We start from the raw sequence: 72,089 nt of genomic DNA, 5'->3' as shown, positions 1-72,089 counted from the left end.
AGCTTCTGGTGGCTCTTCATCAGAAACAGGATAGGCATCATGACTGGCTAAAGCGCCAAATGCAAAGCCTCTTGGTGGATGTCAACCGCATTCGCAATCTTGCCACCAAGAATGCCTTTGTTGCCCATGAAACCTCTCGACGCACATGGAAAGGGCTGACGCTGCTGTGCTCTGAAGATGATCTTCAAGAGGATGGCTTCTCTGAACGCTTCAAGTTTGACTCCACACCTCCTCGAACGGCAGTGCTGCGACGAACTCCATCTCTCTTGAAGACTCTGAGTTCTCTTCCTCTGCTGCAACTGTGAATGCCAGAGTGATCAAGGATGAAGACAATGCTACTTCACCGCCACCTCCTTTAGCACGCTTCGACACTGCTCCAAGTTCTTCTGCACCGCCGAACACCACTAACGACCCTGCTGCTTCACCTACTCTTCCTGGGAACGAGTAGATGCTCTATGCTTCAAACCTTTTTGGTCCTTACTGACAAAAGGGGGAGAAGCATATGAGTTTGATAGTCTTCAAATGGGTCCACATGGGCGGTTGCTTTATTTTGCCTCGTGTTTACAACTCTCGTTTTGATACATTTGGTTCTTTGAGTTGTAACACTTAAACTCGATGGTCGTCTGCTACTTATTTTCCACTTTGTGATGCGATGATAAATTCTGCATGTGCGACGATAAATTCCGCACTTAGATCATTTTGGCAGACGTCCATTTTCCATTATGCATGTCATTATCTTCACATACCTTCTCATGCATAATGAATTGTCATCATAAGTTGAAGAAGATCTCCACGAGTACAACCTGCCATGTGCATTTGCATTCCAAAAGCAAATTACTTATATGCACATCTTCAGGGGGAGCCCTTGCAACTTATGAAGACAATTCCTTATCCTTTACAATTTCACATATTATATTCCCCATTGAAAACTTCAACTAGTTTGTCATCAATCACCAAAAAGGGGGAGATTGTAAGTGCATCTAGTGCCACCCCTAGTTGGTTTTGGAGTATTGACGAAAAACCTAGTTGAGGGACTAATGTGTTTGTGAGAATTGCAGGATAACACAGGTAGAAGTCCCTCATTGATTCGGTTTTCCTACCAGAGATGACCCCTAAAAATGTATGAAGACATTGATGTCAAAGGTGGTTTATGAAGATATTCTCATTGAAGACTATGACAAGAGAAGACATCGCATGAATCCTATGGAGCTCGAAGACTTAGATCTTTCGTAGTTCTTTTTCTTCTCTGTTGAGTCATAGGAACCACCGTACTGTTAAGTGGGGTCCAAGAGAACCAGTCAGAATGACTGAAGTGATGCTTAACCAAAATCTATGTCTTCGAGTGAAGACGATGAGAGCGAATCTTGTCCAGAGTCGGACAAGTCAGCTTTGCTTGTAGCCCAAGTAAAGTTGCCGTGTGAGTTTGAAATCTGACCGTTGGAACAAGTGTCAGTTCCTTAGTGACCCAGGGTCATTTCGGACAAATCAGGTCGGGTTGCTAAGTGGCTATAAATAGCCCACCCCCTACAACCATAAATGGTTGGCTGCTCAGAGTTAGAGTACGGCTTTTGTCGTTTGAGAGCAACCCACCTCAAAGCCTTTGAGAGAGAATTCCTTGCGAGGATAAATCCCTAACCACCTAGAGCCAAAGAGTGTTAGGCATCACTTAAGTCTTCTTGTCTGTGTGATCTGAAGACTTATTACACTTGAGGACTGTGAATCCTCCAGCCGGTTAGGCATCGCATTCTGAGCATCCAAGAGACATTGTGGATCGCCGGTGAACGAAGTCTGTGAAGGTTTGGGAGTCTACCTTGAAGACTTACCAGAGTGATTGGGCGAGGTCTGTGTGACCTTAGCTCAAGGGGAATACGGTGAGGACTGGGTGTCCTGAGCTGCGTGTTCAGGACTAGGTGTCCGGGACTGTGTGTCCTCAGGTTTAAATACCTAGCCGCCCTAACCAGACGTACAGTTGTCACAACAACTAGAACTGGTCCAACAAATCATTGTCTTCAATGAGTCACTGGTTTCATCCTTCCCTTCCCTTTACTTACTGTTGGTCCTTGTGAAGTCATTGTATGATAGCACTATCTTTTGTCTTCACTGAGTGACTGCGTGTTCTATTTGGCTTGATAATATCTTCCTACCTGATCCTCACTACATTGCTGCTATTAGTCATTGTGCTTTCACTTCATTGAATATTTGACTATGGTTTGCCTAGTGTAGTCTACCTTCCGCTGCATGGTAATAGGTTTATTTCTATCGTCTGTCTTCGAAATTTCCACGTTTTGAAGACTTTCATAAAAATCGCCTATTCACCCCCCTCTAGTCAATATAACGCACTTTCAAATTTGACGATGGGGTATTCCATCACGCGAGCCTTGACGGTTCAGAAGTGGCCATTATCACCGATTACCCTCGCCTTTACCCATTCTGCATCGTGAGTATCCAGAGGGTTCCTAAGAGGAGATCCTCATTTGTATCCTTTCCTATTGTACTAATCTGTATTTCATCAGGATCGGCGTTCGAAGGACCGTAACTCCTCGAGGGCCTCCCTCGCGCAAGGCCATCATTCAAAATGAAAGGAGCCGGGAGTACTGCGGAGACTTCACAGTCTTCCAAGAGGTATTTGTACTTAATGTATGCCTAGGCATGAGTCTGGATTGTTTAAGGGTCTCCCCTTCTATATCTTTTTATCTTTAGGAGGAGTACACAACAAACGGTGGGAAAGCGCACAGGTAGCCAAATGCCCACTAATCTGGTGCCGAACTCGCCAATTAGGACGCGAAAAAATGTCGCGCCCATTTCGCCTCCTCAAGAGGATTCAGGTGACGTGTCGGTCACAAATTCCGAAGTGGAGAGCGTGATGAATCACCGTCGTTTGAAGGAAGCTATGCGTATGCCGGCCTTGTCCGAACCAGAATTCACCGCACTGAATTCGACAGATGCCTATATCCGGGCCGCTCGATACGGCCTTGCCGGAATTATTCAGCTATTCTCGAAGAAAATACAGGTGAAATTTGACACAATTTGACATGGTCATACGCTAGTAGCCCCCAAGACTTGAAGCAGTTGGCCCAACTGGTTGAAGGATTGTTATATCATCAAGTTCTCACAGAGAAGAATAACACATTGTCCAAGGAGCTTGAAGAGTGTAGGACCGAGCTAACTGTTTTCACCGCCGAACTGGAGAGTTTGAAGAATTCCGAAAAGGCATCTGATGGTAAGCACAACAGTGTCCAGGAAATACGATTCTGCGCCAAAAATGATTTTGAAATATGCATTGTTTTGTTTTCAGCGGTAGGATCGACATAGCAGTTGGAGGAAAGGCTAAATGCTTCTTAGGCGGACAAGGAGCATGCTGAAGGGAAAGAAGCCGCTGGTCAACGTATATTAAACACGGACCATTGATGAGAAAAACAAATTATAGGATGCAAACACCAAGCAAGCCGAAGAGCTAAAGGACGTACAAGCCCAACTGTCGGATGCTGTCAAGGAGAGCTGGAAGCTGAAGGCCGGCATATTTAGTATGTCCCTGAACCTAACTTTCATAAGATCCACTGATGGAATTTTTTTACGAGATTTGTGCCTGCAGGTTTGTTAACATGGCGGCCCGAAGGAGAAGTATCCCGATTCCAAGGCGACATGCTAGAAGAGCTATCCAAGGTGCACGAGCGAGCTCGAAAAGCCATGAGGAATATAGGGAAGGCTTTATGGCCATGCGATTCTCCTCCAAGAATGATGGGGGAGCTCGCAGAATTATTCAAGGGAGCTTGTCTTCGATTTGAGCTATGGAAGCCATGAGGTATACCGGACTTGATCCGAATCATATGGCCCGGGTCGGACCCCGGGGACAAGATGGACAAGAAATTCCAGTTAGGTTGGTGTATGATCAAGTAAAGATAGCTGCCAAATTTTCACACCAGGACTGTAAACTAGACAGCCTGGTAGATGGCATAGATAAGGAGTAGGCATATGATTTTATGTGACAATGCACTTTATCAGCAAACTTATCTCCGGCCAAAATTGAAAAAGATTGCCGTGGAAGACTTTCCGCTTTCAAACTCCGAAACCAAAGGTGGAGTGTTTCCGAATACTATACCTGTGGGAAACACCAAGTATGTTCGGAAACCATGCGATTCGGTTATAATGCTTGAACAGACAAATTGTATTCGGGGAGTTATGTTATATTATGGTTTAACGTAAGAAACATCCTCCAGAAAGAATAGTTCCGTTAAGGGTTCCTCTCCCTGGGTCGGCATTACTAGGTCGTGATGCGAAAGAATCGTAGAAGTCTTTAGGTGTTAGTAGTTTATATTGTTGCAAAGGCAGCTCGTCTTTTGTCCGCCGACCAGTTATTCCCTTGAGAACGCTAGCTTTCGGCTTCACCCGTCTGAGGTACATGTCTGGATGACCTGGTTGTAACAATCGCAAAGGTGCTCCCTTTATGCCCTAGCCGAACAATCGGTAATGTAGGGCATAAGCACAGGACCCAGGCAACCCAGCTTGGCAAAAAATTAAGTCATAGAGGTGTATATAATGGCAAAGACAAGACGTATATGAGTAAGCCATACATATATATGGTGAGCCTTATGCTCGAGATAATAAGGAGCTTCCACTACTGCGGGCACAAATTTACTGCACCTGGAATTAACTCGCACACAAGTACACAGATATGATTTTTCAAATTGTTTTGGTTAGGCGCTGCATGTAGATTTAGTTCAAATTTGAATTATGGTCATTAAATGGTTATAAAATCACATAAATGTCTTTAAAAGGTCAAATGACCCGTAGAATTTTCCAAAATTTCACATTACAGTTGTACTAGTGCACGTTAAACATAGAAAAAATTTGAAGGCTGTAAGAGGAAGCTATCTCCCGTTCGCCATCAAACATGCATTGTTCCCTCTCGGAACCATGAATCTTCTAGTGAGTTGCTCCGGTTTGTGAGGAGTGTGTGTCCAAACTTTCGTCAAACATGCCAATTTCTTTACCACATCATCTTGGTGGATGACATTAAATCAAGCAAGGTTTCATGTTTTTTGATCATTTTTTAACTTTTTGGAATTAAAATGCCATGACATGCACTCCATGCATGTGCCCATGCCTTGACACCAATATGTTTGAAAATTCCATCTAATTTACTGCACATGGAATTAACTCGCGCACAAATACACAAAAATATGATTTTTCAAACCGTTATGGTTAGGCGTTGCATGTAGATGTAGTTCAAATTTGAATTACGGTCATTAAATGGTTAGAAAATCACTTAAGTGTCTTTAAAAGGTCAAATGACCCCTGAAATTTACCAAATTTGAACATGACAGTTGTATTAGTGCACGTTAAACATAGTACAAAAATTGAAGGTCGTAAGAGGAAGCTATCTCCCGTTCGTCATCAAACATGCATTGTTCCCTCTTGGAACCACGAACCATCTAGCGAGTTGCTCTGGTTTCTAAGGGGTGTGTGTCCAAACATTCATCAAACATGCTAGTTTCTTTACCACATCATCTTGGTGGCATGACATTACATCAACCAAGGTTTCATGTGTTTCTGATCATTTTTCTATTTTTTGAATTAAAATGCCATGTCACTCCATGCATATGTATGCATGTGTCCATGTCGTGAGACCAATATGTTTGAAAATTCTTTCTAATTTACTGCACATGGAATTAACTCACACACAATTACACATATATGATTTTTCAAACCATTTTGGTTAGGCGTTGCATGTAGATGTAGTTCAAATTTGAATTACGGTCATTAAATGGTTAGACAATCACTTAAATGTCTTCAAAAGGTCAAATGACCCCTAGAATTTTCCAAAATTTCACATTACAGTTGTAGTAGTGCATGTTACACGTAGAAAAAATTTGAAGGCCGTAAGAGGAAGCTATCTCCCGTTCATCATCAAACATGCATTGTTCCCTCTTGGAACCACGAACCTTCTAGCGAGTTGCTCCGGTTTGTGAGGGGTGTGTGTCCAAACATTCGTCAACATGCCACTTTATTTACCACATCATCTTGGTGGCATGACATTACATCAACCAAGGTTTCATGTGTTTCTGATATTTTTGGAATTAAAATGCCATGCCACTACATGCATACGTATTCATGCATATCTGTCTATGCCGTGATACAAATATGTTTGAAAATTCCTTCTAGTTTACTGCACATAGAATTAACTTGCACAAAAGTACAAAAATATGATTTTTCAAACAGTATTGGTTAGGCATTTCATGTAGATTTAGTTCAAATTTGAATTACAGTCATTAAATGGCTAGAAAATCACTTAAATGTCTTTAAAAGGTCAAACAACCCCTAGAATTTTCAAAAAATTCACATTACAGTTGTAGTAGTGCACGTTAGACGTAGAGAAAAATTTGAAGGTTGTAAGAGGAAGCTATCTCCCGTTCGTCACAAAACATGCACTGTTCCCTCTCGGAACCACAAACCTTCTAGCGAGTTGCTCTGGTTTGTGAGGGGTGTGTGTCCAAACTTTCGTCAAACATGCCAATTTCTTTACCACATCATCTTGGTGGATGACATTAAATCAAGCAAGGTTTAATGTTTTTCTGATCATTTTTTAATTTTTTGGAATTAAAATGCCATGGCATGCATTCCGTGCATGTGCCCATGCCTTGACACCAATATGTTTGAAAATTCCTTCTATTTACTGCACATGGAATTAACTCGCGCACAAGTACACAAAAATATGATTTTTCAAACCGTTATGGTTAGGCGTTGCATGTAGATGTAGTTCAAATTTGAATTACGGTCATTAAATGGTTAGAAAATCACTTAAATTTCTTTAAAAGGTCAAATGACCCCTAAAATTTACCAAATTTTCACATGACAATTGTATTAGTGCATTTAAATATAGTAAAAAAATTGAAGGTCGTAAGAGGAAGCTATCTCCCGTTCGTCATCAAACATTCATTGTTCCCTCTTGGAACCACGAACCATGGAGCGAGTTGCTCCACTTTCTGAGGGGTGTGTGTCCAAACATTCGTCAAACATGCTAATTTCTTGACCACATCATCTTGGTGGCATGAATTACATCAACCAATGTTTCATGTGTTTCTGATCATTTTTCTATTTTTTGAATTAAAATGCCATGTCACTCCATGCATATGTATGCATGTGTCCATGTCGTGAGACCAATATGTTTGAAAATTATTTCTAATTTACTGCACATGGAATTAACTCGCACACAAGTACACATATATGATTTTTCAAACCGTTTTGGATAGGCGTTGCATGTAGATGTAGTTCAAATTTGAATTACGGTCATTAAATGGTTAGATAATCACTTAAATGTCTTTAAAAGGTCAAATGACCCCTAGAATTTTCCATAATTTCACATTACAGTTGTGGTAGTGCTCGTTAGACGTAGAAAAAATTTGAAGGCCGTAAGAGGAAGCTATCTCCCATTCATCATCAAACATGCATTGTTCCCTCTTGGAACCACGAACCTTCTAGCGAGTTGCTCCGGTTTGTGCGGGGTGTGTGTCCAAACTTTCGTCAAACATGCCACTTTCTTTACCACATCATCTTGGTGGCATGACATTACATCAACCAAGGTTTCATGTGTTTCTGATATTTTTGGAATTAAAATGACATGCCACTACATGCATACGTATTCATGCATATGTGTCTATGTCGTGATACAAATATGTTTGAAAATTCCTTCTAGTTTACTGCACATAGAATTAACTTGCACAGAAGTACAAAAATAAGATTTTTCAAACCGTATTGGTTAGGCCTTGCATGTAGATGTAGCTCAAATTTGAATTACAGTCATTAAATGGCTGGAAAATCACTTAAATGTCTTTAAAAGGTCAAATAACCCCTAGAATTTTCAAAAATTTCACATTATAGTTGTAGTAGTGCATGTTAGACGTAGAAAAAAATTTGAAGGTCTTAAGAGGAAGCTATCTCCCGTTCGTCATCTAAGATGCATTGTTCCCTCTCGGAACCACGAACCTTCTAGCGAGTTGCTCCGGTTTGTGAGGGGTGTGTGTCCAAACTTTCGTCAAACATGCCAATTTCTTTACCACATCATCTTGGTGGATGACATTAAATCAAGCAAGGTTTCATGATTTTCTGATCATTTTTTAATTTTTTGGAATTAAAATGCCATGGCATGCACTCCATGCATGTGCCCATGCCTTGACACCAATATGTTTGAAAATTCTTTCTAATTTACTGCACACGGAACTAACTCGCACACAAGTACAAAAAAATATGATTTTTCTAACCGTTATGGTTAGGCGTTGCATGTAGATGTAGTTCAAATTTGAATTACGGTCATTAAATGGATTGAAAATCACTTAAGTGTCTTTAAAAGGTCAAATGACCCCTGAAATTTACCAAATTTGAACATGACAGCTGTATTAGTGCATGTTAAACATAGTAAAAAAAATTGAAGGTCGTAAGAGGAAGCTATCTCCCGTTCGTCATCAAACATGCATTGTTCCCTCTTGGAACCACGAACCATCTAGCGAGTTGCTCTGGTTTCTAAGGGGTGTGTGTCCAAACATACGTCAAACATGCTAGTTTCTTTACCACATCATCTTGGTGGCATGACATTACATCAACCAAGGTTTCATGTGTTTCTGATCATTTTTCTATTTTTTGAATTAAAATGCCATGTCACTCCATGCATATGTATGCATGTGTCCATGTCGTGAGACCAATATGTTTGAAAATTCTTTCTAATTTACTGCACATGGAATTAACTCGCACACAATTACACATATATGATTTTTCAAACCATTTTGGTTAGGCATTGCATGTAGATGTAGTTCAAATTTGAATTACGGTCATTAAACGGTTAGACAAGCACTTAAATGTCTTTAAAAGGTCAAATGACCCATAGAATTTTCCAAAATTTCACATTACAGTTGTAGTAGTGCACGTTACACGTAGAAAAAATTTGAAGGCCGTAAGAGGAAGCTATCTCCCGTTCATCATCAAACATGCATTGTTCCCTCTTGGAACCACGAACCTTCTAGCGAGTTGCTCCGGTTTGTGAGGGGTGTGTGTCCAAACATTCGTCAAACATGCCACTTTATTTACCACATCATCTTGGTGGCATGACATTACATCAACCAAGGTTTCATGTGTTTCTGATATTTTTGGAATTAAAATGCCATGCCACTACATGCATACGTATTCATGCATATGTGTCTATGGCGTGATACAAATATGTTTGAAAATTCCTTCTAGTTTACTGCACCGAGAATTAACTTGCACAGAAGTACAAAAATACGATTTTTAAACCGTATTGGTTAGGCATTGCATGTAGATTTAGTTCAAATTTGAATTACAGTCATTAAATGGCTAGAAAATCACTTAAATGTCTTTAAAAGGTCAAATAACCCCTAGAATTTTCAAAAAGTTCACATTACAGTTGTAGTAGTGCACGTTAGACGTAGAGAAAAATTTGAAGGTCGTAAGAGGAAGCTATCTCCCGTTCGTCATAAAACATGCACTATTCCCTCTCGGAACCACAAACCTTCTAGCGAGTTGCTCTGGTTTGTGAGGGGTGTGTGTCCAAACTTTCGTCAAACATGCCAATTTCTTTACCACATCATCTTGGTGGATGACATTAAATCAAGCAAGGTTTAATGTTTTTCTGATCATTTTTTAATTTTTTGGAATTAAAATGCCATGGCACGCATTCCATGCATGTGCCCATGCCTTGACACCAATATGTTTGAAAATTCCTTCTATTTACTGCACATGGAATTAACTCGCGCACAAGTACACAAAAATATGATTTTTCAAACCGTTATGGTTAGGCGTTGCATGTAGATGTAGTTCAAATTTGAATTACGGTCATTAAATGGTTATAAAATCACTTAAATGTCTTTAAAAGGTCAAATGACCCCTGAAATTTACTAAATTTTCACATGACAATTGTGTTAGTGCATGTTAAATATAGTAAAAAAATTGAAGGTCGTAAGAGGAAGCTATCTCCCGTTCGTCATCAAACATGCATTGTTCCCTCTTGGAACCACGAACCATGGAGTGAGTTGCTCCACTTTCTGAGGGGTTTGTGTCCAAACATTCGTCAAACATGCTAATTTCTTTACCACATCATCTTGGTGGCATGACATTACATCAACAAATGTTGCATGTGTTTCTGATCATTTTTCTATTTTTTGAATTAAAATGCCATGTCATTCCATGCATATGTATGCATGTGTCCATGTCGTGAGACCAATATGTTTGAAAATTCTTTCTAATTTACTGCACATGGAATTAACTCGTACACAAGTACACATATATGATTTTTCAGACCGTTTTGGATAGGCATTGCATGTAGATGTAGTTCAAATTTGAATTACGGTTATTAAATGGTTAGATAATCACTTAAATGTCTTTAAAAGGTCAAATGACCCCTAGAATTTTCCATAATTTCACATTACAGTTGTGGTAGTGCACGTTAGACGTAGAAAAAAATTTGAAGGCCGTAAGAGGAAGCTATCTCCCGTTCATCATCAAACATGCATTGCTCCCTCTTGGAACCACGAACGTTCTAGCGAGTTGCTCCGGTTTGTGAGGGGTGTGTGTCTAAACTTTCGTCAAACATGCCACTTTCTTTACCACATCATCTTGGTGGCATGACATTACATCAACCAAGGTTTCATGTCTTTCTGATTTTTTTGGAATTAAAATGCCATGCCACTACATGCATACGTATTCATGCATATGTGTCTATGTCGTGATACAAATATGTTTGGAAATTCCTTCTAGTTTACTGCACATAGAATTAACTTGCACAGAAGTACAAAAATAAGATTTTTCAAACCGTATTGGTTAGGCCTTGCATGTAGATGTAGCTCAAATTTGAATTACAGTCATTAAATGGCTAGAAAATCACTTAAATGTCTTTAAAAGGTTAAATAACCCCTAGAATTTTCAAAAATTTCACATTACAGTTGTAGTAGTGCATGTTAGACGTAGAAAAAAATTTGAAGGTCTTAAGAGGAAGCTATCTCCCGTTCGTCATCTAACATGCATTGTTCCCTCTCGGAACCACGAACCTTCTAGCGAGTTGCTCCGGTTTGTGAGGGGTGTGTGTCCAAACTTTCGTCAAACATGCCAATTTCTTTACCACAACATCTTGGTGGATGACATTAAAACAAGCAAGGTTTCATGATTTTCTGATCATTTTTTAATTTTTTGGAATTAAAATGCCATGGCATGCACTCCATGCATGTGCCCATGCCTTGACACCAATATGTTTGAAAATTCCTTCTAATTTACTGCACATGGAATTAACTCGCGCACAAGTACACAAAAATATGATTTTTCAAACCGTTATGGTTAGGCGTTGCATGTAGATGTAGTTCAAATTTGAATTACGGTCATTAAATGGTTAGAAAATCACTTAAGTGTCTTTAAAAGGTCAAATGACCCCTGAAATTTACCAAATTTGAACATGACAGTTGTATTAGTGCACGTTAAACATAGTAAAAAAAATGAAGGTCGTAAGAGGAAGCTATCTCCCGTTCGTCATCAAACATGCATTGTTCCCTCTTGGAACCACGAACCATCTAGCGAGTTGCTCTGGTTTCTAAGGGGTGTGTGTCCAAACATTCGTCAAACATGCTAGTTTCTTTACCACATCATCTTGGTGGCATGACATTACATCAACCAAGGTTTCATGTGTTTCTGATCACTTTCTATTTTTTGAATTAAAATGCCATGTCACTCCATGCATATGTATGCATGTGTCCATGTCGTGAGACCAATATGTTTGAAAATTCTTTCTAATTTACTGCACATGGAATTAACTCGCACACAAGTACACATATATGATTAAACCGTTTTGGTTAGGCGTTGCATGTAGATGTAGTTCAAATTTGAATTATAGTCATGTAATGGCTAGAAAATCACTTAAATGTCTTTAAAAGGTCAAATGACCCCTATAATTTTCCAAAATTTCACATTACAGTTGTAGTAGTGCAAGTTAGACGTAGAAAAAATTTGAAGGCCGTAAGAGGAAGTTATCTCCCATTCATCATCAAACATGCATTGTTCCCTCTTGGAACCACGAACCTTCTAGCGAGTTGCTCCGGTTTGTGAGGGGTGTGTGTCCAAACTTTCGTCAAACATGCCACTTTCTTTACCACATCATCTTGGTGGCATGACATTACATCAACCAAGGTTTCATGTGTTTCTGATATTTTTGGAATTAAAATGCCATGCCACTACATGCATACGTATTCATGCATATGTGTCTATGTCGTGATACAAATATGTTTGAAAATTCCTTCTAGTTTACTACACATAGAATTAACTTGCACAGAAGTACAAAAGTATGATTTTTCAAACCGTTTTGGTTAGGCGTTGCATGTAGATGTAGTTCAAATTTGAATTACAGTCATTAAATTGCTATAAAATCACTGAAATGTCTTTAAAAGGTTAAATAACCCCTAGAATTTTCAAAAATGTCACGTTACAGTTGTAGTAGTGCATGTTAGACGTGGAAAAAAATTTGAAGGCCGTAACAGGAAGCTATCTCCCGTTCGTCATCAAACATGCATTGTTCCCTCTCGGAACCACGAGCCTTCTAGTGAGTTGCTCCGGTTTGTGAGGGGTGTGTGTCCAAACTTTGGTCAAAGATGCCAATTTTTTAACCACATCATCTTGGTGGCATGACATTACATCAACCAAGGTTTCATGTGTTTCTGATTTTTTTTTGGAATTAAAACGCCATGTCACTCCATGCTTAATTGTGTCATAGCCGTTAGACCAATATGTTTGAAAATTTGTTCCAATTTACTGCACATGGAATTAAATCCCACACAAGTACACAAAATATGAGTTCTCAAACTGTTATGGTTAGCTATTGCATGTACATGCAGTTCAAATTTCAATTACGGTCATTAAATGGCTAGAAAATCACTTAAATGTCTTAGAAGGTCAAATGACCCCTGAAATTTTCCAAAATTTTATATGGCAGTTGTATTAGTACTACAAAATTTCTCATTCATTTAAAACACCATCCGTTGGCACTTTATTCCAAATTCTTCTTTCACGGCTAATAAAAAATATCTACAACATCACACACAGTTGTTTTCTAGGAACCGTTTGCGATAAAAATATCTTGGTCCATTTAAGTCTCCCTCCTTAAGCTTGACCGGCTCGTCTGCTCTAGTGCCGGCAACCTCCGAATCCATGAATTCTGATCCCCATTCCCGCACCCCTTCTTGCAAAGATGAGCTATGGAAACGCTTCATGAAGGCCCGTACGATGGTCATGTCCCCCCCCAGCGCCGCCGCCTACACCGAGAGTGTCGCCACATCCGCATTGAGCACGGCCGCTTCCGCCGAGAGGGCATCTGTGGCAGCTAACAGGGCAGCTACAGCAGCCAAGACGGCTGTAGCTGTTGCTGCGACGGCGGCTGCAAACGCCGAGAGTGCTCGAGTTGCCATCCCTGTCGCTGATGTCACCCTGGCCCGAGTCGAGGCCATCCACGGCAAGATCGAGGATGCACACGCCAAGATATTCCAGGCCACCTCGGACACCAGCATGCAACCCACGTCTGAAAAGGCGGAGGTGGCCATGGAGCACCTGCTTGCTCATGAGGTGGCCGACCGGGAGCTGGAGATTCAGGAGGCGGCAGAGATCGAGGAGCGCCAGGAGGAGGAGTTGCGCATGGCCAAGGTCGAGGTAGAGAAGGGTCTCTCCGTCGAGGAATCGGCGGTGAAGTACCAACACGAGCTCGGGCGCAGCCACTACTACGAGTACTACAACCTTGAGGGCGGCGCTAAGGACGAGGACAAGGACGCGGTCGACTTCGGTAGGGGGACGCGGAGTCCACCAATGGCGGCATGTCGCCAGGACAAGTCATCGACGTCTCATCTCACACCGGCGATGCATAGGCTGGTGCGGCAGCGGATTTTTAATTATGCGTACTTAGGCTTTGTTTTTAATGCTGGTATTTTGTTAGAGCAATATTTAGGCCGACTGGCTCTGTCTAATTACTAAAATTTCTCTATTCAGTAAGTGTGCGTGGTCTGTCTGATGTACGCTCTTTTGTTTGCCCAAATTAGCGAGCAATGATAAATTATACAATGACGTAGTCGGGGAATGTTCCACCAAAATTTGAATTATCAAACTCATCCCATGCGCGTAAAGCAGAAGAATCATTTGCGATGCACACAATCGTTCAAAGTGAATGGTCTGGTGGCACCGCGCGCGTTGAAAGTGAATGTGCCCATGCCTTGAGACCAAAATTTGAATTATCAAACTCATCCCATGCACGTAAAGCGGAATAATCATTTGTGATGCACACAATCATTCAAAGTGAATGGTCCGGCGGCACCGTGCGCAAAGTTTCCCTCCACATTTCCAAAATTTTGGCCTACTACCAAAATATCTACCCCCGCCCCCTTCCCCCTTCCCCACCCCCTTTTCTCCCCGACCACAAGTCACATTTCCCATGTTTCCTCCTTCCTTCCTTGCTAAGCTATAGCCGATTCCTCACTCTCTCCGTCTCGCATCCTACCGTTGGGGTTGCCATGGTCTTCTTCAAATACATCTCCAATAGTTCCTCCTCCGGTGGCTTGTAGCTCCCTAAGACCATCAGTGGCAACGATGGAGCGGGGTGGCTAAAGATCTATCGACTCATTGTCACCATCAATCTCCATGTGTGATGCTAGTTGCGTTTGATTCTGTGGACAATGGGAGGAAGTTTCTGGCATGTGCAGAGAAGGTTAGACCCTCTTTCGTTGTTACAAATCATTTGTTAGATGTGATTCTGACACTGTCACGGTCCCAACCCATTCATACCACACCTTCAACCAAATGCATCCTAAGACAGTGTCACAGTTTGTACCTAGTATCTTAAATTGTTGCCATCTCATCAACGGTGCAATTAGAAAATTATTGGGCACCGCTTCAGCAGTTTGTGCAGCCAACTTTGGTCCACACATCCAAGCAGCCAAGCAGTAAAATACTAAATCTTTATGGCACGAAGGAACTGGGCATCAGAGCAACTACGTGCTCCAGAGTCCGGGTCCCTGATTTTTTTCGCTACATCGGCTCGCCAGTGTAGGGCACCGGTGCGAGATGTAGGAACAGTTGTCTTTACCCCAGTTTTGGCATACATAGTGGACGGCCTTATTGCTATTAGTTCTATGTTACTAAATTTGTGTATGTACACACTTGTTAGTATCAATTTGCTATCATCCAAACACTGTCGCTATGCTGTTGCAGTTATATTTACCTTCCTCATAAAATGTTCCATTTGTTATTTATTGTACATGAGTGAGAACTTGTAGCATCGTTGTAGTTAATTATAGCTTCTGATGCTCCAGAATTTGGTTGTTGTCTCAGTACCAATTATTTCATTTGCACATTGATCTTTTTGAGAAGATTTGTCATAATTAACATGTTTCTTCAGTTTTTCAAAATAAGCATTGGTGATTTTTTATGTTGCTACAAACCCATTTCCCCTAAAATTGTTACTAATCTAGTTTTAAATATTATAGGATCAACGAAAGTGTTCTTACTTGGAGTGGGTTGATCAAGAGTGGCCACAGTCTTTGAAGATGTGCCTAATGAAGCTCTGGAGCATGTATGAGGAAAAGAACACACGTAGGCTTAGATAAAGTCATGTCAACGCTAAAGCATATTTCAAGATGCGGGATAAAAAGTTGACGGTGGAGAATGAGCTCAGAGTTTTTTAAATCAGACTTTGCCAAGATGGTGTTGGCGAAGGAGGAGGCACTTTCCCAGTTAGCCCGTGAAAAAGGGTTCTTACTGAACTGAAAGTAGAGGTGGATAAGACGAGCTTGGATGATCTCCATTAGGGAAATGAATATATTGTTCGTATGAAGTTGAACTAGCTATATGTTGTACTGTGCTGTTTTCATGTAGCTACCGTACTATGATGTTATGATATATTTATGTGCCTGATATGAAATTGGCAAACAACTGTTCGATATGAAATGTGAATTCGTGTAATACTGGAATTATTAATTGTAAACTAATAAAACTGCTAAATGTGTCATGGATCTTTGAAAACGGTTCTAGCAGTAAAAGCGCTTGCGATGGATAGCCCAATGCCACACAGTTTTCTTCCTCAAATCGTGTGCAATATAGTTGATAAAAGCAAACAGTTAACCAAGGAAGACCGTGTGTGATAGTTACACCTTTCAGACACGAGCCTACACATAAAACTGTGTGGGATGTACGTCCGAACGGAAACATTTTCCCTGGATTGACTGTGTAGGATGTGCATAAGAATGGAAACATATTCCTTGGATTGACTGTGTGTGATATACGTACGAACGAAAATGTTTTTTTGGGATTCACCGTGTGGGATGTACATACCTACGGAAATGATTTTGTCGGATTACCGTGTGGGATGTACATACCTACGGAAATGATTTTCTTGGATTACCGTGTGGGATGTACATACCTACCGAAATGATTGAATTTCGATGCCTTGCCCGATCGCACACGGCCCTAGCCTGGGTCCCAGGAGGGCCTATCCCCGACGATTTGTGGGTCGTGTGGGAAAGACACCCTATCTTACACACTCACTTGGCGACAATTCCAAATGTCGGCGCGGAAAGGGGTTAAAAACCGTTTGTTTAGGACCGGCACACACCAGTGCTTATTCCATTATATTGAAGGGTTCATTGCTCAGTTGGTAGAATACAAAGCTCTTAACCTTGTGGTCGTGGGTTCAAGCCCCATGATGGAGGCTACATCATATGATGTTATTTTCAATGAAGTATATATAAAGTCCCATCTTAGTATTATCTTACTAAGCCGGCCCTTGGAGGCTACAAATTGTTGTTCAAGTGTATATGATCATATCTACAAAGTCCCTGCTCATTATTGCATATTGACCCGACCCTTGGGGGCTACACTGGTTGAAGTTTTTATGAGCATAAGGAAATTACAAGTCCCAGGTTGCTGCAAGCATGACAACCTGACACTTGGGGGCTACATATGTGGAATATTCAGTTCTGGCTAGTAATTGAGATGAACAACCTGGATTTCTTCAAGGTTGCAACATTTATATTGAAGCAACTCTTAAGCCGTTGCTACACTCCCTTCTTAAGACTTGGGGGCTACAAGTGATATGCATATAAAGGAGGTATGTTTTTAAGCTTGATGTTAGCAACAATTATGATGCGGTGCCATCAATATTTACAAACCGGCAGTTTTGGCAATGATAAACCGGCAAGTTCCACATCTTCAAGCCGACTGAAAATTAGATGAGTATTTCAAGAACAATATTTTTAAGCATTGGGAGCTGATTCAAATGAATTATTCTTCACAATATTTCTGTGAGAAACCAATGTTAGCAAAATTGATTATGAAGCTGGTCTATTGACCCAGATTTTCTAAGAAGAAGGAAATGACAAGGACTTAAGGATGATCAGGTGCTGGCTTACAAGAATTTTTAACCCAAAGCACAACTTGTCAAATTTGTTGTGTTTATTTTGCAGGATCAGTTTAACATGGATAAATCCAAATTAAACTCGGGGCTAATGTCGGGGATATACCCCGCGGTATGACCCGGCCGGAAGTATGACCTGGCTAGACTTGGCGACTCACTGATGACCCGCCCGGATCTCTCCACTCACTGATGACCCGGCCAAGCCAAGTGACTCATTGGTGACTCGGCAGGCAGGTCAGAGGAGCAACAAGACCCGGAGGCCCACAAGGCGCTTCATGTAAGGCTGTCTCGTGTTATGGTGGGCTGGTTTAATATGAAAGGCATAAGGAATATTCCCTTGCGAAGGAAGCAAGAATAGTACTCCGCTTGTAATAGAGTAGTCCTAGTCCTACTAGGACTCCACATGTAACCCGTGTTGGGGAACATAATAATTTCAAAATATTCCTACGCACACGCAAGATCATGGTGATGCATAGCAATGAGAGGGGAGAGTGTGATCTACGCACCCTTGTAGACCGACAGCGGAAGCGTTAGCACAACGCGGTTGATGTAGTCGTACGTCTTCACGGCCCGACCGATCAAGCACCGAAACTACGACACCTCCGAGTTTTAGCACACATTCAGCTCGATGACGATCCCTGGACTCCGATCCAGCAAAGTGTTGGGGTAGAGTTCCGTCAGCACGACAGCGTGGTGACGATCTTGATGTACTACCGTCGCAGGGCTTCGCTTAAGCACCGCTACAATATTATCGAGGATTATGGTGGAAGGGGGCACCGCACACGGCTATGAATATGATCACGTGGATCAACTTGTGTGTCTAGGGGTGCCCCCTGCCCCCGTATATAAAGGAGCAAGGGGAGGAGGCCGGCCGGCCCCTACTGGCGCGCCAGGAGGAGTCCTCCTCCTAGTAGGAGTAGGACTCCTACTAGGAGGGGGAAGGAAGTGGGGAGGGAGAAGGAAAGGGGGGCACCGCCCCCCCTCTCCTAGTCCAATTCGGACCAGGGGGGAGGAGGCGCGCGGCCCACCCTGGCTGCCCCTCTCTCTCTCCACTAAGGCCCATATGGCCCATTACTTCTCCCAGTAGGGTTCCGGTAACCCTCCGGCTCTCCGGTTTTCTCCGAAATCACCCGGAACACTTCCGGTGTTCGAATATAGCCGTCTAATATATCAATCTTTATGTCTCGACCATTTTGAGACTCCTCGTTATGTCCGTGATCACATCCGGGACTCCGAACTAACTTCGGTACATCAAAACTCATAAACTCATAATATAACTGTCATTGAAACCTTAAGCGTGCGGACCCTACGGGTTCGAGAACAATGTAGACATGACAGAGACACGTCTCCGGTCAATAACCAATAGCGGAACCTGGATGCTCATATTTGCTCCTACATATTCTACGAGGATCTTTATCGTTCAGACCGCATAACAACATACGTTGTTCTCTTTGTCATCGGTATTTTACTTGCCCGAGATTCGATCGTCGGTATCTCAATACCTAGTTCAATCTCGTTACCGGCAAGTCTCTTTACTCGTTTCGTAATACATCATCTCGCAACTAACTCATTAGTTGAAATGCTTGCAAGGCTTATGTGATGTGCATTACCGAGAGGGCCCAGAGATACCTCTCCGACAATCGGAGTGACAAATCCTAATCTCGAAATACACCAACCCAACATGTACCTTTGGAGACACCTGTAGAGCTCCTTTATAACCACCCAGTTACGTTGTGACGTTTGGTAGCACACAAAGTGTTCCTCCGGCAAACATGAGTTGCATAATCTCATAGTCATAGGAACATGTATAAGTCATGAAGAAAGCAATAGCAACATACTAAACGATCGGGTGCTAAGCTAATGGAATGGGTCATGTCAATCACATCATTCTCCTAATAATGTGATCCCGTTAATCAAATGACAACACATGTCTATGGTTAGGAAACATAACCATCTTTGATTAATGAGCTAGTCAAGTAGAGGCATACTAGTGACGTTTGGTTTGTCTATGTATTCACACAAGTATTATGTTTCCAGATAATACAATTCTAGCATGAATAATAAACATTTATCATGATATAAAGAAATAAAATAATAACATTATTATTGCCTCTAGGGCATATTTCCTTCAGTCTCCCACTTTCACTAGAGTCAATAATCTAGATTACACAGTAATGATTCTAACACCCATGGAGCTTTGGTGCTGATCATGTTTTTCTCGTGGAAGAGTCTTAGTCAACGGGTCTGCTACATTCAGATCCGTATGTATCTTGCAAATCTCTATATCTCCCACCTGGACTAGACCCCGGATGGAATTGAAGCGTCTCTTGATGTGCTTGGTTCTCTTGTGAAATCTAGATTCCTTTGCCAAGGCAATTGCACCAGTATTGTCACAAAAGATTTTCATTGGACCCGATGCACTAGGTATGACTCCTAGATCGGATATGAACTCCTTCATCCAGACTCCTTCGTTTGCTGCTTCCGAAGCAGCTATGTACTCCGCTTCACATGTAGATCCCGCCACAATGCTTTGTTTAGAACTGCACCAACTGACAGCTCCACCGTTTAATGTAAACACGTATCCGGTTTGCGATTTAGAATCGTCCGGATCAGTGTCAAAGCTTGCATCAACGTAACCATTTACGATGAGCTCTTTGTCACCTCCATATATGAGAAACATATCCTTAGTCCTTTTCAGGTATTTCAGGATGTTCTTGACCGCTGTCCAGTGATCCACTCCTGGATTACTTTGGTACCTGCCTGCTAGACTTATAGCAAGACACACATCAGGTCTGGTACACAACATTGCATACATGATAGAGCCTATGGCTGAAGCATAGGGAACATCTTTCATTTTCTCTCTATCTTCTGCATTGGTCGGGCATTGAGTCTTACTCAATTTTACACCTTGTAACACAGGCAAGAATCCTTTCTTTGCTTGATCCATTTTGAACCTTTTCAAAACTTTTTCAAGGTATGTGCTTTGTGAAAGTCCAATTAAGCGTCTTGATATGTCTCTATAGATCTTAATGCCCAATATGTAAGCAGCTTCACCGAGGTCTTTCATTGAAAAACTCTTATTCAAGTATCCCTTTATGCTATCCAGAAATTCTATATCATTTCCGATTAGTAATATGTCATCTACATATAATATCAGAAATGCTATAGAGCTCCCACTCACTTTCTTGTAAATTCAGGCTTCTCCAAAAGTCTGTACAAAACCAAATGCTTTGATCACACTATCAAAGCGTTTATTCCAACTCCGAGAGGCTTGCACCAGTCCATAAATGGATCGCTGGAGCTTGCACACTTTGTTAGCTCCCTTTGGATCGACAAAACCTTCCGGTTGCATCATATACAACTCTTCTTGCAGAAATCCATTCAGGAATGCAGTTTTGACATCCATTTGCCAAATTTCATAATCATAAAATGCGGCAATTGCTAACATGATTCGGACAGACTTAAGCATCACTACGGGTGAGAAGGTCTCATCGTAGTCAATCCCTTGAACTTGTCAAAAACCTTTTGCGACAAGTCGAGCTTTCTAGACAGTAACGTTACCGTCAGCGTCACTCTTCTTCTTAAAGATCCATTTATTCTCAATTGCTTGCCGATCATTGGGAAAGTCAACCAAAGTCCATACTTTGTTCTCATACATGGATCCCATCTCAGATTTCATGGCTTCAAGCCATTTTGCGGAATCTGGGCTCACCATCACTTCTCCATATTCGTAGGTTCATCATGATCTAGTAGCATGACTTCCAGAACAGGATTACTGTACCACTCTGGTGCGGATCTTACTCTGGTTGATCTATGAGGTTCAGTAGTATCTTGTTCTGAAGCTTCATGATCATCATCATTAGCTTCCTCACTAATTGGTGTAGGTGTCACAGAAACTGGTTTCTGTGATGTACTACTTTCCAATAATGGAGCAGGTACAGTTACCTCATCAAGTTCTACTTTCCTTCCACTCACTTCTTTCGAGAGAAACTCCTTCTCTAGAAAGTTTCCGAATTTAGCAACAAAAGTTTTGCCTTAGGATCTGTGATAGAAGGTGTATCCAATAGTTTCCTTTGGATATCCTATGAAGACACATTTCTCCGATTTGGGCTCGAGCTTATCAGGTTGAAGCTTTTTCACATAAGCATCGCAACCCCAAACTTTCAGAAACGACAACTTTGGTTTCTTGCCAAACCATATAAGGTGTCGTCTCAACGGATTTTGATGGTGCCCTATTTAACGTGAATGCGGCCATCTCTAGAGCATAACCCCAAAACGATAGCGGTAAATCAGTAAGAGACATCATAGATTGCACCATATCTAGTAAAGTACGATTACGACGTTCGTACACACCATTTCACTGTGGTGTTCCAGGTGGCGTGAGTTGCGAAACTATCCCGCATTGTTTCAAATGTACACCAAACTCGTAACTCAAATATTCTCCTCCATGATCAGATCGCAGGAATTTTATTTTCTTGTTACGATGATTTTCAACTTCACTCTGAAATTCTTTGAACTTTTCAAATGTTTCAGACTTATGTTTCATTAAGTAGATATACCCATATCTGCTAAAGTCATCTGTGAAGGTGAGAAAATAACAATATCTGCCACGAGCCTCAACATTCATCGGACCACATACATCTGTATGTATGATTTTGTCATCTTACCCATAAGGCACGGTTTGCAAGTACCAAGCGATTCATAGTCAAGTGGTTCCAAAAGCCCATCAGTATGGAGTTTCTTTATGCGTTTTACACCGATATGACCCAAACGGCAGTGCCACAAATAAGTTGCACTATCATTATCAACTCTGCATCTATTGGTTTCAACATTATGAATATGTGTGTCACTACTATCGAGATTTAATAAGAATAGACCACTCTTTAAGGGTGCATGACCATAAAAGATATTACTCATATAAATAGAACAACCATTATTCTCTGATTTAAATGAATAACCATCTCGCATCAAACAAGATCCAGATATAATGTTCATGCTTAACGCTGGCACCAAATAACAATTATTTAGGTCTAATACTAATCCCGAAGGTAGATGTAGAGGTAGCATGCCGATCGTGATCACATTGACTTTGGAACCATTTCCCACGCGCATTGTCACCTCGTCCTTAGCCAATCTTCGCTTAATCTGTAGTCCCTGTTTCGAGTTGCAAATGTTAGCAACAGAACCAGTATCAAATACCCAGGTGCTACTGCGAGCATTAGTAAGGTACACATCAATAACATGTATATCACATATACCTTTCTTCACCTTGCCATCCTTCTTATCCGCCAAATACTTGGGGCAGTTCCGCTTCCAGTGACCAGTCTGCTTGCAGTAGAAGCACTCAGTTTCAGGCTTAGGTCCAGGTTTGGGTTTCTTCTCTTGAGTAGCAACTTGCTTGCTGTTCTTTTTGAAGTTCCCCTTCTTCTTCCCTTTGCCCTTTTTCTTGAAACTAGTGGTCTTATTGACCATCAACACCTGATGCTCCTTCTTGATTTCTACCTCCGCAGCTTTCAGCATTGCGAAGAGCTTGGGAATAGTCTTATTCATCCCTTGCATATTATAGTTCATCACGAAGCTCTTGTAGCTTGGTGGCAGTGATTGGAGAATTCTGTCAATGTCGCAATCATCTGGAAGATTAACTCCCAATTGAATCAAGTGATTATTATACCCAGACATTTTGTGTATATGCTCACTGACAGAACTATTCTCCTCCATCTTGCAGCTATAGAACTTATTGGAGACTTCATATCTCTCAATCCGGGCATTTGCTTGAAATATTAACTTCAACTCCTGGAACATCTCATATGCTCCATGACGTTCAAAACGTCGTTGAAGTCCCGATTCTAAGCCGTAAAGCATGGCACACTGAACTATCGAGTAGTCATCAGTTTGCTCTGCCAGACATTCATAACATCTGGTGTTGCTCCAGTAGCAGGCCTGGCACCCAACGGTGCTTCTAGGACGTAATTCTTCTGTGCAGCAATGAGGATAATCCTCAAGTTACGGACCCAGTCCGTGTAATTGCTACCATCATCTTTCAACTTTGCTTTCTCAAGGAACGCATTAAAATTCAACGGAACAACATCACGTGCCATCTATCTACAATTAAACATAAACAAGCAAGATAGTATCAGGTACTAAGTTCATGATAAATTTAGGTTCAATTAATCATATTACTAAAGAACTCCCACTTAGATAGACATCCCTCTAATCCTCTAAGTGATTACGTGATCCAAATCAACTAAACCATGTCCGATCATCACGTGAGATGGAGTAGTTTCATTGGTGAACATCTCTATGTTGATCATATCTACTATATGATTCACGCTCGACCTTTCGGTCTCCGTGTTCCGAGGCCATATCTGTATATGCTTGGCTCATCAAGTATAACCTGAGTATTCTGCGTGTGCAACTGTTTTGCACCTGTTGTATTTGAACGTAGAGCCTATCACACCCGATCATCACGTGGTGTCTCAGCACAAAGAACTTTCGCAACGGTGCATACTCAGGGAGAACACTTCTTGATAATTTGTGAGAGATCATCTTAAAATGCTACAGTCAATCAAAGCAAGATAAGATGCATAAAAGATAAACATCACATGCAATCAATATAAGTGATATGATATGGCCATCATCATCTTGTGCTTGTGATCTCCATCTTCGAAGCACCGTCGTGATCACCATCGTCACCGGCGCGACACCTTGATCACCATCGTAGCATCGTTGTCGTCTCGCCAATCTTATGCTTCCACGACTATCGCTACCGCTTAGTGATAAAGTAAAGCATTATAGCACAATTGCATTGCATACAATAAAGCGACAACCATATGGCTCCTGCCAGTTGCCGATAACTTGGTTACAACACATGATCATCTCATGCAATAAAATTTAGCATCATGTATTGACCATATCACATCACAACATGCCCTGCAAAAACAAGTTAGACGTTCTCTACTTTGTTGTTGCAAGTTTTACATGGCTGCTACGGGCTTAAGCAATAACCAATCTTACCTACGCATCAAAACCACAACAATAGTTTGTCAAGTTGGTGCTGTTTTAACCTTCGCAAGGACTGGGCGTAGCCACACTCGGTTCAACTAAAGTTGGAGAAACTGACACCCGCCAGCCACCTGTGTGCAAAGCATGTCGGTAGAACCAGTCTCGCGTAAGCGTACGCGTAATGTTGGTCCGGGCCGCTTCATCCAACAATATCGCCGAACCAAAGGATGACATGCTGGTACGCAGTATGACTTATATCGCCCACAACTCACTTGTGTTCTACTCGTGCATATAACATCAACACATAAAACCTAGGCTCTGATACCATTGTTGGGGAACGTAGTAATTTCAAAATATTTCTACGCACACGCAAGATCATGGTGATGCATAGCAACGAGAGGGGAGAGTGTGATCTACATACCCTTGTAGACCGACAGCGGAAGTGTTAGCACAACGCGGTTGATGTAGTCGTACGTCTTCATGGCCCGACTGATCAAGCACCGAAACTACGGCGCCTCTGAGTTTTAGCACACATTTAGCTTGATGACGATCCCCGGACTCCGATCCAGCAAAGTGTTGGGCTAGAGTTCCGTTAGCACGACGGCGTGGTGACGATCTTGATGTACTACCGTCGCAGGGCTTCGCTTAAGCACCGCTACAATATTATCGAGGATTATGGTGGAAGGGGGCACCGCACACGGCTAAGTATATGATCATGTGGATCAACTTGTGTGTCTAGGGGTGCCCCCTGCCCCCGTATATAAAGGAGCAAGGGGAGGAGGCCGGCTGGCCCCTATTGGCGCGCCAGGAGGAGTCCTCCTCCTAGTAGGAGTAGGACTCCTACTAGGAGGGGGAAGGAAGTGGGGAGGGAGAAGGAAAGGGGGGCGCCGCCCCCACTCTCCTAGTCCAATTCGGACCAGGGGGGAGGAGGCGCGCGGCCCACCCTGGCTTCCCCTCTCTCTCCACTAAGGCCCATATGGCCCATTACTTCTCCCGGTAGGGTTCCGGTAACCCTCCGGCTCTTCGGTTTTCTCCGAAATCACCCGGAACACTTCCGGTGTCCGAATATAGCCGTCTAATATATCAATCTTTATGTCTCGACCATTTCAAGACTCCTCGTTATGTCCATGATCACATCCGGGACTTCGAACTAACTTCGGTACATCAAAACTCATAAACTCATAATATAACTGTCATCGAAACCTTAAGCGTGCGGACCCTACGGGTTCGAGAACAATGTAGACATGACCGAGACATGTCTCCGGTGAATAACCAATAGCGGAACCTGGATGCTCATATTGGCTCCTACATATTCTACGAAGATCTTTATCGGTTAGACCGCATAACAACATACGTTGTTCTCTTTGTCATCGGTATTTTAGTTGCCCGAGATTCGATCGTCGGTATCTCAATACCTAGTTCAATATCGTTACCGGCAAGTCTCTTTACTCGTTTCGTAATACATCATCTCGCAACTAACTCATTAGTTGAAATGCTTGCAAGGTTTATGTGATGTGCATTACCGAGAGGGCCCAGAGATACCTCTTCGACAATCGGAGTGACAAATCCTAATCTCAAAATACGCCAACCCAACATGTACCTTTGGAGACACCTGTAGAGCTCCTTTATAATCACCCAGTTACGTTGTGACGTTTGGTAGCACACAAAGTGTTCCTCCGGCAAACGGGAGTTGCATAATCTCATAGTCATAGGAACATGTATAAGTCATGAAGAAAGCTATAGCAACATACTAAACGATCGGGTGCTAAGCTAATGGAATGGGTCATGTCAATCACATCATTCTCCTAATATTGTGATCCAGTTAATCAAATGACAACACATGTCTATGGTTAGGAAACATAACCATCTTTGATTAATGAGCTAGTCAAGTAGAGGCATACTAGTGACGTTTGGTTTGTCTATGTATTCACACAAGTATTATGTTTCCGGATAATACAATTCTAGCATGAATAATAAACATTTATCATGATATAAGGAAATAAAATAATAACATTATTATTGCCTCTAGGGCATATTTCCTTCAACCCGCCCCTCCAACTTATATAAGGAGGGATAGGGCACCCCAAGAGGGACAAGTTTTTCACAAATTAGTTTTAGACAGACAAGTCAATGGCTCTCGAGATAGAGCACCCATGTAATCGTGATCATCACAATCAATATCAATGAAGCAGGATGTAGGATTTTACCTCCACCATGAGGGGCCGAACCTGGGTAAAAATCTCGCATCTCTCGTCCCGCTCAACCCCTCTCAAGCTACTACGTAGATGTGCTGGCCTCACGACTAAGTCCTCACACCAGGGCATCTGCCGTGACAAATCCACGACAGAATAGATATCATCCTCTGGATTACAATCTGGGGAGGGGGAGGGTTTGCCATAGAACCCACCACGGAGCGATGTCTGCATGGCATTGTATTGCCATGCAAAACTATTCTCTTTTTATCTACATGTTCATCATGATTGTGTACCATATCTGACATGCATACGAAAAAATATGGTGAGATTATGTAAGGAGAGCATGCATAAATATAGAGTGATGGTAACAACCAGTGGATGGAACCAAAAATAATGATAGCAGACTGATTATTGCTTTAATTTAATAAAAAGACAGATGATGATTGCTTTACTATTTGTTTCCCACACAAGATGAACAACATAGGCATACCCTAGGTGAACCAGATATTAGACAGAGATACTATTCATTGTTGCCTCGATATGTGCCCCAAAACTAATTTAGAACTCAAATTTGAACATTAATTTGGACCTGACTTGGAGTCTAAGAGGTGAACAGGACGATAAACTAGCAGGTAATTTTAAGCAATGCATAACATAAGCAGAAACAAAAGAGTGCGACCTCTCTTGTGGACCCGTGTACTCCTCAAGTTCGTCTACTGAGTCGATGATGGTGATGCCATTGTGGTGGGTGCCGACGGCAGGAAAGGAGATTTGAGGCAGCGAAAGACGGTCGGGAGTCATGATGTCTGGTTTGGTGGATGCTTTTGTCGATGGAGCAGCTCAGGTGAGGTGGACGACGTCGCGGCAGGAGCTGGACAAACCACACAAAGTTTCCTTCGACACCTACCTGTAACTAAAGTAATTCTATAAGGGCTCATTTGGCTTGCATGATTCTAAAAACGCAGGGATAGGAAAAACACCGGAATAGGATAGGAATACACATGGTAAACAGATCATTTGTAAACACGGGATTTTTGTCAACTTGGGTGTTCACTTCACAGGAATTAGAAGAGCAGAGGAATGCAAAGAAACATGGACAAAATAAAGTGAAACCATATGAAACTGTGTACAGTTAGAATGTTATTCTGCCACTAATGCACTTGGTCTGGTTTTCATGCACAGGATTTTGAAAGTAGGTCCAGGTGGATGTTTTGCTCCATTCCTTTTAACAAAATGCATGAATAATTGAATAGTAGAGTGTCATAGGAGAATTTTCTATTGCTATGTTTCTCCATTGAACCAAAATAGCCCTAATGGATCGACATGAATGTAAAGTAATAAGTGATGCAACAAGTGTACAACCTCTTTGCCGTAGCCGTGTCGACCTCAGCATCATTGGGTTGGTCGCTGAAGAAGTTGAGGTAGAGGTGGCTGTTGGAGGTGTGGAGGAAGATCTGAGGAATCTGTAGACGATGTCTCGGGCACTGCTCTGTTGTGATGGATCGCTCCGTCGTTGGAGAAGCTCCGGTGAGCCGCAAGACGTCAAGGCTGAAGCAGCACAAGACAGACATTGTTAATGTCAAGTGGGATTCTAATAGCATCTCCAATAGATGATGTTAAATACATTACCAAAAAGTGATAGATGTAAAATTTACATCACCAAAAACCACCTGACTACAACAGATGAGGTAAAAATTGTTGACTCTGAACTTAACTGTCGAAATTGTAATCTACTATGGAATCTGAATGTTATTGTTGAAATTGAACGCAATGGTAGTAGAGAGGCACTTCACATGTATTTTAGGGAGGGCCTGCAGTTCATCTTCAACCTGCACCGCCCTGAGCTGCCAGCCACCACCGGCATCACCGCCAGCCCCCGCACCACATCGCCGCCCCGAAAAAACTACGCACCGTCGGTCCGCCACCGCCTCGCTGCCCCAAAACAACTCTCCACCGCCAGTCCGCCGTCACCCCAGCTAGCCCTCTAGCGCCCCCCCACGAGCCAATCTTTTTCTCCGGCGATCCCCACGTCACCGCCCCACCACCGCCCCCTAGCGCCGGGGACCACCGCCCCCACCCTGAACCCTAAGATAGATAGTGGGGTACCTCTCCGGCGAGCCCCCTTCCCCTGCGGGTGGTTCTTCCTTAACTCCGGCGAGCCCCTCCCCCTTGAAAAACGACCGACTAAAAGTCGATTCAGTCGACTGAAGTGTAGCTAAATCAGAGCAGAGTAGCATCACGAGCGAGGGGGGAGCAGCAGCAGCAGCGCGAGCGAGTGAGCGAGAGTCGAAGCAGCAGTAGTAGCTTGAGCGAGCGAGCGAGAGCTAGAGCAGCAGCAGCAGATCCGGCTGGTATGGCTTCCTCCGCTGAAGGGGCCTCGCAGGGGGGAAGAGTCGTCTTGGAGATGTCACCCACGACACTGGCTTGGAGGTAGGTAGCCGCTCCATGGGGGTGCGGGATGGAGCAGCGTCGGCGCCGGGAGGTCGAGTTAAGGAGAATGTGTGATGCGATGAGTGTACAATCTCGTTGGTGGTGCCGAGTAGGCCTTGGCTTCGTCCGAGGAGTCGGTGAGGATGATGCGGTTCTGGTGGAGCAGGTTAAGGTGGCGCTGTGGGGATGGAGCAGGCGCGATAGACGAGGCGATCGTCAGACCAGCTCCTTGGAGGTGGAGGACGGGGCGGCTGAACCGGGGAGGTGGATGAGGACATCAAGCTGTTGCGATGGACAACGTCGTCGGGGAAGAGGCTCCGGCTGGGCAGCGGTGAGGTGGCGGATGAAGGAGGATGGGGTTTCGGGGCTGGAGCGGAGAGGTTATGGCGGCCTGGGATTTCGAATGGCGTAAAGGAGGTGATGGGACGAGGGAACAATGACTTACAAATGCACTTGTCCAAAATGTAGGGTCTGTTACAAAAGTACCCCCGCCGATTTGAACTAGCGGCCCTTTTGGCTCAGGGTTAGAAGGGGGATTTCACATGTCGGGATTTGGCAGCTGGAGGGAGTTTTCACGCGCGTTGTAGTTTCGGGATGGCAAGGCGCGGGTTGTGAAGGCGCCAGTTTTGGGAGCACGATATCTGAATTTTCGGGATATAACAAGGCACGTGTGGAATTTAGGGACAAGCCTAACGTGTAATATTGTACTAGTACGTACCAAATCAATTCGCACTTCCCTCAATGAAAAAAATAAAACTATTCACACCACACAAAGAGAGAGTCTTGTCCCGTTTTACTATACAAATGCTATTTAAACCTATGAATCCATGTTATGTCCAATTAAATTTTTTTGTTGGCTGTATAATGCATGTAACCTACGCATACCAACTTTTTAGTGCATTCCAAATGTCTATACTACCACTGCAATTCGAACTAAATTTGAATTTGTTTCTCTATTTCAATAAGAATCTACAATCACGATTGTTGCCAACTTCAACCATCATTCATGTATTACCTTAACAACACACCACATGATTACTATAGAGATAGATATGAACTATGTGTACTATATGAACTCGAATTTAATTTTTTGAATACACTTGATGTTGATTCCAAATAATAGTACATTTTGATGTACTAACTAGATATTCATAATCTAAACCATGTTCCATACATACACCGTGTTTATCACACATAGTATAGTGCCCGCCCCCTACATTATGACAAGTATTTAGCCCTGAGCTGCAAAAGCCACACATTAGCCCAAATTATAATCAATGTTCTACATTATGATATCTTCTTTAAGTATCTGTTTCCACTATTTGATAATGAATTATGATCTATGTTCGTCTTTTACACCTTCACGATCCTATTCTCTTTGTAGCTAGCTAGCGCTAACTTTCTATCATGCATGCACACGCCCGCCCCCCTCTCACCCTCCCTCAGCGTCCCCTCCATCGCACACATTGATTATTTCTCTTTAGGTCGTTCACCCGCGGTGTGTGTAGGCCCCACAGCTCCTTCTTTCCGGCACACACCGGTCGATATACATCTCTAGCAAAGTGTGCCTACCACAAACACATACTTCCCCTCTTCTCTTCTCACCATCCATGCTCCCCTATTTCCAATACGGTTCCACGCAGGTGCACACTCCCGCCCCTCTTTTCATCGATCTCATACTCTCACACTCCTCCCCCTCGACATGGTAGGACTCTCACACCACCTCCTAGCCGCACCCCTCTCCCCCTGTCTGTCTCTCCAGACCTTATTTGCTTCTAACACATGCATGCATGTATACGTACTGATCTACCTACATATAGCCATGTCGACTATAATTCGTTTTCCCCACGCACTGATAGACTTACCTCACTAGTTATGTCTCTCCCTTTCTTGGACACACGATGGTTGATCTTCCTGTGTAGTTACGTATGCTTACCACAACCATATCGTCTCCCCTCATCATCCTTGCATACCTCTCGACCCATCTCTCACACGCACGTGCATAGACAGACACACATCCCCGGCCCTCTCTTATTGATATTGCACTCGTACCCTCCATTTGTCTAGCAGACCTCTCCCACCATTTGTGAGATGCCACTCCACCACCAACCCTCCGACACTCTACCTTTGTCTTTCTCCCAACCTTATTCCTTTGCTACATATATGCATGGATTCCGATCGATCTCCCTCAATACATAGCTAGGTCTCTCTCCTTCTCCACACATATACTAGACGATCTAGCTCTCTATAGTTAGGTCTCTGCCCCCTCCCCCCCCCCATAGACCGATAGTCGAACGTTGTAGGTAGGTATCCATGCCACGGAGAAAAACTGCACCTCTTCCCTCTCAAATTCCAGTAGGTTAGCCACCTTGTATCTTTGACGTGGGCAAACACAAATTCGATGGCACTCTTTATCGATCGCGCATCCACACACTTCATCCCTGTTTTCGACTCTATCGGTATCTCACGCCGATGATCCCTCCACTCTCTTCTCATGGACCGCTCCCTTTATATATGATATATCCATGACTCTGTTTCACACACATTGCACATGTTACGTTTTTTTGTTTGAGATATCATCGACATATTGCCTCTGTTTCACACAAACCATCTCTCTCACACCCACCCATGTACCTACCTGCACCTAAAGAGGAGGTGCACGTAGGACCCACGTACTCACGTCTTGTTCCCGGCCACACCCGTGCGGCTACACGGTGGAGTTCGTTTCTGTATGAAAATGCAGCCCACGTGATAATTTGACGCGTGTAGCGGTTGTTTACTCGAAGGAGGGTCGGGTACCACGCCTGGACGGAATGAAGTTCGACTTGACGCGTTAGTATTAAATAAAGTTATATATTCCTCAATGGCATGTACAGAATATAGAACGATTATCATGGGGAAAATGGAAAAATCCGCTCCACTATATACAACAGGGCCTGCCTGCCGGGGTTTATCTCTCATCACACCATCTCATACAAGGCGGCGGTGGCCTCTCTCTCTCACTGTTGGTCTGTGATCTGGCCGCATCCCGTCCGCCGGCGGAAAGGGAGGATGTGCATCATTTCCTCGTTCGACGGCGTTGAGGCAGCACGTCCCGATCTGCGGTACCCGCCATTCTCTCTGACCAAGCTACGACGCGGTAGGGCCTTTTCCACTTGCTCGCTGCCGCAGTATGGGTAGATCCCGACCGCCGGCGCCCTCCTACTAACATCCCGACGACCCTCAGGTATAGCTTCCTCTAGCCTTGCTCCACTGCCCATCTTCCCATGTTGCTGCATGTGGATCTTCTTTAGTTGTTTGCTTAAAACGTATCTCTGCCGGCGTACTTTCCATATTGCAATCTCGTCCTCAACCCATTTTTGATAAACCATCATGCTGCTATCTTTCCCTTATTACATGGAATATTCTTATTTTTTGTTGGCGTATGTGTCTTCAACTCGTGTTATTGGGCAATAATCGTTTCCTTTCTACCTCCTTTTGCAAACAGGGCTATCCATTTCACCTCGTTGCTATTGCGACCTTTTGGTGAACTACACAAATCACTTTTTTCTTAAGAGTGTTTTGTGAAGTTCTGCCAAAATGTCACACGGGCAACATTTTTACATTTCTGTGGGACTGCAGAAAGGGAGATTGGTTTTGCTATCCTCCTCATCCAACTCCGTGCCTAATCTTCTCCAACAAGTTGTTAGTCCTAAAGAGAGATCGCAGAGGTGATCGGCTTCCATTTGTGTGTGTTATGTTTCATCATCTAGTTCCACTATTATTGTAATCACACTGACTGGATATGTTTGCAAATAGGGATGGTCAGCTCGATTTTAGTGGAGCTGCACAAAATTATCGGATTGTGGTGTCCCCCATACACCTCTTTTTTGGCTACAGAGCTGGGTGAAACTAGCTGCCAACCAATGAACATTGTGCCTAGGAAATGGAGCCATGCCTACGAACAGCATCAATCAATTATATATTTTTCTTTATTTGTACACCTTCTCACAACTTTGTCTTCAGTTGTGATGTGAATATTGGCACTGATCTGCGAACCATTGAGATGCATTAGCAGCCATGGTAGTTTCATTTGTATTTTATGGAATGTTGTAACGAGATAATCTTGAGGCAAGAGGACACATGAGTCCTAAGTTGAAACCTTTTTTCTTGTGGGAACCAAAGTTGAAACCTTCATAGCATCACACTAGAATTTCATTAAAATTATGCATACATATAAACAAATCCTGAAGGATTGATAACAATGCCAGAAACAATTGAACTTCGTTTTGCCGACATGTGGGACATCCTTCATCCGGCTCCACCTGCCATGCAGCAATATTGAGTGCACAACGGCAGGGAAAGATTCACCCCGGTCGTTGCACTGCAGTAGTAATGACTAGTGAGCAGTCAAATCACGGAGCCCCACCTTCGCCACAGTAAGTTGCTCAGATGAAGAAACCATCATTTCTCTGTTCGTTGAATCCGCTGGTACTCCCATATTCCCAGAATAATAAGTTGCTCGGGCGAAGCAACCATCACTTCACCTTTCCCATAGTAAGTACTAGTACCTCCTTTTTTTACTCTAGAAACAACCACACGCGAGTATTAGACGGTAGCAGCATAGCAACTGAATCAAAAATCGAAACCAACCAATGAACTACTACTAATGGTGAGCGTTTGCTAGTATCATGTACTCCGTATGTCCATGTATATAGGGCTTAATGCGCTTTTAGAGACTAACTTTGGCCATGTTTGGATCCATGGGTTAGAGTTAGTTTGAGCTAGTTGGGGCTCAAATAGCCCTAAAGTATCCAAGCATGAGGGTTAAATTGGAGCAAGTTGCACCGAACCCACCAAAAAACACTATCCCACCCAAGAGATGCTAATTGGAGATAGTTCTCATTGGACCCACTAAAAATCACTTTTCTTTCTCCATCTAGTGCATTTATTGTCAATCTAACCCTATCACCCAAACACCTATTTGGCTACAGTTAGTTCAGGGTTAGTCATGAGTTAGTCTAACCTCTAGCTAAGTTAGAGTAACCAAACAGGAGCAGTATAGGACATGCAAGTTGCTCAAAGCATAAAGTCAAATTTGTACGTGAAAGGATCTTTTTTTAAACGGAACGTGAAAGGGTCTTCGAATGATATAATTTTCAAATTATATAAAATCTTATCAATAGTCAAAGGAATCCTCGAAGAATACATTAAGCCCTATATAAAATCTTATCAGTAGTCAAAACCAAGTGTTACTAATACACCAAACAAGTTCAAAACAAGAAACTGGACCCACTCACGGCACGACACACCTGTCTCATTTGGTCCATCGGTCAAAGCGCTTCCTCTTCTTGGCATAACAATAGAGTACAGTAATTTTTTTAGAATGCTCTTGGCATGTCGCTAACATGTGATGAGTTAACCGACCTTAATAGGCGGCAAAAACACCAGCCCGCCACACTTTGAGAGAGACGAGGAGCAAGAAGTGATACGGGCTGCCGGATTACTAGATCTAGGTGTCGGACAGAGGCAAAGAAATATGGTGATAGCGTAGGTTAGCCATGTAGTATGAAGTAACTACAGTGGGCTGCCATGCTTCATACTCTTCCTGACTACTGTGGAGATGATTGGTTGATTTTATCTCGCTGAATAATATAAAATATTATGAGTGCAGACACTCCACCACGAGGTTCCTTGTCCTTGTCTGTCATCGGGAATCTATGTTCTTCCACTCTTTTTTACGTGAGCTTTGTTCATCCTTTTGCCAACATGCAGCAACTCGCAGAAAGATGAGAAGCTTGCTTACTACGCCTTATCCCTCGCCAATGCATGCGCGGTGGCTCGCAGCACGAGGAGAAACTTTTGCTTACAAGCGGTGGACGTGCAGCAGTTCATTTGGTCTCAGATTGCCAGTAGTTCAATCAACTTCCGGAAGAGGCGAAGAGCCAAGCGCAAGGTCACCTACTAAGAGCATGGTTAATAGTATAGCCAGCTGATGGCTATAAGAAACTGCCATGTCTTGTATAGACATCATTTATAGTCACTCATATAGTAGTGTGGGCTACAAGGTTAGCTATAACATTACAACTTTTTCAACCTTCTCTCTTTCTCTTTCTTCACATTTATTCTATTTGTCTAGGAATCCACACATAGCTGGGCTCTTGCATGAGAACCCAGTGGGAGACATACATGGTAACATCACACATCTCTGTCGGATTTCGGGTTCCGGCAAAACCCTTGAGGTTCGAACACCGGGGTGCGCACAAAGATCTCTCCCCCTCTCTAGATCGCACACTCCACGATCTCACGGCCTAGCTCGACAAACCCAAAGAACGAGAGACACAAGATTTATAATGGATTGGGCCATTGTTGTGGTGTAATACCCTACTCCAGTGTGGTGTGGTGGATTGCCTCTTGGGCTGAGGATGAATAGTTGCAAGGGAAGAACAGCCTCCTGAGGAGAGGTGTTCTTGCGTTTGGTGAACTTGTGTGGTTCGGGATGATCCGGGTCTCCCCTCTCTCTATGGTGGTGGCTAGTCCTATATATAGAGGCCCGGGTCCTCTTCCCAAATATTAGGAGGGAAGGGATCCCACAACGGCCAGTTTGAAGGGGGAAAACTAGTACAAGTTATCCTGACAAAAGTAGTCTTTGCCTGCCAAAGGCTCTGGTGGTGACGCCGCCTTGGGCTCCATGGTGACCTCCATCCTGTTGTCCTGCTGGTCTTGCTCTTGTTGCACCGATATGGATACCTTTGCCTGATGCCTGGGGACTCCTCGCCTGCGCTTGCCACTTTAGCACCAAAGAGGAAATAAGGACATTGCGCACACTGGAGCCCGCCTGGCCTAGTCGTCATGGCTTGCATCACAGGAACCTCGCGAGGTGTCCCTTGCCTTGATCTCTCCGCCCCTCGCGAGCCAGCCTGGTGAAGCAGCCCCTGAGGAGGTCTTGCGTCGTCTGCCTCACGAGGCTTGGCCCCTCGCGAGGGTCTTGAGTGTTTGCTGGTGAAGATGGGCCGTACAGGGCCGCTGGTGGAGCCACGCCGCGGGACGCAGGCAGGCAAGTCTGGGGACCCCCAGGCTCAAGGCACGCTCGGGCTTGGCTTCGAGGCGAAGCCAAATTGCATGTGCGGAGCGCCGCAGGCCCCAACAGCCTGCGGCCATGGTTGGTGCGTGGTGATTGATTGGACGTGGGCGTCTCCGCTTCCCCATGCTGCCTCGGCAACTGCCCGTTTGACAAAAAGGCCGGAGCGGGCAACGCTTGCCTTCGTCTTGCTCCACATTCCCTCTCTCGCTCCTTGCTTCCGAAATCCCCAGATCTACTTCAATCCCCTTCCGAGCTTCTGACCAATGGCTCCCCGAAAGGCCAAGGCCGCTTCGCCTTCTACCTGGTACGAGCCGGCTCTAGACGCGCCCAATGTCTCGGAGAAGAACCTTTCCGCCACACGCCTGCTGACGGCGGGGGAAAACAACGAGAAGGGGAAGACCGAGCTCCGGGTTGGCTCCGCCGTGCCAGAGGCTTCAGAGAGCTCCTTCTACCCCTTCTTCATGAGCAGTGTCGTCGCTGGCTTGGCTCCCCCCTTCTCCGACTTCTTCTTCTTCGTCCTCCAACATTACAGGTTGTAGGCCCTCCATCTCCATCTCCATCCCAACTCCGTTCTTCTCTTGTCGATCTTTGCCTTCTACTGTGAGGTGTATGTCGAGGTGATGCCGTCTGTGGCATTGCTGCGTCACTTCTTCTTCCTCCGAATCAATGACAGCCACACCACAGGGTGCGCCAACTTCGCTACAGCCGGCAAGGCCAACATGATCTCGAAGGCCAGAAAGAAGGTCGATGGCTTCAGGAGCAAGTGGGTCATGATGGATGCCAAGTGTGTCCACCCACGGTTGAAGCTGCCAACGGAGATGCCCCAGATTGACGAGGGGTGGTCCAGCGCGAAGCTTATTGACGATCGGGCGAAGCTGGTGCTGGAGAAGATGAGCGCCAACTTGAGGCCGGGTAACGTGAAGGCAGCTAAGCTAACGAGGGCCATGCTCTTGAGGGAATTCCTGGTGCTGTGGGTGGCTCCTCTCCAGGCGCGCTCGTGCCCCTTGTGGACGTTCAGGGATGGAGAAGACAAGCTTCACTTGAGCCCGGAGGACTTGTCTAAAGAGGAGCTGGTTGTGGCTGTCACACCCCTAGCTTCTGGCAATGCACTAGTACCAGTCTTTGGTGATGCATCATGTTTACTTTTACAGAAAGTTGAAATGGGGATTGACTAAGCCCTAGCACCAAATGAATTCAACTAGGGTCAAAATAAAACCTTTTTCATTGAACTCAAAATGTCCTCTAAAAATGTTCAACATTTCTGGTTTGAGGTGGAAGCATCTACCAAAAATGGTTTATATTTTTGCAGGACATATTTGGTCACTGAATTAAATCATATAGTATTTTCATTTGGGCATTTAAATGCTATTAAACATTTCAAATGCTCAAATAATCATAAACTAAAATGTTTACTGTTGGATATATTCTAAACAGTAGCCATGATTAGTTTCATGATTTTTGAAAGTGTCTGAGTATTTTTAATAAAGCCCTAAATTTACAGAATAATAGAAAACTGAGATGATTAGAAAAAGAGAGAGAGAGAAAGACCCGTACCTGGGCCACTTACCTGTAGCCGGCCCAGCTTCTGCTCGGCCCGTTACTGTGCAGCCCAGCTGCCAGTCATCTTCCTCCCCCTCGCCCCGAAGCAGCTGCGTGCTGGACGCACGCGCGCCGACGCCGGCCACCTCCTGCTTCGCCGTGGCAGCCTCCCTGCCTCCCTCCTCGACGCCCGGAGACGCCACGCCACCCCCTCGGACCCCTCTCACTCTTCCTCGAGGCCCCGCTCCTCTGCTCTTTCTCTCTCGCCCGAACCCGAACACAGCCGTCGCCGCCGACGAGAACCACCACGGCCACAGCCACCCCCTCGCCCCTCGGTTGTGCCCACGAGCTCCGCGACATCGTCCTCGACCCCCTCACCGAACCACGCCCCGCCGGAAGCCCTGCAGCGTCGACTTCGAGCTCTTCTTCAACCTTCGGCCGCCGGTGACCTCGTCTTCGATTCGCGCTGTCTAGGTCGTCCCCAGGCCCACTGAGCTGCGCTTCGACCTCCCAGTGAGCTCCTCCGTCGTTTCCCCCTAACCCCACGGCCTAGCGCTCGTTGTAGCACCACTTCCCATGATGGCCGAAGCACACCGCCGCACGAACTCGTCGCCGACGAGGCTCCGGTGGCCAATCGGCCCCGTGCATATGCCCGTTGGCTTTGTGGGAGCCTGCAGAACGCGTTGTTGCTACCCGTTGATCCTCCCGTGCACGGTGGCGCCGTTTTCATCGGTGCCCGAACTCCGGCGACCGCCAAAGTCGTCGCCGGCGACGTCTCCGGCCACCCCGAGCCCAACCATCACCACCAAGAGCTGCGGCTCGTTCCCAGGAGCTCGTAGATGCTCTCCGCCTCCCGTTTGGTGGCCGTAACGTGCAAATGCACTTCCTCCGCCGCGCTCGGCCTCGCCGGCGGCTAAACGCCGGCGAGTTGACCGGGTTTGACCCCCCAGGGTCGCTGACCAGTGGGCCCGACCCCCCTAACCTTTTAATTAAATTAAATTAACCCCTGTTAACCCCCCTGTCACTGACGTGTGGGTCCCACACGTCAGATTTGACCGGACTGTGCCACGTTGACCTGCTGACGTCATCATGACATCAGGCTGACGCAATTAAATCATTTCTGGATTTAATTTAATTCTGAAATTCCAGAAAATAACTAAAACTTCAATAAATCATAGAAAATTAACCGTAACTCCAAATTTAATAAATTATATATGAAAAATTATCAGAAAAATTCAAGGAATCCATCTGTACCATTTTCATGCATGTTAGAACAACTTATAGGTGCTGTTTAGCACAAATCATATAAAGGGCATTTAAATAACCACATATGGAGTTTGAATTTGAATCTTGGATTCAAACCAACTTCATTTAATCTGGTTTTAGGTGCATTAGCCCAAAACACATTCATATTGCCATGTCATAGCATGCATCATATTGTGCATTGCATTGATCGTGTTTTTCTATATTTGCCGGTAATTGTCCCCTCTCGATAGACGTGTACCGATGATGTGATCGTTGACACTGATGAAGACTCAATGTTATCTTCAGAAGTGCCAGGCAAGCAAAACCCCCTTGTTCATTCCGATACAATCCTACTCTCTCGCTCCTGCTCTCTTTTACTGCATTAGGACAACACCGAATTTTCTGTTACTTGCTGCGGTAGCTGAACCCCTTTATCCTTTGCATGACCTGTCATTGCCACAGTAAATAGATGAAACCCATTAGCATGAGTAGGACTTGTGGGAGCCCTGTTGTGTCTACTCATTCATGCTTGTTTGTCATGCCTGCTACTGCTTAGAGTCGAGTCAGGTCTGATTCATCCGGGATGAATCAGAGGTGTGTGAACATGTCCTACTGTGTGTGAGCTAAGTGTGTGAATACGATTTGGTAAAGGTAGCGGTGAGAGGCCATGTAGGAGTACATGGTGGGTTGTCTCATTGAAGCCGTCCTTAGGAACTGAGTTCTGTGTTTGTGATCCATGATTCAGCTACTACCATACATTGGGCCCTGAAATATGACCCCGCTCGACTTCTTATTCACCCTCGTCCTCTGTCCAGGAGTTGCAAGTAGTTTCTGGTGTTTGTAGTATGCTGGAGGCCGTGGACAGCGCTGACCGTAGGGGTGGGCTGTGATGCGGTAGGCACGTGGCCGGGTAAACCGGGCGCCCGTTTGGTGTCACGGAACCCTGTTCACATCGTTTGGGGCTGTGAGCGAAACTCCGGCCGGATCTCCTCATGGATGGAACCCGAATAGGCGATAAACCTGGACTAGAGACTTGAGTGTTTAGGTAGGTCATGGTCTACACCCACGTCGGCTTTCGCTTGAAGTCTGCCGAGCACATGTCGTGTGCAGACGCTAAGTGGTGGAAACATGTATGAAGAAGTACACCCCTGCAGGGTTATCATCATCTATTCGAATAGCCGTGTCCACGGAAAAGGACTTCTGGGTTGCTTATATCAGTTCATAGACAAGTGAAAGTGGATACTCTAAAATACGCAAGATAAGCGTGAGTGCTATGGATGGCGTTCTCGTAGGGGGACGGGAGCGAATCCATAGTGGTGTATTGCTATGGTGAATATGTGGACTCGTGTGCGCCACCTCAAAAGAGTTACATTGCAGTCGTAGTTTAGGATAGCCACCGAGTCAAAGCTGGCTTGCTGCAGTTAAACCCCACCATCCCTTTGTTGATAATGATGCATATGTAGTTAGTTCTGATGTAAGTCTTGCTGGGTACATTTGTACTCACGTTTGCCTATTTTATGTTTTTGCAGAGAGACTTCAGTCTCACTAGTAATTCCGCGTGGTCTTCGACGTTTAGCTTGATACCTCAGCTACGATCTTGTGCCCTCGGCAGGATCTGATAGATAGTCAGGCTTCTCAGCCTTTTTCATTTATAGTTGTCTGTACTCAGACATGATAGCTTCCGCTTGTGCTTTGACTTGTATGCTCTGATTGTTGGGTCATGAGACCCCTGTTTGTAATATCTCGCTCCTCGGAGCCTATTGAATAAATTACTTGAGTCGTAGAGTCATGTTGTGATGCCATGTTGTATTTGCACATATCGAGCATATTGTGTGTATGTTATTGAAATGCTTGGTATGTGTGGGATCTGACCATCTAGTTGTTTATCTTTAGTAGCCTCTCTTACGGGGAAATGTCTCCTAGTGTTTCCACCGAGCCATGGTAGCTTGCTACTGCTCCGGAACACTTAGGCTGGCCGGCATGTGTCCTTCTTCGTTCCTGTGTCTGTCCCTTCGGGGAAATGTCACGCGATGAATACCGGAGTCCTGTTAGCCCGCTACAGCCCGGTTCACCGGAGTCCTGCTAGCCCAGTGCTACAGCCTGGATTCACTCGCTGATGACCGACACGTTCGATGCTGGGTCATGGATGCCTGTCCCTGTAAGTTTGTGCCACTTTGGGTTTACGACTAGCCATGTCAGCCCGGGCTCCTTATCATATGGATGCTAGCGACACTGTCATATACGTGTGCCAAAAGGCGCAAACGGTCCCGGGCAAAGGTAAGGCGACACCCGTGGGAATACCGTGCGTGAGGCCGCAAAGTGATATGAGGTGTTACATGCTAGATCGATGTGGCATTGAGTCGGGGTCCTGATAGCATTGGTATCAGAGCTTGACTGCCTGTAGGATTACCAAGCCAAACTGGTCGAAGTTGAGTCTAGAAATTCTTTAGTTATATAAGGGAATTGATTGTGGGATGGAACGTAAGGCTCTTTTTACTCCTTATACCTCATGCCCTTCTGATCTGAGTCATCTTATCTTTCCTGCGGGGATTAAGAACTAGGCTATCTCTTCTTTCTATTAGGATCACGTGTTACCAATCCGTAGACCTATAGGATTGTTGGATTTAAGTCTCAGTTCAGTTCCTACTACTTCCGTATGTTAATTGTTGATCTCGGAACCTTGATATTGTGCTTCTGAGTGGTTATGCCACCATTTTTGTGATTGTCTCAAATCTTTTTGAGCAATTATAGCCGTTATGCTGTCCGAGTCATCCCAGGTTTCTGAATAGTCTGAAGCATTTGCAAAATTCCTTCCTCCCATTCCGATGTTCCTTTGGGCCAGATTAACCACACTAATCGGTGAGTTGAGGTAAATTATTGCCTTGACATATATGTTGGAGCTATTATTATGACCCTAGGTGTTTTAGGGAGTCACCTAGTAATCTAGCAATGTTTTGTGTCCCAGTGTGATGATTCTGGCTTTTATTCTCGAAAGCATCCCGTGATGCTACTTAGTAGTAGGTATTCTACTCCTTGGGTTTGAACCCGAGATTCACCCTACTTACTTCATGTTGATAGTAATTGCTAGTTCCTTTAGGATATTAGTAACTTTGCGATAGTCCTCGAGGTCCGTGGTATTTCCTTCTTCCAAATACTATGAACCGCTTATGGCAGATGTTTATTGGATCAAAAGATCACAATTAGAGTACTCTTGAGGAGTTCTCCATTCATAAATCGTGACTCTGCCAGTTCTACCTTTCTGCATGGGTTATCCGGAAGAAATATGTTGAACTTGGTTCGACATACTAATCTATGCATCCACAACTCAGAAAATTATATGTTCCTTTGAGTTGTTCTCTTTAGTTGCATTCTGACCCTCGTCTATTAATTGATAGTCAAGAGTATGCATGCATTCGTTCATCGATGTCTATTACTCTTGTGGTCCGTCAAGCCATTCTGTCCTGAATGACTTGGAGAAACAAACTCCAGTACCTCTTCCATATCCAGGATTGGGTCAAAGAAGTTGTGCTCCGCAGATCAAATTGCTAATCCAGCTTTTGGTTCTGTTCTACCTTGGAGTATTACCTTATTCTATATCGAGATTGTTATAGGAATTGCACACTATCCTATGAACTCTTGGTACAGTGATACTTCTCACCATCATTAGTCATTCCTCGGCCCTCGTGTTGATGCAACCGAAATACCGACAAATGAATTGTGATGTGTGAAATCAATACTGCTAGCAACTCTGTTGCTTGGTAGTTAAAGGATAATAATTTCATTCGTAGTATGTTGGTTTTCGAATCATCCTTCTAAGACTGATCGTGCTACCTAGTCCTTATTTCGGTGCACCCTTCGATTGATGAGTTAGGATCTTGTCAAGTCCTCACTCATTTGATCATATCGTCTTGCCCTCAAAAAGCAAGATTGTTCTCGAGCTTAGTAACATACCGGTGGTTCGTGACTTTCCAAATATCTTCTTGGAGGATTTACCGGGTTGTCACCTGACCGCTATGTTGAGTTCGTGATCAAGTTGGTTTCTTGTGAACCACCTTCTCTCCAAGAATCGGTGTTAGATATCCCTGAGCTAGTTGGTTAAGCTAGACAACAACTTGGAGAGTTGGAAGATAAAAGCTTGTCTGACTTAGTTCGTTCCAAAGGGATATTCTTGTGTAGTGTGTGTTGGAGAAAGATGATATCTTCATCGATTGGTCCCTGTGATCAGTTGCTGGACCTATTGTCTTATCAATCCTTTGATTTGAGTGTGGGCTATCGTCAAATAAAATCAGTACCAACGATGCTCGTAATGTTGTCTTACTCGTGGTTGATCCCTCGAGCATACACCCTTACATCTTTGGTCTGACCAATGCTATCACTTGTTCACTTAACTATGGAATTCCTTTTAAAAGGAAACCCGGATGAATTGTTGTTGAGCCATTGACAACATCCTTATTCCCTCCATGATTTTGTTGAACATTAAGTTAGTGTTGGAAACTTTTGAAAGCATTTCTTCATGCTAGTTCATGGAGCAAATGTTCGGATGTAAGAAGTGACTTCCTCCAGTCCATGTGCATTTGATGCAAGTTGCCGCCGTGGATTCGAGAAAGTCAATGTTGTTTCCTTTGGAATCATCCCAAATCAGTCATGCATACGTGCGAAGTATTCTGTGGTTCGGAGACTTGCAACCTCCATTCTATATGGGTCCCTAGCACACCAAGCCACTGATTGATTTGTTCAAGATTAATAAGTTTTAAGTGCTAGTCCTGAAGGTACCAGATGGATTTGTACAAAACTTCGATATCCTCGCTGATGGTTCCCCCTCCTGAACTCGGTAGTGTTTTATTATAAGACTACTTTGTGGTCATGCTTGTCTTGGACAACGTGTTCACATGTTTGTAGCAGAACCAGCTCATGTTTTGGAGCTTGCTATCGTAGTTCATTTCCCGAGAATCTCGCAACGTCATCTCGTCGAATTGTGTTGCAAACCTTCATTTTTCTTCCTAGACTCGATGAGTCTGGAATATCCTAACACCAACCAGATCTGAATCTCAGGCAGATATGATGGTTGGAACATTTCCCAAGAACTATAATATTGGTCTCTCGATAACTGGCAAAGTGGATGTCGTGGCCAGCACCACCCAGCCGAAAGACCTATTATTGTAGTATCTTGATTAAAGAAGTTGGCCACCTCCCCATAAGGATTTCGTAGGGTTTACCTCCCTAGTTGTTCCTTATGGATTCTTGTGCTCCCGAAGTCCGACCTTTTTACTTGATGTTCTAGATATCAAACCATTTCTATGAATGGGTTACACTAGCACATCAAGGAGAACATTAGAAGCGGAGTGCTAAATGTCTCTCGGTCGATCGTCCAGATTTTGTTTCCTTGGCCTCGCTAAGGTGAAATCTGAGAAAGTGTTATCTTCCTTTGCATCTGCGTCATCCTTCCTCATTCATCATGGTAGTAAGTTGTGTTGCCAGAATCCTTGACACGGATATTGGTAAAATCTTGATGAATATGGAAATGCTCAAGTTCTTGAGAGCACGCACAAGCGTTAGGTGTTACCGTCGACACTAACTAGGTTTGCTCTCAACTTCCTCGGTTATGCTATAACCATTCCAATAGTGGAATAACTCTCTATTGTTGAGCCTCTCCCCAGTTACTAGAATCATTCCCAGCATTTGCATTTTGTTCCCAGCTTGCACCGCCAATGTGTCATTCTACCATGGGTCCCTTCCATTTCTGGTGATAAGCAAAATCATCCATTACGTTGTCTTCAACAAGGTAATCCACATCATCCAAGTTTGAGTATGCCATTCTACCGACCCCCTCCAAACGATCGTTGTGAATTGCCTTAGGCTGGTATGAAGAGTTTCAATGATCTCTAAATCAAAAGTAATTCTTTTTGCCACTTAGGGTAACAATCTACGAATCCCCTACTCCAGGATGTTTCGTCGTGGTATCATGGCAACTTAACTCCTCGCTACGTGGACAATCGTTTACCACCCTCTTAAGTGTGGAATTGTTGTCTACCTAGTGAACCTCGTCACCTGCTCCACTCCATTCCTCTAGAGGTGTGCTTCGTCTCTCAGCTCGAGAGATGTTGCTATGTCCCATTCCGGGAGTTAATCCTGAGTTGTTCGACCTTCGAGAAGACCGATCCTTCTAGAGTTTTCCTTTCCTCTTCTTGTCATGATTAGCTGGAGTTCTCAGAGCAAGACGACAAGATAAAGATGGTGTTCAAATCAACGTTCATTTGAAGTGCAACCTGGATCGTGAAGATTGTACTAGTTTGCGTTTTCCCCTTCATCTTACCCTACGCTTGAATCTCGAGACGAGATTCTTGTTTAGTGGGGGTGAGTTGTCACACCCCTAGCTTCTGGCAATGCACTAGTACCAGTCTTTGGTGATGCATCATGTTTACTTTTACAGAAAGTTGAAATGGGGATTGACTAAGCCCTAGCACCAAATGAATTCAACTAGGGTCAAAATAAAACCTTTTTCATTGAACTCAAAATGTCCTCTAAAAATGTTCAACATTTCTGGTTTGAGGTGGAAGCATCTACCAAAAATGGTTTATATTTTTGCAGGACATATTTGGTCACTGAATTAAATCATATAGTATTTTCATTTGGGCATTTAAATGCTATTAAACATTTCAAATGCTCAAATAATCATAAACTAAAATGTTTACTGTTGGATATATTCTAAACAGTAGCCATGATTAGTTTCATGATTTTTGAAAGTGTCTGAGTATTTTTAATAAAGCCCTAAATTTACAGAATAATAGAAAACTGAGATGATTAGAAAAAGAGAGAGAGAGAAAGACCCGTACCTGGGCCACTTACCTGTAGCCGGCCCAGCTTCTGCTCGGCCCGTTACTGTGCAGCCCAGCTGCCAGTCATCTTCCTCCCCCTCGCCCCGAAGCAGCTGCGTGCTGGACGCACGCGCGCCGACGCCGGCCACCTCCTGCTTCGCCGTGGCAGCCTCCCTGCCTCCCTCCTCGACGCCCGGAGACGCCACGCCACCCCCTCGGACCCCTCTCACTCTTCCTCGAGGCCCCGCTCCTCTGCTCTTTCTCTCTCGCCCGAACCCGAACATAGCCGTCGCCGCCGACGAGAACCACCACGGCCACAGCCACCCCCTCGCCCCTCGGTTGTGCCCACGAGCTCCGCGACGTCGTCCTCGACCCCCTCACCGAACCACGCCCCGCCGGAAGCCCTGCAGCGTCGACTTCGAGCTCTTCTTCAACCTTCGGCCGCCGGTGACCTCGTCTTCGATTCGCGCCGTCTAGGTCGTCCCTAGGCCCACTGAGCTGCGCTTCGACCTCCCAGTGAGCTCCTCCGTCGTTTCCCCCTAACCCCACGGCCTAGCGCTCGTTGTAGCACCACTTCCCATGATGGCCGAAGCACACCGCCGCACGAACTCGTCGCTGACGAGGCTCCGGTGGCCAATCGGCCCCGTGCATATGCCCGTTGGCTTTGTGGGAGCCTGCAGAACGCGTTGTTGCTACCCGTTGATCCTCCCGTGCACGTTGGCGCCGTTTTCATCGGCGCCCGAACTCCGGCGACCGCCAAAGTCGTCGCCGGCGACGTCTCCGGCCACCCCGAGCCCAACCATCACCACCAAGAGCTGCGGCTCGTTCCCAGGAGCTCGTAGATGCTCTCCGCCTCCCGTTTGGTGGCCGTAACGTGCAAATGCACTTCCTCCGCCGCGCTCGGCCTCGCCGGCGGCTAAACGCCGGCGAGTTGACCGGGTTTGACCCCCCAGGGTCGCTGACCAGTGGGCCCGACCCCCCTAACCTTTTAATTAAATTAAATTAACCCCTGTTAACCCCCCTGTCACTGACGTGTGGGTCCCACACGTCAGATTTGACCGGACTGTGCCACGTTGACCTGCTGACGTCATCATGACATCAGGCTGACGCAATTAAATCATTTCTGGATTTAATTTAATTCTGAAATTCCAGAAAATAACTAAAACTTCAATAAATCATAGAAAATTAACCGTAACTCCAAATTTAATAAATTATATATGAAAAATTATCAGAAAAATTCAAGGAATCCATCTGTACCATTTTCATGCATGTTAGAACAACTTATAGGTGCTGTTTAGCACAAATCATATAAAGGGCATTTAAATAACCACATATGGAGTTTGAATTTGAATCTTGGATTCAAACCAACTTCATTTAATCTGGTTTTAGGTGCATTAGCCCAAAACACATTCATATTGCCATGTCATAGCATGCATCATATTGTGCATTGCATTGATCGTGTTTTCTGTATTTGCCGGTAATTGTCCCCTCTCGATAGACGTGTACCGATGATGTGATCGTTGACACTGATGAAGACTCAATGTTATCTTCAGAAGTGCCAGGCAAGCAAAACCCCCTTGTTCATTCCGATACAATCCTACTCTCTCGCTCCTGCTCTCTTTTACTGCATTAGGAGAACACCGAATTTTCTGTTACTTGCTGCGGTAGCTGAACCCCTTTATCCTTTGCATGACCTGTCATTGCCACAGTAAATAGATGAAACCCACTAGCATGAGTAGGAGTTGTTTGAGCCCTGTTGTGCCTACTCATTCATGCTTGTTTGTCATGCCTGCTACTGCTTAGAGTCGAGTCAGGTCTGATTCATCCGGGATGAATCAGAGGTGTGTGAACATGTCCTACTGTGTGTGAGCTAAGTGTGTGAATACGATTTGGTAAAGGTAGCGGTGAGAGGCCATGTAGGAGTACATGGTGGGTTGTCTCATTGAAGCCGTCCTTAGGAACTGAGTTCTGTGTTTGTGATCCATGATTCAGCTACTACCATACATTGGGCCCTGAAATATGACCCCGCTCGACTTCTTATTCACCCTCGTCCTCTGTCCAGGAGTTGCAAGTAGTTTCTGGTGTTTGTAGTATGCTGGAGGCCGTGGACAGCGCTGACCGTAGGGGTGGGCTGTGATGCGGTAGGCACGTGGCCGGGTAAACCGGGCGCCCGTTTGGTGTCACGGAACCCTGTTCACATCGTTTGGGGCTGTGAGCGAAACTCCGGCCGGATCTCCTCATGGATGGAACCCGAATAGGCGATAAACCTGGACTAGAGACTTGAGTGTTTAGGTAGGTCGTGGTCTACACCCACGTCGGCTTTCGCTTGAAGTCTGCCGAGCACATGTCGTGTGCAAACGCTAAGTGGTGGAAACATGTATGAAGAAGTACACCCCTGCAGGGTTATCATCATCTATTCGAATAGCCGTGTCCACGGAAAAGGACTTCTGGGTTGCTTATATCAGTTCATAGACAAGTGAAAGTGGATACTCTAAAATACGCAAGATAAGCGTGAGTGCTATGGATGGCGTTCTCGTAGGGGGACGGGAGCGAATCCATAGTGGTGTATTGCTATGGTGAATATGTGGACTCGTGTGCGCCACCTCAAAAGAGTTACATTGCAGTCGTAGTTTAGGATAGCCACCGAGTCAAAGCTGGCTTGCTGCAGTTAAACCCCACCATCCCTTTGGTGATAATGATGCATATGTAGTTAGTTCTGATGTAAGTCTTGCTGGGTACATTTGTACTCACGTTTGCCTATTTTATGTTTTTGCAGAGAGACTTCAGTCTCACTAGTAATTCCGCGTGGTCTTCGACGTTTAGCTTGATACCTCAGCTACGATCTTGTGCCCTCGGCAGGATCTGATAGATAGTCAGGCTTCTCAGCCTTTTTCATTTATAGTTGTCTGTACTCAGACATGATAGCTTCCGCTTGTGCTTTGACTTGTATGCTCTGATTGTTGGGTCATGAGACCCCTGTTTGTAATATCTCGCTCCTCGGAGCCTATTGAATAAATTACTTGAGTCGTAGAGTCATGTTGTGATGCCATGTTGTATTTGCACATATCGAGCATATTGTGTGTATGTTATTGAAATGCTTGGTATGTGTGGGATCTGACCATCTAGTTGTTTATCTTTAGTAGCCTCTCTTACGGGGAAATGTCTCCTAGTGTTTCCACCGAGCCATGGTAGCTTGCTACTGCTCCGGAACACTTAGGCTGGCCGGCATGTGTCCTTCTTCGTTCCTGTGTCTGTCCCTTCGGGGAAATGTCATGCGATGAATACCGGAGTCCTGTTAGCCCGCTACAGCCCGGTTCACCGGAGTCCTGCTAGCCCAGTGCTACAGCCTGGATTCACTCGCTGATGACCGACACGTTCGATGCTGGGTCATGGATGCCTGTCCCTGTAAGTTTGTGCCACTTTGGGTTTACGACTAGCCATGTCAGCCCGGGCTCCTTATCATATGGATGCTAGCGACACTGTCATATACGTGTGCCAAAAGGCGCAAACGGTCCCGGGCAAAGGTAAGGCGACACCCGTGGGAATACCGTGCGTGAGGCCGCAAAGTGATATGAGGTGTTACATGCTAGATCGATGTGGCATTGAGTCGGGGTCCTGACAGTGGCTCTCCGCATCTTGGTCGGGGACGACCAGGAGTATCCACCGAATGCCCACATCCCTTTGTTCCTTCGGAAGGATGGAGCGGAGGTCGTGGCCGTCATACCCACCTTTGATGGGTGCGGCCTGGTATCGCCGACGCTGCCAGTGGTCCCGGTGGCAACGGCGACGGTGGACGTGTCTTCTGGCGATTCCAGTGAGCACGGGGAAGAGGAGGAGGGCAAGGGGCGTGACCCAAAGGCGACCCCTGAGGGGATGGGGGAGACCTCCCCCTTCCGCAAGGCCCACATCCTATGCCTCCTGCTTATGATGATGACGAGGCCGACATCCTCCCGGAGAGGGGGGAGCTGCCCACGGTTCCGACGAAGGGCAGGTCTACGCTGCTCTCCCGGCACGACGCTCCTGCCTTGCCGTCGCCAGGAGCTGCTTCTGGTCCATCTACTGCCCCTGCTTCTGCTCCTGGAGCCCGTGCGCCCGCGCCTCGGGCTGCGAAGCTCTCCGGCTTCAATCTTACGAAGCGGAGGGACTATGTCGTGGTGGACCAGTAAGTGTTCTTGTCCTACCTTGTTATGGCTTTTGCTGCTCATCCTTAACGCTTCTTCATTGTGCAACCAGGCCGATGCCCGCGGCAAAGAGGAGAAGGGAGGACGAGGTGGTACTGCTCAAGCCCTGATCACCTCCTGCGGCCACACCCCTCTCATGGGTAAGGGCGGCGACGGCACTCGTGCTTCTCCAGCCCGATCATCCTCGCGAGGCTGGGTGGAGCATCCTCGGGAGGAGCCAGCCCCTGTGGCCCTGCTGGCTCTGAAGGTGCCAACGTCCTGTTCGGGCACTGGGGTCCCCGAGGCTCAGGAGCCTCTGGTCTCCCAGGCCATGGTGACAACAACGCCTCCACCTCCTCCTGCCACATTGATGTCTCCGGTTCCTCTTCCTCTCCTGACGTCCTAGAGCGTTCTCTTTCTGCGATGGCCCTGCTGCGATAAGATCTTCAAGGCACCGATCGTCGCCTGGTGGCCGGGCGCCTAGAGCTGGTCTCTGGATGGCTTCACTCCGATGTGTCCGTCCGGGCAACGCTGAGCCAGGCTGTTGCGGACTCCGTGAAGGACAGGGAGGCCGTCGCCCAGGCTATGGCTGCCCGCGAGGTGGCGCTGAAGGATGCCGAGGCCGCCCAGGACTGCTGTCGGTCGCTAGTGGCCGAGCTGGAGACCATGCGGAGGGAGCGCACAAAGGAAGCCCGAGGCCGCAAGGCGGAGGAGGAGAAGATGAAGGCCCGAGAGGACGCTGTCAAGGATCGCGACGCCGAACTGGAGCAGTTGACGAAGGCACAGGCCACGGAGTGCAGTAGGCTGGAGGAGCTGGAGCAGAAGCCGCGGGCGGAGAAGGCCGAGCTTGACACCAAGGCAAAGGTCCTGGATGAGGACTGTGCGGCCTTCAAGCTCCTCGAGGAGAGGTCTCGGACGACGCTGCGGTCGTTCTACGAGAAGGGCTTGGATGAGCCGCTGGCCGGCAGCGACGAGGGCCCAACCCAGCTGCTTCCTTTTATGGTTGATGCGCTTGAGGACGTCGTGAGCGGTATCAGCCCCATGGCAGAGGAAGAAGCCCACGTTCTTTCTACGGTCGCGCTGACACACGTCTTCAGCCACCTCCATCTCCATGATCCTGCCGCCCGCCTTGACGAGCTGCGGGAGCCCATGGACAACGAGCATTACGAGGCCACTGCTGCAGCTGTGAAGGGTTAGGTGGAGGCCCTGCTGAAGAGGTTCCGCGCCTTTGCTCCCGTGCCCTCGAACGGTGGTGCTGCTGATCCTGCAACTCCGGACGGTGGGACAGGCGAAGACGGCGCCGTTGGAGGAGAAGCATCCCCTACAGGCGGCGGCGGTGTCCAGGGATGACTTGCTGGAAGCTCCTTTCCTGTTTCAGTTTATGCACCATGCCTCGTGGAGGCGTTAAACTCGTGTTTGGTTTCAGGAGAACAATATGTCTTGTAATATTTGCTTTGAAATTCTGCGATTTCCTTTCCATTTGCTTTACGTTCTATGTCGGCAGGGCCCGACCCCGCGCATACCTCAGCCGCCATTGGGCCGTCCGGATCACCAGGACGGACCAGGGAGTGAGGGGCTATGTGATCAGTTATATAACACCCCCAATGCGGCTATATCTCCCACGTGTTGGGGCACGACTTAGAGGCATAGTCGCCTAGTAGTTTTGTTGCACGAGGGGTAATCTTCACACAATCCCATGTACTGAATAAGAAAGGGATAAAGAGTTGGCTTACAATCGCCACTTCACACAATACATAAATAATTCATACATCATCCAAATACACTCAAAGGTCCGACTATGGAACCAAAATAAAGGAAGACAGCCCCAAATGCTAGATCCCCGATCGTCCCAACTGGGCTCCACTACTGATCATCAGGAAACGAAACGTAGTAACGACCCAGATCCTCGTCTAACTCCCACTTGAGTTCGGTAGCATCACCTTCACTAGCATCATCGGCACCTGCAACTGTTGGAAGTATCCGTGACTCACAAGGACTCAGCAATCTCACACCCGCGAGATCAAGACTATTTAAGCTTATGGGTAGGAGAAGGTAGTGAGGTGGAGCTGCAGCAAGCACTAAGCATATATGGTGGCTAACTTAAACAAATCAGAGCGAGAAGAGAAGCAACACAACGTTCCAGAAGCTAGAAGTGATCAAGAAGTGATCCTGAAACTACTTACGTTCAAGCATAACACAAGACCGTGTTCACTTCCCAGACGCCGCCGAAAAGAGACCATCACGGCTACACACGCGGTTGATTCATTTTAATTAAGTTAAGTGTCAAGTTCTCTACAACCGGATATTAACAAATTCACATCTGCCACATAACCGCGAGCACGGCTCTCGAAAGTTTATATTCTGCAGGGGTGTCCCAACTTAGCCCATCACAAGCTCTCACGGTCAACGAAGGATATTCCTTCTCTCGGGAAGACCCGATCAGTCTCGGAATCCCGGTTACAAGACATTCCGACAATGGTAAAACAAGACCAGCAAAGCCACCTGATGTGTCGACAAATCCCGATAGGAGTCGCACATATCTCGTTCTCAGGGCACACCAGATGGGCCAGACGTCGGGTTGGCATAGACCCTGGTTACCCTGGTGCGTCGGACATCGCCCAGTTTGAACCAACACTCAGAGGAGCACTGGCCCGGGGGTTTAAAATAAAGATGACCCTTGAGTCCATGGAACCCAAGGGAAAAAGGCTTAGGTGGCAAATGTTAAAACCAAGGTTGGGCCTTGCCGGAGGAGTTTTCTTCAAAGCAATATGTCAAGGGGTTCCCATAACACCCAACCACGTAAGGAACACAAAATCAAGGAACATAACACCGGTATGACAGAAACTAAGGCGGCAAGAGTGGAACAAAACACCAGACAAAAGGCCGAGCCTTCCACCCTTTACCAAGTATATAGATGCATTAAAATAAATAAGATATAATAATGATATCTGTAACAGACTGGATTTTTGCTCTTTTCTTTTTCCTTTGATTTTCTTGGATTTTCGGTTTTTTAGGTTTTATAGTGGCTTGTCACCCTCATCGTCATCCCAAGATCATGTCATTTCCATCCTTGACCTAACCCAAAATTCTTTTGTTGGGAATATTCCTTTTCTGATAAAGGAATAACCCTTAAAACCCTAGGTTGTGAAGCAACCTATATCTCTATCACTCCTACAATTCCCAAATAATTCACATAAATTGTTTGGGTAATATCTTCCTCAAATATGGCAAAATATTTCATTGCCATGTTCAAAAATAATCCTCCAATAATTCTTTTCCTTTTCTGTCCTAAATGGCACTTTTGCAAAGGAAGTGCTATTTATATTTTCTTGATTGACCCCAAACTTCTTGGACATCTTTTCATGTCCAAATAATTGACCTGTGCCAAAATACAACTCAATTTGCCTAGTAAATATTCCTGAGCAATTTTTCAAAGTTCCTGTCTGAGGGAAGTGATTGTGAAGGAAGTATAAGCTAGGCATATCCAAATGAGTTGAAATTTTGCAAAGTCCTTTATATGATCTTATCATGACTCTACACCAAATATGAGCTCATGTAACTCATCCATGTGAGCCCAGCTCCAAATCTTAGTTTCTGGTTAGATTTTCAGTTTGTGAAGCAACTATATTTTATATTGCTTCATTTAACCTGAAAATTTTCCAGGGCATTCTTCAATCAATATAAACTCCCTCCACCAAGTTTTAGCTCAATTAGTTAATCCAATTGCCCTGTGAAATTTTTTCAATTTTTTGTCCAGAATGAAGCATTGTGAAGCAAGTGCCACTTTGGTATTTCCAAATGGCATGAAATCTTTACAGCAGCTTCAAACCATCATATAACCCCTCTATGCCAAATTTCAGCTCATGAAAATCTAGTATGTGAGTGTATCATCCAAATACCTAATTTTGGCCAGTTTTGCACTTTCTACAGCAACCCTCATCTAAACTCCTCCTCTTGGTCTGATTTTTGGTCATCAGCATCAACTTACTGTGTTATCATCAGTAGACAAACTATTTACCACGTTACCTAGCTGGTTTAATCATAGGAAGTTACAAACACCTTCTTACATATTTACTTTGGAGCTAAGTGCAAATCTCTTCTTTGACACTGGACCGATTTATTTCCTCATTTTGACTGAGGACACGACTGTCCATCTACTGGACATGGTCGGCCACGCCAAAGAGCGCCGCTTGCGCCAGTGCACGTGGTGATCACGCTTGTGTCATGGTTGAATGCGTGCTCTGGCTTGTTCCGGCCACTGTTCTCGTCTCCTCCCTCCTCATCTCGACCTCCATTCATGTCCTGGAGCTCGCCCGTGCTCGACTGCATCGCCCTGCGTCGCTGCCTCATCATGGTTCGCCATAAATGCGCCGCTAGCGCCATGCCCGTGTCGCGTCCAACCTCTGCCCACCATTAAAGCTCGGTCAGGATCTCGTCCGTGAGCTCTAGAGCCCTCCTCCGCGCCTATATAAGGGTCGCCGAGTCCCTTCGCACCTCAACCATCTCTCCCTCGCCTCATTTGCTCTCTGGATACCACCCCATCTCGCCGGAGTTCGCCTCTGTCCACCATGGCCGCCTCGGCCTCGACTTGGTTCTGACCAACCCGAGCCTCCTCTCCTCCTCCTACCATGTCCACTGACTCCCCTCGTCCCACAGAGCCGCCCAACCACCTCGCCCCTCACCGAAGTGCACCATGGCCGCGTGCTCCTCGTACGACCGCTGCCCATGCCTCTCGGTCACCTCGTCGCCCCCCATCCGGATTTCCTCCATCTCTCCCGACGCCGCCAACGCACTCCCCACACCTCTACTAGCCTCCCCATCTCCTTCGTTCATCGCCGGAGAGCTTGCATCGCCGAGAGCCGTCGCCGCCAGAAGGTCCTGGCGCCTCTCGTCGCCGTGACCTCCCCTCCTCTCCACCCCTCCCCGGCGCCACCTTACCCTCTGAACGGGTGCGCCATGGCCTACCGCACCCGCTAGTGGCCTCGGCTCGGCCGGAGATGGCCGGAGCCAGCCGCCCCTCTCGCCTGAGCGCTCCCGACTGGCCTCATTCCTCCTCTGTTCCTCGCATGAGCAAATAGAGGGAGGAAGATGACGTGCACCCGACCCCCTCCCCCTTCCCCTAGGACCCACATGATAGTGGCCCAGGCACCTCATCCCACGTGGCAAGTGGAGATGGCTTTTCCAGGGTACGTCTTCTCTATTCTGAAAGCGTATTCTATTTCTACTTCGGCCTGAAGTACGTTTTCTAAGTCAGAAAGCGTATTTTCTCAAATCTGTTTCTGCCTTATCCACTCAGGGACCCGTTGGTGATAAATTTTTCACAGATTCGTCCATGTTCTTCCAATCTTCACAACTTTTCAACCATAACTCCGATTGAGGTGAAACCAACGCTCACTTCTTTGTATCGTTGAGCTCTATCATTTGGTAACATTTTCACTACATGGTTTCATAGTGAAAATGACCATTTTGCCCTTGCCTCTAATCAACCCCCCCCCCCCCGAGAGAAAATCGTCCGACGTTTTGTTCCGCGGTTTCACCGCACTTCTTCCTGGAGTCTCCGTCACCCCAGGCAAGACACAATACCCACTTGCATGATAGTCATGCAGTAGCCATGGTTTTCAACTTAAATATTTATTAAATGTTTGCTTAAAATATGTTATCGTTGTTTCAGTAATGATTCTTGGTTAGTGATTACTTTCTTGCTATGTTGTTATGCACCTAGTTGTCATGCCCTGCTAGTTGCTAGTATTCCTTTCATATGCTTATGCTTGCTAGTAGTACATGTTGATGTTGGTAATGGTCTTCGGTGCATGACTGCCGTCTTTCCCGAGTATCGTTGTTATGCTTGAACCATTGCATCCAGTTGGTTAAATGCTTGCATGATGGCAGTGTTGATATGTTCTTGCATGATATATATTGTTGATGCTAGTGGTCATGCTATGTTTCGGAGAAGTATGTACTTATGATGTTCATGCTAGTCTATATGACATGCTTAGTTGGATATGATTCATTGTTGATATGGTGGATAGTTATGTGGTTCTCTCATGATTATGTTGATATAATGCTCATGCATTGTAATTGCATCATGTATTTTATCATGGCTCAACATATTTGCATTCAAGTTTAACTGTATTAAATTAAACTTGAACAACTGTTGGCTGAGTCATGGTGCCACCATATCGAACTGACCAGTGCAATCATGCTTACCTGTATGGGTAGGTCCTAACTGGGTCTATTATCATGCCTCTCGCCGGTGCGTCCAACTAGGGAAGGTTATGGGCGTGCGGTACCCTGGCTCGGTAAGCAGACATAACCTTGTGTGCCTGTTGTTGTTACTATGGATCCGGTCCGCGTGAGGGACGTTTTGGCCACGACGGTGGTCGTTGTGTCTTTGGTAGACATGGGGCCACCCAGGACTAGCCTAGTGGGGAGTGAGTTGGAGTGGTCGGGAGAGTGTCATGGCAGTAGATCGGTTTTGTCGGAACGCCGTTGGTCCACCCGAATGGGAGTGCGAGGCCATGGGTTTCGTAGTGTGGGTATAGTGTACTAACCTCTGCATAGTGTATATTAAATCTATCGATAGCCGCACCCGTGGATAAGGGCCCAGTTCGTAGTTGATCACACTATGAGTCAACAGTAACAATAATAATAATGTGCTTATAACAACCCCGGTTCGATGATGAGATAAGTTGGTTGTGATCGTCGTAAGGATCACCGTTTGAGGCCAGGTATTGGTCATGGTTGTGATCGTCGGAAGGATCATGGTTTGAGACCAAGTGTTGGTCATGGTTGGGATCGCAGGGAGGATCACGTTTGGTTACGAGGTAACCCGAGCAGAATAAATGGTGCATGTAGTGTCATCATGTTGCATGCTGGTATCGTCAGATTTATATGTTCATGCCATGATCATATTGTTCTAGCAGTATATTGGTCATGTTATTCATGCCATGATCATATGGTTCTAGCAGTATTATGTTCATGTTGTCCATGCCATGTTTTATGGTTCTAGCAGTATTATGTTCATGTTGTCCATTCCATGTTTTTCTGCTGATCTCATGATAATTCCTGCTTAACCTGTAATTGCCATGATGTTGTTTGTCCTGAATGCTTGCAAGTACATTCAATGTACTGACCTGGAGTGTCATGCCAGTTTGCAGGTCATGCCTGGATTGCTTGCTTGTTTGCTGTTGTTCCTATGTTCATCAGCTAGGATAACCGTTCCAGCCAGAGTCCCTGCGGATTAGAGTCCATCATCGTCGTTCATTGTTCCGCTGCCAGTAGTTGTTTCGCTGCTTCGAGTTGTTATGCTGCTTGTATAGAGCAACTGTGGTTGGCGTAGTGTCGTTGTGCCGATGTTATTCATTGTATTATCAGAACCCTTGTATTCATATTCGTGTTGTAATAGAGAGCTGGTTTTCTATACTAAGCAGTGCCGTATTCCAGAAGGCTTCACCTTGATCTCTGGGCTGGAATACGGGGCGTTCCGGTTTTCTCTGAGCCGGGGTGCCACAGGCTTGGTATCAGAGCAGGTCTGGCTGTAGAGCGTCCTAGTCCGCTAGAACGTTAGAAAATGGTAGTATAGGGTCTGGTTGTTGCCCTTGCTTGCTGCATTTGGTTGTTGCATTTGTTTGCTGCATATAGTATTATTTCGGTTACCCTTAACCCCTGTTTCATGCGTAGATGGCGGTCAACTTCCATGAGTTCAGTGCCCTTCCCTTAGATCCCGGTGTTGTTCCTATTGAGTTCAGTCCCACTCCTGCACCTCTTAGCTTTGCCGCCCTCCTTGGCGACATGTGGCATAATATTTATCCCCTCGGAGATCCACCTCATTATCAAGTATTCCAGTTTTCTGCTGGAGGAAGAATTCAGGAATATGTTGCTCATGTCCATCTGTCAGCCCTGATTCCTGTCGGTAAGCGCACGTACAGTTTCCACGACAGTTACGACACTACTCCTGAGCGTGCCGTTCAGCTTGCCGCAATGGCAGGAGTCACTGGTCTTCGTCATCAAGAGAGCATGGTGCAAGAGAACCGTGCTTATCAATATTATCCCACCATCGTCAAAAATCCTAGGCGAATCCAATTTCCCTCCGTCAACCCTCAAGATGACCCGGCTATCCTCGCCATGTCTCGTTACATGACGGTCGAGTGTCTTCTTATTTCTGAGTTAGTCCGAGACGCCATTTGGGCTAGGAGATTGCTTGGTGTCGCTTTACCTCGGTCTCTGCTAGCTTCTCCAGATCGTCCGCCTCGTCCATCCGGAGTTTCAGAGTCAGCGGTTCCACTCGCTACTCCCTTAGCTTCTTTGTCAGTTCGTGAGCATTTGCTCAAGCGTAGGATGTAATCCTTAGTGTAGTGTTTGTGCATCTACTGTAGCATCATGCTTGTGTGTGCCTGTGTGGAGCAGCTTTATAGCTTGTTTGTTGTGTGCTTTGTTGCAATAAATTGTTTTCTCATGCTTCTTTGTTTTGAATCCTCGGTGTTACCCCCTTATGGAAATTATTCCTCGACCGACACCGGATCAGAAGGACCCGTAACCAGTACAGATATACACCAAGAAATTCGGTTAAAAGCAATGAGTTTTTCAGCCAACAACATTGTATTGCAGACATCTGTCCAGATAAAAAAATGGTATTTTGATCAGACATTCAGCAACAAGTACCTGCCAGAGATGCATTTTATTGCAGCAATGATTAAATCAGCAAGAGAACAAAATTGGATCAACTGTGCATTTCAAGTCAAAGCTATGGGCTATGCACAATGATTGAATGTGCCATAAGTCACAATTAAGGCACTACGACACCCAGAAGTAAGTCCAAATACGCAATGAATTCAGTAAGGATAGTCAGAAAATTCTTGTCATATCAATAATCAGCTGCCGGACTGACAAAAATATATATGTCATTCCATTCACCAAGAAAATCAGTCCCGTCCTTATCCACAATTTATTGACGAAGTATACAAAGACAAGGTTCCCAGTCTACATTGATAGGGTATGAATGGATTCCCATGCAAGATATTCAGCTTTCTCAATAAAATACTACAAAAGCTTCTGGCATAAGGTACCGAGTCTTCCCTAGCAAAGTCTTTAAGGGGGGGAAGCTTATGAGGTACGATACCCCGTTTTTCCTCAAAAAGATATCCACCGAAGGCTTCGAGCATAAGCCACCCAGTCTTCCTCAGCACGACACCCCGGTGGTTTCCGAACGCAAGCTGCCCAGTATTCTTTTGTACGACACTAATACAAGACATCAAATTATGAATTGTTAGCATATGACAGTGTTTTCCAAATGGCAGATCTGCGACAATCTGGTCTGAATCAAAAATCAGTCAGGACAAAGGTATGCCTCGAGAATCAGATATTAGTTCATTCAGTATGCTGCCAAGTCCATGAAAGTCTCTCACACAAGGAAGAATTCACGGTACACATCCGACAACCTCACCGGTTATTCTAGAAACAAAAACCAGTGGGTGATGCCATAATCAACAAGTCTTGAAGGAAAGACAACATTGAGACAATAATCTTGGTAGTGATTATCAAAATCGGTCCCGCACATCCAACAATATGATGTTATTAACCCTGTCACTGTCCAGCATAATCCACAATAGTATTGAGATCTGTATAACCACACGTGAGCCGGATAAATATACCGAGGCTCAAAACATGAACCAGACCAAGGTATGATTGCCAGATATTCTACGTAATAGTACTCAGGGCCGCGAAAATAATCAAGGATATATATATAAGGCCCTGCTCTTTCAGTTGAGGAACCAGATGAAGAAAGTAATAATGAAAGAGCAAGACCAACAATATAGGTATGCCGGTTATTATGTAAAAAATGTGGATGCCCAAGACCGTCTGATTCCACGGCAATCCAAGCAAAGAGCATAGCGAGGCAACTAGCTCAGTCCACAGTATGCTCAGAATTGTCAGCATTGAATACCCGAGTCTCTCCAGTCAGACTCATGGACAACTCAATATATTAACCTCAACACCCGTGATGGCGCATCACACAGACTGTTATTCCCAGGGAGATACTAGCAAAAATGAAGAATCCAGTTGAAAACATATACTTTGAGGATTGTTATCTCTCGCATAGGCGAAGCAATTAAAAGAATAGCCTGTGTGGATGAGATTCTTTGCCAAGATCATCGCTAGTCAAGTCTGCAAATCTTATCATTAGAAGATGGTGCATTTTTCTATCAGTCACGACAAGCGATAGTCAAACCTTTGGTACAACTTGGATACTCAAGACTGTGAAGCCAGTCAAGATAAGTCAAAAACTCATGCAAGATGTCAGCATCCGTTAGCAAAAACAGATATGATCCACATCACTATTTTGGAACCAGAAGGCATGCCAATATTCAAGGAATCCGATGCCCGGATAGAAGAGATTCTTTGTTCCACGGGAAGATATGTTCCCCAACTCCATGGAATATTCTCGGTACTCGATACTAGAATAACATTTCCAGCAAGGATCAATATCAGGAAGGACATGTATGTCCGTAAAAATAATATTTCGGATGCCAGCTCAGCCAACAGATATGAAAGAAAATTTGAGTCCATATAAACAGGAACATATGAGGTACGTCCTATCAGAATGTCAGATACAACAAAGCAAACCACCCCAGATCAAGATAGTCAGTCAAATCCAATTCAGTGGAAATATTATATAAGAATGAATAAAAGAAACCTTAGTTGGAAACGGTTTCTTCAAGTCAGAAAGATTATTAAACCCTGAGCAACCAAATCTCTAGGACGAGATTTCTTTAAGGGGGGAAGGTTTGTAACAGCCTGGATTTTTGCTCTTTTCTTTTTCCTTTGATTTTCTTGGATTTTCGGTCTTGTTTTGCTTTTCCGTGGCTATGTGGTTCTGAAACTTGGGAAGATCATGTCTTCCTAGGTTTTATAGTGGCTTGTCACCCTCATCATAATCCCAATATCATGTCATTTCCATCCTTGACCTAGCCCAAAATTCTTTTGATGGGAATATTCCTTTTCTGATAAAGGAATAACCCTTAAAACCCTAGGTTGTGAAGCAACCTATATTTCTGTCACTCCTAAAATCCCAAATAATTCTCATAAATTGTTTCGGTAATATATTCCTCGGATATGGCAAAATATTTCATTGCCATGTTCAAAAATAAGCATCCAATAATTCTTTTCCTATTCTGTCCTAAATGGCACTTTGCAAAGGAAGTGTTATTTATATTTGCTTGATTGACCCCAAACTTCTTGGACATCTTTTCCTGTCCAAATAATTGACCTGTGGCAAAATTCAACTCAATTTGCCTAGTAAATATTCCTGAGAAATTTTTCAAAGTTCCCGTCTGAGGAAAGTGATTGTGAAGGAAGTATAAGCTAGACATATCTAAATGAGTTGAAATTTTGCAAAGTCCTTTATATGATCTTATCATGACTCTACACCAAATATGAGCTCATGTAACTCATCCATGTGAGCCCAGATCCAAATCTCAGTTTCTGGTCAGATTTTCAGTTTGTGAAGCAAATATATTTTATATTGTTTCATTTAAGCTGAAACTTTTCCAGGTCATTCTTCAATCAATATAAGCTCCCTCCACCAAGTTTTAGCTCAATTCGTTAATCCAATTGCCCTGTGAAATTTTTCCATGTTTCTGTCCAGAATGAAGCTTTGTGAAGCAAGTCCCACTTTGGTATTTCCAAATGGCATTAAATTGTTACAGAAGCTTCATACCATCATATAACACCTCTATGCCAAATTTCAGCTCATGACAATCTAGTATGTGAGTGTATCATCCAAATTCCTAATTCTGGCCAGTTTTGCACTTTCTACAGCAACCCTCATCTAAAGTCCTCCTCTTGGTCTGATTTTTGGTTATCAGCATCACCTTAGTGTGTGATCATCATCAGACAAACTATTTACCACGTTACCTAGCTGGTTTAACCACGGGAAGTTACAAACACCTTCTTACAGATTTACTTTGGAGCTAAGTGCAAATCTCTTCTTTGCCCCTGGACCGATTTACATCCTCATTTTGACTGAGGACACGACGGTCCATCTACTGGACCTGGTCGGCCATGCCAAAGAGTGCCGCTTGCGCCAGTGCGCGTGGTGATCACGCTTGCATCATGGTTGAACGCGTGCTCTGGCTTGTTCCGGCCACTGTTCTTGTCTCCTCCCTCCTCGTCTCGACCTCCATTCATGTCCTGGAGCTCGCCCGTGCTCGACTGCATCGCCCTGCGTTGCTGCCTCGTCATGATACGCCATAAATGCGCCGCTAGCACCATGCCCATGTCGCGTCCAGCCTCTGCCCGCCATTAAAGCTCGGTCGGGAGCTCGTCCGTGAGCTCTAGAGCCCTCCTCCACGCCTATATAAGGACCCCCGAGTCCCTCCGCACCTCAACCATCTATCCCTCGCCTCATTTGCTCTCTGGAACCACCCCATCTCACCGGAGTTCGCCTCTGTCCACCATGGCCGCCTCGGCCTCGGCTTGGTTCCGACCAACCCGAGCCTCCTCTCCTCCTCCTACCATGTCCACCGACTCCTCCTCGTCCCACTAAGCTGCCCCACCACCTCGCCCCTCACCGGAGTGCACCGTGGCCGCGTGCTCCTCGTCCGGCCACCGCCCGTGCCTCTTGGTCGCCTCGTCGCCACCCCCCATCCGGAGTTCCTCCATCTCTCCCGATGCCACCAACGCACTCCCCACACCTCTACCAGCCTCCCCATCTCCTCCGTTCATCGCCGGAGAGCCCGCATCACCGAGAGCCGTCGGCGCCAGAAGGTCCTGGCGCCTCCCGTCGCCACGACCTCCCCTCCTCTCCACTCCTCCCCAGCGCCGCCTTACCCTCTAAACGGGTGCGCCATGGCCTCCCGCACCCTCTGGTGGCCTCGGCTCGGCTGGAGATGGCCGGAGCCGGCCGCCCCCCTCGCCTGAGTGCTGCTGCCTGGCCTCGTTCCTCCTCTGTTCCTCGCGTGAGCGAAAAGAGGGAGGAAGACGACGTGCGCCCGACCCCCTGCCCCTGCCCCTGGGCCCCACGCGCCAGTGGCCCAGGCACCTCATCCCACGTGGCAAGTGGAGACGGCTTTACCTGGGTACGTCTTCTCTTTTCTGAAAGCGTATTCTTTTTCTACTTCGGCCTAAAGTACGTTTTCTAAGTCAGAAAGCGTATTTTATCAAACCTGTTTCTGCCTTATCCACTTAGGGACCCGTTGGTGATAAATTTTTCACAGATTGGTCCCTATTCTTCCAATCTTCACAACTTTTCAACCACAACTCCGATTGAGGTGAAACCAATGCCCAGTTCTTCGTATCGTCGGGCTCTATCTTTTGGTAACATTTTCACTAGGTGGTTTCATAGTGAAAATGACCATTTTGCCCTTCCCTCTAATCAGCCCCCCCCCCCCGAGAGAAAATCGTCCGACGTTTTGTTCTGCGGCTTCACCGCACTTCTTCCTGGAGTCTCCGTCACCAAGCAAGCCACAATACCCACTTGCATGATAGTCATGCAGTAGGCATGGTTTTCAACTTGAATATTTATTAAATGTTTGCTTGTTTAAAATATGGTTATCGTTGTTTTAGTAATGATTCTTGGTTAGTGCTTACTTTCTTGCTATGTTGTTATGCACCTGGTTGTCATGCACTGCTAGTTGCTAGTATTCCACTAGTAGAAAAAGGGCCATTTGTCCTGGTTCATGAGGCCCATCTGTCTCGGTTGCGGAACCGGGACTAAAGGGTCATTACTAATGCCCTTGGCCATTAGTCCCGGTTCTTATACGAACCGGGATAGATGGGCCTCCACGTGGCCATTGTGGCGAGCCCAGGCAGGAGGGCCTTTAGTCCCGGTTGGTGGCACCAACCGGGACCAATAGGCATCCACGCGTCAGCTGTCCAGGGGCTAGGATTTTTGTTTTTTTTCTGAAAGGGGGGTGGATTTGGGGTTTTTGTATGGTTAATTAAGGTGTTTCATATATTGTGTTAGGTAGCTAATTAATTAATAGAGAGAAGTGTCCTCTCTTATCTTCGTGCTTGGTCGATGCTACGTACTATACGTATAGAGAGGCCCTCGGCATGCTAGCTAGTAAGAAAATGAAGGAAACCATTAAGTACAGAAGTTCTTCATGCATACCGAGAGAAGTGATCGACATCTCCTTCTCTGAGAGATTTGTCGAACAACAAGTTTTCGTATTATCTATTCGACGCTACTGGCTACATACATATACAATATGTAAGATCTGTTACAATCCCCTAGCATCTGAAATCAAGTTCCACACGGTATTCTCCGGCTTTATTGATGACGTGGTCAAGAAAGAATCCCGCTAATTCCTCTTGAATTGCTTTCATGCGATCTTCTGGTAGGAGTTCATTCCGCATCTCCCACGTCTAATTTGAAGAAAGGGGTTAATACATATATATGAATGAAACTCAACAGAAATGATGGTGTAATAAAATGAAATTGTGAATATTATTGCTTACGCACATCAAATTGTCTTTTAGAGTAGCCCTGCTTATCTTTGCAAGTCGCGTTGTATATGAACTCGCACACGTAGTATCCATAGAAATCATTCCCTTGTTCCTGACACAAGCACTTTACGAGAAATAGAGGTCAATCAAACTGATAATGAAGCATTATAAATGGCATTGATGAAATTAGCTAGAATCAACGGGATCGAGATGCGCGGAACTAGCTAGCTAGTACTACTTACTTTGGGGTATGTCCATCGCAGCTCCCCCGGCATTCTCGGAGCTTGTGCGGTGAATACTTTCCAAACCTTGCGAGACGAAGAAAACAATTACTTGATACCAGGAAATGAATAAAAAGTTACCGATATGGTGCGATAATGATCGATTGAACTTACTTCTCGAGCATTTTAGTCTTGTCCGCATAGGTCTCGGGAGATTTTCGTCTTGAGTCTAAGACGGTTACTAGTCCCTGCTCAAGCTTAATCTCTAGGAGAATATAGTGGAAGCTGCACACACATGCGTAACTCATCAATTACATTACTATAACCTCACTCGAGTAATAAGGGAAACTGAATATGCACAAGACAGTAACACTCACTCGAAGTTGTAAGGAAAGAGTATTTTATCTTTGTTTTGATTTACTATCAATGATTAGAGCAAGTTGGCCTCAGCATCATCTGCGTTCTTTTCAACCTCAAATTTATCTATGAGATTTGTGTTAATGAACCCAATATCATACATTTCTGCTTTTCTGCACTCGACGATCTTCAATCTGCATAATATAGTGAGGATAATCATATATACATGCAATGAACGAGCTGAGCTATATATAGAGACTTAATGACAGAAGTAGTACTTACAGACAGTAGCAGGTGACCGTTAATTTCTCGAGGGCCTTTTGATTGAACCACTGGAAGAACTCCTCAAATGGAACAGTCAACAAATCAATTCCAACGAGGTTGTGCTCCTCTTTAACTCCCAGATACAAAGTATTCGTCCCCCCAAGCTCTCTGCAGGTTTCCATGTACCAATCATGGAATCTTCGCATCATCGTTGTTAGAGATTTTTCATCTTTGACAAGAGGCTTCCCGTAATGGTATTGGTGTTCTTCCACCTCCAAGAAATCATAATGTACATCGTCGGGCAGGTAATCTTCAAGATTGCTATAACCGGGCACCATCCCCGGATCATTAGCGACGATATCGCTAGACACCTTGAGCGGGGGGCACGATTGGTCCGCTTGTTTGCCGAGCTGGGCAATTTTTTTCCCAACTCGTCGTTCTACTAACCTTCGATCACTAATAGTATTTCCCGACCGCTCTGCTTCGATATATACCTTTGCAGTAAATCGCTCATAGTTGGTTTTTGGCGGAGACTTTGGTGGTTTCCTCAGGGCATCGAGTGTGCACTTTGCTTTCACCCGGTCTACCTTCTCCTCCGGAGGTGGATGTCTCTTTGCTTTCACCCCTTCAAAGAAGTCATTCACTTCTTTTTCCACGATCTTCGCGTTTTCTTCCACGGTCCTCTCGTATGGTAACTTCTCTAGAGGCTTGAGAGGTGGACCGAATCTGTATTGCCTGCCTCTGGCTATACTTCTAGACGCTGGAGCAAACGGAGCGGCTGCGACTGTCTTCTTTTGTGCTTGCTTATGAGGCAGAGGAGAAGGACTATGACGCGCCGGAGCCGCTAGGGCAGCGGCGGGTCTCTTCCGCCCTTGCTGGCGAGGCGGAGAAGGAGGAGGCTGGTGGCTGCTCGGGTGCGCCGGCGCAGGCGAAGAAGAAGGCAGAGTGCCGTCATGCACCGGAGAAGGAGGCTGGTGGCTGCTCGGGCGCGCCAACGCAGGCGGAGAAGGAGGCGGAGTGCCGCCACACGCCGGAGAAGGAGGCTGAGTGCCCTGATCACTCGCCAGAGGAGGAGGCGGTGGAGGAGGCGGAGTGCCCTGACTCGCCGGAGGAGGAGGAGGAGGAGGCGAAGGCATCCAGTTCATAGGGTTGATGATATCCTTCCGCCATAGGCATGGAGTCTTAGAAAAGAACCCAGCCGAGTCTCCCCGTCACCCGTAGGGTGGTCAAGCTGGAGGTCCTCAAATCCTTATGTGATTTCATCGACCATCACCCTAGCATATCCTTCTGTAATCGGCCGACAGTGAAAAGTTGCGCTAGGTTCAGGAGGTGCAACAGAGCCAACAGCCGCCTTGACTTTCAAATCCATCCACTTCATCATAAGGTGGCAATTCTAAGACTCCGTGATAGCATCCACGGGGTAGCTAGCAGGAGCCGGGAAGACAGGCTCCTGAAGCAGCTCCGTGGAAGCCACGCTGCTTCTTCACTGAGATGGCGGGGTAGCTTCGGGTGTAGCAGCTTCGGCAGGTCACGCGCTGCGGGCCTCGTCTCGTTCCTCTAGCGCTTGTACCCTTGCGTGCAGCGCCTGTAGTTGGGTCAGCTCCTTTTTCTTCTTCCTCTCCCGACGTTTGTAACCGCCTACGTCGGGACATCCAGCCTTCCACGAAAGGGAGCCTGGCGTGCCTCGTGTGCGTCTAGGGTGCTCAGGATTCCTGAGGGCCTCTGTGAGCTCGTCGTTCTCTCTGTCCAGAATGAATGTCCCTTGCTGCGCCTTTTTGATATAATCATGAAGCTTCACGATGGGTGTGTTCAGCTGCTCGTTGGTCCAAACACACTTCCCTGTTATAGGGTCCAATTTTCCCCCAACCCCGAAGAACCAAGTCCTGCAACGGTCTGGCCAGCGTCGCGTCTCTGGTTTGACCCCTTTAGCAATGAGGTCATTCTCAGCCTTGTCCCACAACGTCCGGTCTTTCAGGTAGCCACCTGACCTCGTGCGATGGTGATGCTTCTTCTTTGTAGCATTTTTCTTGTTTGTCGCTGACATCTTCGCTGCTCTCTCAGATTTCTTTTTGAGGACAAATGCGGGCCACTGATCTTTAATCTTCTCAAATCGGCCGATGAATTCTGGAGTCTTGTCTTGGTCGACAAATGATGATTTCAGCTCATTCTTCCACCTCCTGAATAGCTCAGCCATCTTCTTAAGAGCATAAGCATTGATCATTGGCTTTTTAACTGGATTCTACGAATCCTCCTCTGGCGGGAAGGTGAAATTTTCCTGCAGCGCGGTCCAAAGATCAGCTTTCTACCTATCGCTGACATAAGACACCTGAGAGTCTTTGTCCTTAGGCTTCAACCATTGCTCGATGTTGATCGGGATCATGTCCCTAGCTAGAACCCCATAGTGAGCATTAAATTTTTGCTTGGTCCGGAGGGGTTCAATCGGTTGGCCAGTGCAATCAATTTCGACGATCGTGTACCTTTCATCCGTGCGCAACTTTCTCTTCGGGCCTCGTCTCGTTACCGAAGTGTTGCTCGATCCGGAGGGCTAGAAAAGAAGAAAAAGAAGAGAGTTAATATGTGTACATACCAAAAACAATTAATGCATCAATTAGCTATAGTCAGCACATGCTTAATTAATTAATATATACATATATACCTGGCCGGACTCCGTTCGGTCACCGAAGCCGTCATCACGGCGTCCTTCCCCCTCCGTTCGGTCATCGGAGCCATCATCACGGTGTCCTTCCCCCTCCATTTGGTCACCGGAGCCGTCCTCATGGTGTCCTTCCTCCTCCATTGTTTGATCATCGTCGTAACCTGCTTCTTCATCGTGTCTTTCCAGACCATCGGTGCATGTGACGTTGAGAAACGACAAGACGGCATCACTTCCATGTACGATTATCTCGCCCAACACCGCTTCTGTTGCTTCGTCTCGGGGGTGCGGGTCCATAGTTTCCGCAAATATTTACAACATGGCAATTATTATTCAAACATGACAAATGGATATATTAGTGGCAAACATAGAACTAGCTAGCTAAGCACAATAAGGAATCATATTAGTGGCATGGCCTCGACGCTTCTCTAGGGTTTGGGGTGGCCTCAGCAACGCTTCAAGGGTTTGGGGTGGCCTCAACAACGCTTCAAGGGTTCAGGGTGGCCTCGACGACAACGCTCATTTAACTTGGTAAATTTGGGTGGCCTCAAGAGAGTTTGTCGATCGGGTAGGGGCGCGGCGGGAGGGGGTAGGAGACCGACATTGTTTTTTCTATGGTTTGGGTGTCCTCGAGAGTTTTGGTCGAGCGAGAGGGCCGGGGGGTGCTCCCGTGGTATAAGTTATCACGGTCGAGAGGGGGTATATATATCGACCGCCCCTCATGTCGAAGTTATCTGGGAGGGAGTTATATATATCGACAACGACGACATACATACATGGGAAAATAATGTTATCGGGGAGGGGGTATATCGAGAACGACATACCCGATAAAAAAAAGAAGACGAAGATTAAATAAAAAGAGGATAATAAGAAACGAATAGAGGAGAAGATCGAAGAGAAAAAGAAGAAAAAAAGAGGAGAAGAAGAAAGGAATAGAGGAGAAGAAGAAAAAATATAATATTTTCTATTTTTTCTTCTTCTCCTCTATTACTTTTTTCTTCTCCTCTTCTTTTTCTTTTTTTCCCTCTACTTATTATTTCTCCTCTTCTTCCTCTCCTCTTCTTCTCCTTTCTTCCTATTCTTATTTTCGTTTTTCCTCTCCTTCTTTTTCTTCTTCTTCCTTTCCTAGCTAGATATATAAAACTTTTCTTCCTTTCCTTATTTTACGTTTTCCTCTACACTAACCTAAAATGCACTAACCTTCTTTTTCCACTCCTTTTTTCTTCTAAATATGAACATATACATAAATTGACAAAAAATATGCACAAAAAGATATACATAAATTTTCCTATACATACACAATTGTTTTACAAATATGCACATACACATAAATTGACAAAAAATACATTTATGAAAAAAATGCTATGAACATGTACACACATATATACACATACACACACATATACAAAAAATACATTTATGAAAAAAAATGATATGAAATAAAAACGCAGGGCAGGGGCGGTGGCACGGCATGGCAGGGGCGGCGTGCGGCGGCAGCGAAGGGCAGGGGCAGCGTGCGGCGGCCGCGCAGGGCAGGGGCGGAGCGCGGCGGGAGTGAAGGGCAGGGGCGGCGGCGCGGTGGCTGCGACGGCAGCCATTACAGGGGGAGGAGCATGGGAACGGGGCGGCGCTCACGGCGAGGTGGCGTCAGCAACGAGGAAGGCTCGGGGACGGCGGACGGTGAAGGCGCGGTCGGGGCGATGGCAGGGACGCGCGGGCTCGGGGACGACGTCGGCGACGGCGACGGCGACGGAGACGGCGACGACGAGGCACGGGCGACGGCGACGGCGCGGTCGGGGGCGACGGCAGGGGCGGCGGACGGCGTCGGGGCAGCCTGGCGGCGTCAATGAGCTCGGCGTCGCCACGAGGCAATTGGCGATGAAACTGCCAAATTTTCTAAGTGTGGGCTTATATAGTAGGACATTTGGTCCCGGTTGGTGGCATCAACCGGGACGAATACCCCCCTTTGGTCCCGGTTCGTGCCACCAACCGGGACCAAAGGCCACCACTTCTCGCCCTTTGGGCTGCTGAAAAGAGACCTTTGGTCCCGGTTCGTGCCACCAACCAGGACCAAAGGTCTCTTTTCAGCAGCCCAAAGGGCAGGAAGCGGTGGCCCTTGGTCTCGGTTGGTGGCACCAACCGGGACTAAAGGGGGGGCATTGGTTTTGGTTGGTGCCACGAACCGGAACCAATGCACCCCTTTAGTCCCGGTTGGTGCCACCAACCGGGACCAAAGGCCTTGCATTGCGAGGTGGTGGTGGGAGTTTAGTCCCACCTCGCTAGTAGAGAGGGGCGCGCAGTGGTTTATAAGCCCCACTCCCGCACCCCTCTCGAGCTCCTCTCCATTGCAGGCTTATGGGCCTAATTGTGACTGCTATGCCTGATGGGCCTACTGGGCCTTTTACGGGCCTGAATCCTGGCCCATGGATGGGTTTCTAGTCGTATTCAGGCCGTGGTGGCCCAGTAGGTGGCAAAAAAAATTCCCAGTTTTTTGTTTTCTTTTTTGCTTTATTTTTTTGTTTTGTTTCTACTTACAACAAAATACTTATTTATTTTATTTTATTTTGTTTCTAATTACTTATTTATTTTATTTTATGATAATTCTTTTTGCTCTTAAAGTTTCTAACAAAAAAAGTTCTTTATGAAAATTCTTTTTGATTTTAATGATTTTAAACAGAAAATGCTTTGATAATTTTAGTTGCATCAATTTTATATAATTTTAGTTTAATAAATTTTAGAGGTTGCTTATAATGTTTTGAACAGAAAATACTTTGATAATTTTAGTTTCATAAATTTTATTTATGTTATTAAATTTTATTTTATATTGTTTCTACTTATATATTTTATTAAAGTTTATATTATTTTGTTTGAAATTACTTATTTATTTTATTTTATGATAATTCTTTTTGCTGAAAGACCCTGAAATTCATAGTATCATCATCATTTTATTTTATGATAATACTTTGATATTTTTCATGCATTTACTGATTTTTTTGAGCTGAATGACCCTGAAATTTAAAAGCACTACAAATGAACTCTGAAAAGGTTGAAAGTTGGCATGGTATCATCATTTCACCCACATAGCATGTGCAAGAAAGTAGAGAGGGTTACGGCAAAAACTAGATGCACTGCGTGTACAAAACAGACAATCTCTTTCGAAGTATCAGGTTTCATACGGAAACTCGTCTCTTACAAAGGGATTTCATTTTTTGAACTTATTTCAACTCCAGACTTTTTGTGTGTTCAAAATGCACCATTCAAAGCCACATCATCAATTTTCAACCCTTTCTGACTTCTTTTGTTATTTTTCATGCATTTACTGATTTTTTTTGAGCTATAAGACCCTGAAATTCAAAAGCATTCCAAATGAACTCTGAAAATGTTGAAAGTTGGCATGGTATCATCATTTCACCCACATAGCATGCACATAAAAGTTGAGAGGGTTACGGCCAAAACTAGATGCACTTCGTGTACAAAATAGACAATCTCTTTCGAAGTATAAGGGTTTCATATGGAAACTCGTCTGTTACAAAGGGATTTCATTTTTTTGAACTTACTTGAACTCCATACTTTTTCTGTGTTCAAAACGCACCATTCAAAGCCACATAATCAATTTTCAACCCTTTCTCACTTCATTTGTTATTATTCATGCATTTACTGATTTTTTAGCTGAATGACCTTGAAATTGAAAATCACTACAAATGAACTCTAAAAAGGTTGAAAGTTGGCATTGTATCATCATTTCACCCACATAGCATGTGCAAGAAAGTAGAGAGGGTTACATCAAAAACTAGATGCACTTCATGTACAAAACAGACAATCTCTTTCGAAGTATCGGGGTTTCATACGGAAACTCGTCTGTTACAAAGGGATTTCATTTTTTGAACTTATTTCAACTCCAGACTTTTTGTGTGTTCAAAATGCACCATTCAAAGCCACATCATCAATTTTCAACCCTTTCTCACTTCATTTGTTATTTTTCATGAATTTACTGATTTTTTAGCTATAAGACCCCGAAATTCAAAAGCATTCCAAATAAACTCTAAAAATGTTGAAAGTTGGCATGGTATCATCAATTCACCCACATAGCATGTGCATAAACGTTGAGAGGGTTACGGCAAAAACTAGATGCACTTCGTGTACAAAACACACAATCTCTTTCAAAGTACAAGGGTTTCATACGGAAACTCGTTTGTTACAAAGGGATTTCATTTTTTTGAACTTATTTGAACTCCATACTTTTTCTGTGTTCAAAATGCACCATTC

This window comes from Triticum aestivum, chromosome 2A (assembly GCF_018294505.1).
Source record: "Triticum aestivum cultivar Chinese Spring chromosome 2A, IWGSC CS RefSeq v2.1, whole genome shotgun sequence".
Classification (NCBI taxonomy): Eukaryota; Viridiplantae; Streptophyta; class Magnoliopsida; order Poales; family Poaceae; genus Triticum; species Triticum aestivum.
The sequence above is the reverse complement of the archived record's forward strand: the minus strand, read 5'-3'. Positions refer to the sequence as shown.